The sequence below is a fragment of the Hemicordylus capensis genome, chromosome 5 (assembly GCF_027244095.1).
Source record: "Hemicordylus capensis ecotype Gifberg chromosome 5, rHemCap1.1.pri, whole genome shotgun sequence".
NCBI lineage: Eukaryota > Metazoa > Chordata > Lepidosauria > Squamata > Cordylidae > Hemicordylus > Hemicordylus capensis.
Window position 1 is genome coordinate 172,892,335 of NC_069661.1, and position 70,166 is coordinate 172,962,500.

Consider the following 70,166-nt stretch of genomic DNA (forward strand, 5'->3'; position numbering starts at 1 on the left):
TATAGATGAAAAAGTATTATACACTTCTTCTTTTTTAGAACTGCAATGAAGTAGCTTTCTCAGCATGTTGGGTTTTCATCTCTCTTTTGCCTCCTTTGAAAAACTAGCAAAAATTGCATCACTTTTCCAAAACCAAAACAGTATTTTAAAAAAAACAACAACTTGGGAATATAACTGTTCTCCCTACTTTTTGTTTGATTTGTTTTGTATTGGTGGGTTGGGAAAGCAAATGCCATGATCTCTGCAGAAAGTGGCATCACCAGGACTGTATCCCAATACCCACTTCAGCTCGGCTTGAAGATACATTAAACTTCTCATCTGAATAAAAGGAGAACAATTAAGCACAGAATATAGCACTTAGGCCTAAAACATCAATTTTTTCTTTCTAATTGCTTTGAAATAAAACCGCAAATAGATGGGAGATGCTCCCAAATAAACATGTAAGAACCCTCATATTATTTAGCAGTTCAACCCAGACTCATCAATGGAACTGGAAATATTTATAAGAGAGTCACATGAAAGTAGTTGTCAGTTGCAGCGACAATACTTCACCTTCTGTCACTTGGCTATATCAAGGGGCCTGATTCAATCACACAGTTGTCACCAGGCTACCTTTCTTCTCCTGAATACCCAAATCCCTAAACACAACAAAATATAAATGAATGAGAAGTGCTAATGATGCATCATTACCAAGAGGTATCAAGTTTTTTAAGGTCCTTTGCTGACTAAATTTTAAATTAGCACAATTATTCAGTGCATTCCCAGAGGCATAGTTGATTATGCTTAGCTATTGTACAGAGACACAGTGCAAAAGAAATATATGGCGCAGTTGGCTGTCCTACAGTAGCAACACAATGCAGCTCTTTCACAGCCTACAAATCTGAAATGCATCATATATACATAACAGAGAGAAATTAATAATGGCAGTAGAGAGTCTCTCCTTAAAAAAAATCCATGATGCCCCTAATGTCTGGTCTCTAAAGGACATCCTTGAGGTCTAGGATTCTCTTTCTACCGTCTGCTTCAGTGGTAGAAAGTGCTTCAGTAGTCCCCTCCCTCTTGGGTGGAGTGAACGGGGTTATTGACCTGAGCCTCGCACTCCTAAAGGTGGGATCCTTGGGGGTCTCTCTCCCCCAAACACCGGTCAGGCTAGGGGCAGCAGCTGTGGCAATGCATGATTTCTTTTTAAAGCCCCACACTTTGCCCTGGCAGGCACCCGGCAGCAGCTTCTGCAAAGTGGCAGAGGCTCAACCGGCATTCCACAAGGAGGCTACTCTGCCTCCACAGCTCAGCTAGCCTGCACGCAGGCTTCACACAAGCTGCTGCTGGGTGGCCAACAGGGCAAAAAGCGGTGCTGTTAAAATAAACCACGTGCCATCTCCACAGCCGCCCCTAGCCTGACAGGTGATTGGGCGGGGGGAACAGGACCTGACAAGCAGTGGTGGCTCCTGTACCTCCCACTCCTTTTGTTGCTGCTGCTGCTGCCCAGGTTCTGCTGAGGAGCCCTGCCCCCAGCAGGAGGCAAGTGGCAGGATGGGAAGATCCCGGCTCAGCCCAGGTGGGAATGGAAGAGCCCAGCTTGGCCCAGCCCCCCTCCCTCATTCACAGGCATCCTGATCCCAAGAGGAGGAGGGGTGGGAGGAAGCCATGGCGCTGCTGCAAGAGCCACCACTGTGGGAACCTGTTTTATGGCAGCTTCTGTCCTACACACATGGCCTTTTGCAGCAGCCTCCACTCTCCCGCTGGGCCCCGTGCACACCCCACCTCCTCTGTTGGTTCTGGCCCCCCACACCTGGCTAGGGACGGACTTGCTCAGTGGGGTGGGGGTGAGGAGTGGATGCAGCAGAGGAGTGTCACTGAGCTGGGGCGTAGCAAGGTTGAGGTGGGCCCCAGGATGAGATTTCAGAATGGGCCCCTCGCTGCCTTCCTCTCCTTCTTCTGGTCCCATATCCTAAGCATGTAGTAGTAGTAGTAGTAGTAGTAGTAGTAGTAGTAAACTCAGAAGCAAATTCACATTGCCCTTTTTACACCTATCACAGCAGAAAAAAGCAGTCCGGTTTGATCTTTTACTACTACTACAAATTGATCTATCAATAGAGATAGAGATAGAGATAGAGATAGAGATAGAGATAGAGATATATACCACTTTTCAACAAAAGTTTCCAAAGCAATTTACATAGAAAAACAATAAAGAAAGAAAGATGGATCTTTGTCTCCAAAGGGCAGGTATCTTTCTTTTCTTCTTTTTCTTTCTTTCCTCTTTTTCTAGATTTCTTCTATGAACTACATTTAGTGTATGTCTATCCACTCAGAAGAAAAGCCACCAATTTTACAGTATTTCAAACAGGGCAGCAGAATTTAATATACGGAGCTACCCCAATTTTTTAGCATTTAAAAACAAGTCAGCATTTAAAGGGCTTTTAAAATGGAGTTTCCTGTGATGGAGCAAGTGTATATAAATAAGACTTTTGGTGGGGAAGGGGGAAATACTTAATGTTCATTTTAGCAATTTGTGAAGACACTTTCAATAAGTTGGGGTATTTTAGTCCATTACAAGCTTATTAAAAAGACAATATATGAACTACTGTCACATGCACAAAGCTAAATAAAATATTTATTATAAGGAGAAACATATTGTAAATAACCATTTTCTCATATATTTTGCAACTTAAACCATTATGAGAACTTTGTTGCTAAAAAAGCAGCACACAGTATAAATATTCTTAATATAAACTCAACAGCACATGCTAAACCAAAATGCAGAACCAACAACAGATCTATTTTGTTAGAGCACCCCTCCTGCCGCCTCTTATTTTAAAAAAATGTTAAAAACCTTTACTGACTAATTTCCTCATAAGAAGGTATATTGTTGGGCTGCAGGGAGGATTTTTATTACATGTTTGTAATGCAGAGAGAGAGGGAGAGAGAGTGGGAGAGAGTTACAAACTAGGGAAGGAAGCATGGGGCGGGCTGGGGGGAGAACAAACATAAGCAGACTGGTTTTTCAAATGCAAACACACACAGTGGCTTAATGAAGGGCAACAATAAAACGCAACAGATATGGAATGAGGAAAGGCGTTTTTTGTTTTACTGTGCTTGAGAGACAAAGTCTTCAAAAATTATGTTGGATTATATGATGCGGGGGTTCTCAACCTGTGGTACTCCAGATGTTACTGAACTACAACTCCCATGATCCCCAGCTACAATTTATTGGGAAGCCCTGATATAATGAATAGGCAGGTAGGGGGTAGTCTTATTTTTATTTATTTATTTATTTATTTATTGTTGAATTTATATACTGCCTTTCATTAAAAACAACCCCAAGGTGGTTTACAAAAGTTAAAAACATACAATAAGAATGACGATTAAAATATTAAGCTAAAAATATAAAATAAATCTAATTTAAAAACTATAAAATACAAGCATAAAAACTATAAATGAGTAAATATTTTATTTATTTACTCTAGTCTTGTTATCATTAATATAGCAACAAGTAAGGAGGGAATTCTCTTGCTATTATACATGTAGCATTTTAAATGGCCAATCTGCACAAAAACATTGTGAGGTAGACTCACACAACAACAACAACAACAACACCCATTTTGCTAGTAGATAATGGTGGTTTCAAGGGGCATCATTAGGGGGCATGGGCCCCCAATGAACTGTCAGATCTCATCAGCCATGCCCCTCCTCCATGGACTCTCCCAGAAAGGAAGTGCAGCAATGGAAGCACCTGCATAGAGCCTGGAGGAGAGAGTCCTAACCTCATCTAGCTCTCTACTGTTTCTTTCTACCTTCATAGGTGTTCTACTGTAATATTAGAGATTCCAGAAAAGCATACATAATTATTTGGGGAGTATTATTGAGTTTAATTATTAAAGCGGAGAGGCTGTGTACCCAGGCCCTGGTTCTTTTAAGTGCCTAGCAATGCCCCTGGTGAGTTCTGAGTGTTTGGGCTGAGATCAAACAGAAAGCTGTGTGGCTAATTGTATGGTGAGGATTTTAACTTGGCTCTCCCAAATGCCCTGACTCAGCATTCTATCTGCGAGGCCATTCTTAATTTTTTAAAAATCTATTTTTTAAATTATTAAATTATTAGCCCAAATAAATAAATAAATACATACATACATACATACATACATACATACATACATACACAGCTTTGTGATATTTCTGAGCCTAATGGATGATTCTTCTATATGGAGCTTCAGCGTTCCTTAGCTCGTTAGATAAGGATTCTTAATCTGTGCTGTCCTTGGCTGATCCCTCCTCATCTCCCTGTTGCAAGAAGCTTTCCAGCCTTCCTTTTATCTTTTGCTATGACTGAGCAGCAGAAATTTTTGCCTCATTGTAGTGCTGGAAAAGAAAAGTCCTTCTCATCTTTTCCTTAAAAGTAAGTGCTGTTTTTCTAGAAGTGCCTTTTCTAAAAGTCACCTTTTCTAAGAGGTCCACCATAAGTGAAGGGCAGCGTTGTGTGAAGCTCTCTCCAAGTAATCCAATCAGTCATCTCCATAATGACTGAGAGTTTCGTCTGAAGTTGCAATCGGGTCTGGTGGCTACTCAAGGACGGGCCTTCTCCATTGCTGCCCCCAGGCTTTGGAACACACTTCCTGCTGAAATAAAAACCTCCCCATCTCTTACAACTTTTTAAAAGGCAGTCAAGACACATTTGTTCACCCAGGCTTTTAATCAGACATTGTTTTAACTGTGTTTTAATAGTTTTAACATTTTAAATTTTAATGTGTTAATCTTTTTATTGATTTTTATTGTTCTGTAAACTGCCCAGAGAACTCGCGTTTTGGGCAGTATAAAAATGTGATAAATAAATAAATGAATAATGTGCAACTATCTCCTTTCATTATACCTTGGATTCTTTAAGAAAGGTCAAGAATGAAAGACATACACATCTGCCATTGTGGTACCAGAAATGTTGCTTTATTTGTGATCAATATGGAAGGGAAGGTTTGTGCAGATCTTGCATCTCTATAGGAGATTCTGCTCATATTGGCATTGCTCTGATTTTGTAATAACCTGTAGCATCTGAAAATATAGAGCAGTCAGATACAATACCAAAGTGGGTAATTAAAAAAAATCACATTGAGATGACATACATTTTTGCAGGGAGGGAAGCATTTTTCTAATCCAAAAATAATTATCTTGTATTTATGTGAAGATAATTGAACACCTCACTGCTTCCTGCAAATACTCAAAAGAAAGGTAAGTGACTTTCACAGTGTAGGTTTTGCAAGTGAGCTTGTGAGTGAAACTACCAAGTGAAAAACACCTTCAAAAAAAGTGCAGTGAGTATTTACGCACAAGCAGATGCAAAGGAGGAATTTGTAGGAGAAGAAAGTAATTTCTTCACGCATGTCGCTGCAACATCCTGACTTGCTTTTCTTAGCCCAATGACATCATCAGAGCAGCATCAAGCCCCGATGCACAGCTGTGCTTTTATGTGCAGTGGTATCACTTTTCTCTAAAAACTCTAAAGGCTTGGCTCTCAAACAGCTTTAAAATTCAAATCAGTTCTGGCCATATTTAATCTAGACATGTTAGTTTAACACCAAGCCAAGCCAGACCTTTTAATGCTCAGTGGCCATGATATAAAATTTTTCGCCGTGTTGCACCAATAAATTTAGAGCAGTGTAATTCTCTGCAGTCACGGTGACGGTCGTGAAATTAAGGAAGAGTTAGAGTCTAGATTCTCCAAACATTAATGTCCTTTTTCCCAGGACTGGCCATTATCTGACTCATTTTATAGGTCAGGGTCCTAGTAGGAGCCCCACAGCTAGGATATGCTTTTGGGGGACTCCAAATGCACAATGGTAGGAGACATAAAGCATCTGTATGGCGATTTAATCATAGCTTACCTGAAGTAGGCATCATATTGAAGGCTAGAGATGAATGAAATTGGTGATTATAGCAACAGTGAGCTTGTCTGTCTTTCTTCTTATGTTGCCTAGAAATATGCCTTTGAGGAGGTAAATATACATCATGACACACATATGAATAACAAATAATTGAGAAATTGCCTTACAATTAGTTGGTTTTATATGAGTGAACATAGGAAGCTGCCATATACTGAGTCAGGCCATTGATCTATCTAGCTCAGTATTGTCTTCACAAACTGGCAGTGGCTTCTCCAAGGTTGCAGGCAGAAATCTCTCTCAACCCTGTCTTGGAGAAGGCAGGGAGGGAACTTGGAACCTAGATGCTCTTCCCAGAGTGGATCCATCCCCTAAGGGGAATATCTTACAGAGCTCACACTTCTAGTCTCTCATTCATGTGCAACCAGGATGGACCCTGCTTAGCTAAGGGGACAAGTCATGCTTGCTATCACAGGACCAGCTCTCCTTGTGGGCCCTTATGGGCTCACAAGTTCAAGTCCCTGTGAGCTATCGGGGAGCACTCCAGATATAAGGTTTTTCATTGCACATTAGAGCACAGCCTGATTTATGTCCAGGGTAAAAACATCCACTTTTGCATCATATTTGGGGGGCAAATTAGCTCTCACAGTATAACCTTTCAGTAAACTCATGATAAAATTTGCGGTCTGAAAATGCTCCTGGTGAACCTTGGTTCAAATCAAAAGCCTTGAGTATAATTTTACTCTCAAGACAAGATCAAAACTGTTATATGTCACTTGTCTTCTAGATACTTGTTTGGCTTCCCTTGAAAATTCTCAAATGTTTCTGTTTGTAAGGAATCTGAAACTTCCTTTGATTTTCACTTTTTCAAAATTTCTGTAGCAACCCTCTATGTGACTGCCAAGAGAAGGGGCAAGACTGACTGGCAATAGAAAGGTTTCCTGATCCTCTATACTCCTGATGTGTCCAAAATGCAATTTATGTACCAGTCCTGCCTGGTAGATGTACAGGTCTTCCTCCTGTCAAGAACTTGTACATCTGCTGGTACAAACATTGTATTTTGGAGGGGACATTCACAAAACTAAACTCTCCTTGAGTGAGAGAACTGCCAGTGTAAAGTGCAGGAGTGGCCAACCTGAGGTTTTCTAGCAGTAGCTAGACCATAGCTCCCATCATCTGCAGCTGCCATAAATTGTGGCTGGAGATGAAGGGAGTTGTAGCCCAACAGCAGCTGGAGAACCATCGCAATATAGTAAGACGTATAGTATGGGTGTCACCTGTATAGGTCCAGAGAAGCCGTGGAATGTGAATTACAAGGCACTTGTGCTTCTGGCTTCCAATCCTTTCTATTTGCATCCAATTTTCTGAAACCACTCCAAACCACTTGTGAAAAGAGTAAATGATCCATTCTCTGCTGGACTGAAGGAAACATTTTCACCTCCCAGTTGCCGAACATCTTCTCTTCAGTCAACATTGCCAAAGAAGAGCCGCTTGCCCCGACAAGAAGTCTCTCTGTTCGTTTCCTACTGTCAATAGGCCCAGTTATCGCACTATTATTTTGACAGTGGAAAGCAGATGTGTGGGTTAAGTATGGGAGCAATTCAAATGTCCATAGTAAACTGGAGGGGGGGGTGCAGAGGGAGCTCGGAGAGCAGCAGCTTTAAAGTAATTGACTAATACAGTAAGGATATTAAAGTCATTTAGTGCCAAAAGGGAACACACTGATCCTTGACCCTGAGCCACTTTGGAGTAATCTAGTATTCAATCCAGCGTGTAATGACTGCCAGGCCTGTCAATCCTCCGGGCTCTCCAGTCAAATGCCTGTGGCTACTATTGGCTTATGGTAAAAGGACAGAAATGCAAGGAAATGCCTCTCAATCAGCCTATGATGTGATAATGTTATTGCTCCAATGTATTCTGTATTGTCCCTGCATAGTTTAATCTGTTGAGACCCATGTCAAAAATTGCCCTTGCTTCCCAGAGGTCTTTTACTCAACCTTTTAGTAATACAAGAGGATTTGAAGGGAAAGGGGTAACTCACTTGATGAATTGTTTCCAGTTAATATATAACAAAATAAAAGTTCAGCTGTGGCTTAAAGGCTAAGTGTAAAAGACATAAATTAGAATAAGTGGGCTAGTAATTTGATTAGTAAACCCTTGCTGAGGCTTCTTTTTCCCCACAAGGCAAAATGTTTTATAATAAATAATATTGGCCGATGAATGTATTGTATGCAAGCAAACATGCACTAAAGTCTTGAAGCCAGCGAAGCAAGACTGTATCCAGGATACTGTTGTGTCTGTTTATTTTTATACCCTGATTCAAAACCAATGTGTGTGCACATAAGGGCCAAACTAGACAAAATAGTAACATGGGGCTGCCACTGAAAACAACAACTATGTGCCTAGCTCCTCATTTTCCACAATGACTCGAATAGTTGTATTTCACAATGTTCTGCATTTGTCTGCTCCCACCACATATAAGTTGATACAGATGATGGAATGGAAAGAGACACAAGGCTTGTTCACATGGCCATTAAGTGGGTAGGAGAGATGTCCTACCCACTATTGGGAGCTGTGCATGCTCTCAGTGTCCAGTCATGAATGAGTTAAAAGCTAGATTGGAGGAGTGGGATTGTGTGGGACGTGGGCACAGGTTCCGATGGCGTCGTCCTACCCAGCACTTTTACCCAGCATATTACCAAGGTAGGAGGAAACGCTGTGGGAGCCTGCACCCACCTCCCACATGATCCTTTTTCACTCCACCAACCTAGCGTTTAAAAAACTCATGACTGAAAATCGGGAGCACACACAGCTCTCGAAGGTGTGGAGGACACTTGTCTTACCCAGTTAACGGCCATGTGAACTGGGTGTAATGACTTCAACAACATTTTCCTCCATTGAGGAGGAAAGCTGGAGTGCACCTGCATTCCCTGCTTACTCAAAGCCACCCCACATCCCCATCCCCGCACTTCCCTCTAGAGACAGAACGTTTGCGTAGAACCTACGTGATAAAACCTACTTGCAAAAGCCAAAATGGTACAGTCAATACCTAACCTAGGAAACAAATCTAGAAATTGATGGTGCAGCTTTTGGTCTTTGTGAGTGTTACGTGTGCTGGCATTGCAAATGCTTCACACCCATGTAGATATGTGGAGGTGGTGGAGGTGGGCCTGAATGGGTGGAGAAGGCAGATGTGGTCCAGTTCCCACCGTGCAATGGAGGTACGTATCATCCAAACCAACTCCATGGCACAAAGGAGTTTCTACTAGATGTTATGAAGAAAAGGGCAGCTGTATGTACTGTATTGCCACAGTTTTTCGTGGCAGCTGTGCATCTCATTTGGCCCAGATCTATGAGTATTATGGAGCATCCTGTTTCAAAAGTGTACATTGGTGGGAAGGGATAATGTGTGCTCTTAAAAGTGAAATATTGAGCAGCCCTGTGTTAAATTAGATCTCTCATTTTAAAATCATGAATTATTGCTACTAGCAGAGGCACTGTAGGCTTTCATAAACAGAAACATATTATTTGTTGTTGTTTTTCTGGGGGGGAGGAATAATGGTTCATACAGATTATCTAAAGTTCAAACTCAGATATGTGATCAGAACTATGCAGAGCTAACTACTGGTCTGAAAAGAAGCTCTATATGTCACTGGGCTCACTCCTCTACACCCCCCCTTCACTTCTGTACACAGAGCAAGTAAAAAAGAAAACTCAAGTGATTGTGATGCCCTCATTCTTGCTAGAGAACAGGGAGGTTATATAAGAGGCCCCTTTGCTTAATTTTGTTCTTTATGATACTCCCAGACTCTCCACAGGGAAGGCGCTGAACAAAAATAAAGGAAGCTCTCAGGAGAAATAGTTTGCTTATAACTTTGATATAACTTCAGTGTCAAAAACAAATCACCTTTGCAAAAAGGAGAGAAAAAAGAAGTCCTACTTGTCCTCTTGCAGTTCACTGCCCCAAAGTCATTATTCAAGTAATCTATTTATAAAACCATTTTTTCCAGCCGATAATATCCTGTACCCTTGAAAAATATATATATATTTGTGAATCGTTTGAGGGGATGAATCACATATAAGACAAATTGCCCTTTCTTTTGAATCCTGTTGAGGTGATAGAGCTTCTCAGCCCCACTGGTTAAGGGGCTGGACCACTTTTTAAAATCAGTTTTCACATGGTTAGAGTTATCTTGTGAAAGCATCCTAGCCTAGAAAATGATGCCACAACCTGTGAAGGATGCTCATCTATATAGTTTGCGACTGGTAGATTCTTTTCAATCTGGCATCTGAACTAGTTTTGGGAAAGACATTGGTTTGGTTACTCTAGTGCAGTGTTCTTCATGGCGAGGCCTGCAAGCCCGTGGTGGTTCTCACCAACCCTCAATGTGGTTCTCTGACTAATTGTTTATAAGGCCTGTGCAAAGCTTCAGCTGAAGCCAACTTCTCTGCACAGCCTCCTGGCACCGAACGGAGGTGAACATTGCTTTTCCCAGTGCTGGAGGGGGACCTTTAAGGGAATCTGAGCCCTCTTGAGCCCCAGCACCATTGTTCAATGCAGCCTCTTTTCATAATCAGCACTGCATTCTTTGAAAGTGACATGTGCGGGGAAGCAGGGAAGGTTTGCCAGCAGCACCCTCTTCTCTTTCTTCTTACAACCTTTGCAAGCAGAATGAGGAGAGGTGCTCATTGCAAAGCTTGCAAGGGTCAGATTGCTCCCAAAGAGCTGCTCTGATGACTGGGGGTGGTGTCTTGCTGCCCTGCGGGTGCCCTGATAATAGGAATAGGAACAGGAACATAGGAAGCTGCCTTCTACCAAGTCAGACCATTGGACCATCTAGCTCAGTATCATCTACAGGAGCTGGGCTTGTGGTAGAAAGCATGACTTGTCTCCTTAGCTAAGCAGGGTCTGCCCTGGTTGCATATGAATGGGAGACTAAAAGTGTGAGCACTGTAAAATATTCCCCTCAGGGGATGGAGCAGCTCTGGGAAGAGCAGAAGTCCAAGGACTCCAAAGGCTTCTCCAAGATAGGGCTGAGAGAGATTTCTGCCTGCAGCCTTGGAGAAGCCACTGCCAGTCTGTGAAGATAATACTGAGCTAGATAGACCAATGGTCTGACTCAGTATATGGCAGCTTCCTATGTACACAGTTGGGCAGCAACTTCTCCAAGGTCGCAGACAGGAATCTCTGTCCACCCTATCTTGGAAATGCCATGGAGGGAACTAGGAACCTTCTCCACGCAAACATGCAGGTGCTCTTCCCAGAGAGGCCCCATCCCCTGAGGGAAATATCTTCCAGTGCTCACACATGTAGTCTCCCATTCAAATGTAAACCAGGATGTAAACTTAGCAAAGCACCACTTGAAGTGACTGCCTCACCTTGCCTCAGGAAAGGACCACCCCTGCTGTGGCTGCAGGTTGGTCATAGAAAGAAGAGCTTATGAGCAGGGTATTCCCCTCTCTCACCATTGAAAGCTAATAGCCGCTTTGCTTTTTAATAGCTGTGGCTGCTTTTAAAAAACAACTAAAGACTTCTTTTGATTTACTCAGGCTTTTACTTCCTAGAGGCTCCAGGTTTCTCAACTTTCTTGCATTTGTTTCTTTTTAATTGTTTCTTGGCATTTTATGGTTTTAATGTTTGATTGATTTCAAGGTTTTAAATGTAACTTTTATGGAATTTTATTGAATTTTAACTTTTGTAAACCTCCTTGAGATGCATTATGAAGTGCGGTATAAAAATTGAACAATAAATAAAATAAAATAAAATAAAATAAAATGCCCCAATTCCTAAGATTAGGAAGCAGGGCTTACAGATCAGAGGCAAGGCAGATGAGACTGCAGCACCTCTCAATTTACAAACAGCACTGGCAAAGAAAGAGCACATTTGGCATGATGCCGTGATATACTGAAGTGGCATCTCTCTCTCTCTCTCTCTCTCAATCTCTCTCTCTCTCTCTCTCTTCCTGACACACAGGCACCTTCAGCCTTCACACTGAATGAGTTCTGATAAATGTTTCCCTGTCTATACTAAGAAGCTTTGGGGGAAAGAGATATTAATTTAATTCTTGTGCCCTTAGCCTTCCGTCCCCAACAGGAGTCAATTAAATAGATGCAATGTTTCAAACAGTGTTTCCAAAGGATGCATTTGATCACATTTTGGGGATCATTGCTTCTACATTTGCCAGATAAATATGGGTTCAGTTCTTGTTGCCCCTGCCCTCAGTGGGTCATCACCGTGACATATTCCTCCTCAGCAAGGACAGCGACCTGACTTGCTTCCTTGAAGTAGCTATTACTAAAAGAAGAGTGTGCCACTATAGCCTTTACATTAACAGGGAGGAAAAGGTCTTTTAAAAAACACACACAAATACAGGGAAGTTCTTGCTGTTATTTAACCTACATGACAGAGCAGCCACAAAATGCCTTAAAGCAAATAGGTCAGGCATAGCTAGGATGCCCACAAGCATTTTTAGCATGCAGCTCTCTCATGCTACATCTGTATGTCTGTTCCAATAAGAAAGCTTTTTAATTTGAATTAAAAAATCTAAGGGATGGCCAGAGAGACACCTGCAAACCATGAGGTTGCTTAAAAAAATACAACTTTTAAAAAATCAATAGCAATTGCTTTGTCTTTTGCTTAAAGTGAACATGTGCATTTTTATAGACAGACAGACTTCATTACTCATAGAATCCCCTTGTGTTTGTTCCATTAGCAGTTTGTTTTAAGGCAGTATTGTTAGCTTTCCAAATTCAAAATTGGACTTTCAAATGTACATCCATTTGTGAGTATGCACCACACACTTGCAGTCTCCTCGACTTTTATTACTTTGGAATAAAAATGAAAATGATTTTATTAGCTTAAGCATGACACCAAATAGAAATTTATGCACATGCATTTAAAAAAAAAAACAGGACTCTTGAAAATAAAGGAGTTGCAGCCTATTAATTTCCCCTTTTTGACAGTTTTTAAAATTCTGGAGAGAAAAAAGAAAGAAACAGCATGAATACTGTCAATATATCACAACAGCCACATTAGGTTTTGTGATATACATCATAATATAAAGAGCACGATTAGAGCGCAACCTGGGAACCATTAAATCATTCTAAATCACTGTTACATTCCATTAGTGTCAATGGTGAAACCACATAATAGGCTTTATTACAAACTTCACCTTGGTAGGCCATTGTCTCTAATAACCACTTCACTATGATGTGGTATCAGACCCAGAAATCCAGGGAGATAATAAAGGCTCCCTTATTTATATTTTTTATTGGATGGGTAAAGTTAAATTTAGCTGAAAGAAAATAAAAATCTTAAAGCTTTGTTCACCAATATTTGGATGTATCTGGAAGGGTGTGTATCTGAGAGAACTGTGTCATAAATTTGAAGTAAGTTTGAAATTCAAGACAATCTAAGAAGACATGCTGCTGTTTTGCCTATGCACTTTTCAGCCTAATCCTAGTCAAATGCTCTTTGCTCTCAGTGGCACTTCTGTGTCCTGAACAGAACAGGTCCCAAACTTGGGCCCCGAGATGTACAATACCCATCACCCAGCCACAGTATTCAAAGACCAATGTGGCTGGGAATGATGGGAGTTGGTGATGATGTACTACTACTACTACTTCTGCAGAGTTCATGTTTGACCATATGTTTCCATCTTAGGGCAGATCACTGGTCTAGATAATCCACTGGGGCCTTTTCAGATCAGATCACTTTTAACAGAGTCCTCCAGAGAAGGTGAACTTCCCTAGGGAAGCATGCATAGCTCACACAGTGCGGTGCAAGGACCTCCCAGATCAATTCCACCACATGTCTTGATTGGGAAGGAGGTAGAATGTCAGACATTTTTGTCCCTGCAATGCAATGAGGTACAACCCAAGGACCACCTGCTGTTGGTTTTCGCTGCTAAGCCCACTTCAGATTCTTCATACATTTTAAAGTGTATACAGTGCACACACAATGGGGAGGGTGGGGTGGGGTGTTTACATTATGGTAGCAGGCTTTGCCCTCTGATATAGCATGTTAATTGGGCTGCCTGGAAAAACTGTTTGCATATAGCTATTAGAGATGTGTACAAATCAGTTTTTCGATTTGATTTGTACCCTAATCAAATCACCTGCGATTTATGTGGGGTCCAAATCTGGCCAGCTAGCACAGGGGGGATTTGTTTTGTCTACAAATCTCCTGAAAACGGTAGATTTGGGTACAAATCGTTCTGTATCCAAATCGATTCGTACAGACAGCAGGCGCAGGTTGTGATTCTCTCAGCAGAAGGAAGGGGGTGAAAACAAATTCTCTTCTCTTTTCCTCAATCAGGAAAGTAGGAACAAAAAGCAGAGAATCCACTCCAGGCAGCAGTGAATCCACTCCAGGCTCTCGCGCTCTCTCTCTTCTCCCACGAGGCAGAAAGGCAGAATGGTGGCTGGCTGCCTTCTTAAGTACAATCCCTCCTTCAAACTCCCCCCACACTTGTCCCTTCTTTGATCCTTCCCCTAGCCAATGTTGGGGCAGTCACTAGCAACACAAGATTTGAATGGAAATGAGCCAATCTGGAACCAGGGGGGAATCGCCAGCCAGTCGTTGCACATTGTAAGTCACTAAATCTGAAGCTTGGGAGGGCGCAACAAAATGGAGACAGCAAGAGAGATCGCCTCAAAATGCAAGTCTGAATCTATGAATTTTTCAGGTCCGAAATCTGGGCGATTTCTTTTGGACCCAAATCTGGCCAGCTAGCACAGGGGCAATTTGTTTTGTCCACAAATCGCACAAAACAGGTTGATATGGGTACAAATTGTTTTGTACCTGAATCAAATTGCACATCCATAATACCTATATATCATGATATTTCTGGTCTGTGACTGTAATAAAGATTACTTACTATAGCTATATACATAGAAAAAACATGCATTTGTACACTTAACAGCCTAACCTACCTCATAGGGTTGTTGTGAGGAGAAACCTAAGTATGTAGTACACTGCTCTGGGCTCCTTGGAGGAAGAGCGGGATATAAATGAAGTAGTAGTAGTAGTAGTAGTAATAAACCTGATTTTCCATGATTTTAAAATGCAGAAAAAGCCCTCTATGCATACAGCTCTATGCAGGGTGGGGGTCTTTTCAGACAGTCCAATTAATGCATGAATTTAGTGACAGAGGCTATCACGATGGTGCTACCCCTTATGTGTTCATTGTCCATCTAGAAAGGACTCTGGTAGTCATCAGTTGGGCAATTTTTCTTTTTAACAATTGCTATGGCTATTTCTAGCAGAAGCCTTAAAATCATAGGGCCATATGACCCTGTTCCTTCCCCTAGAAAAGTTGGAATGTTAGAAAATACAGACAATAAGCAACCTACCATGGTGCAATGAATACACAACCCCGCATGGTAAACTCAGCCGGTTATCTATATTGTCCTACCAAGAGGTGAAAGAAATTTTACCACAGTTCTGCACCTATCAAAATTCCATAGAAACGGGAGTTCTCCTCACCACCTCACATCTCTCTCTCTGCCTCTCTCCACCCCATTGTTTCTTCTCCCTCTGCAGTCAGCAATGTTGATTCCTCTCTGGTCAAGATGGTCTTAGAAAGACTGTAACCTGTAAGTGTTCCGGCACCTTAGACCTGTAGGGCTAGAAACTGATTTGCAAGTTTTTACTTTCTAATATGCTAGGTATCTTCCTCTATCCCTGCTCCTTGTTCCTAAGGGTGCCTTTGGACATAGCATGAAACCTCGGCCGGACGAATCTGTGGTTAATCTGTGAAGCTCAGAATCATCCCACAGATTATTGTCCAGCCACAGTTTCGCTACCTCTGACTTATAGGCAGAGGGATCTCTCTCTTTTCCTGGGTCACTGAGGCTAAATCCCAGCAAGCTCCATACTGCTTGCATCACCAGAGCGCACGCAAGGTGTCAGGTCATAAGTAAAGCGGCTGTCATTGGCAATGATCTTTGAATGTGTGCTCCCAGTGCAATCATGACTTTTGGGCACCAGTCGCCCACCCTTAACCCTTTCCTCACACCACTTGCATCACTGCCCATGCAAGAGCCTTGCAGCCATACAGTCTCGTGCAAATATCCAGCAGATGGAGAGGGGCACTAGTTTTCTGTTATTCTGGGAAGGGATCCTGATGACTTCCAAGTGGGAATAGGCAGGCAAAGGATCCTGGGCTTTGGTCCACTGTGACAAAATATGTTCTTGGACTCGTAGACCTGGGCCAAGCAGTCCAGGAGGCCCCAACACACTCCTGCCCCTGTGTCGACCTGTCGGCTGGGCTCCCCTTCCCCAACAAACTGATAGAAAAGATGGAACAGAACCACTGAAAAAAACAAGGAGCTTTTTTCAGTCCTAACTCTGGTTTATCCTGGTTATGGTAGATTTTCTTTCTTTAGTATGCATGATACCACACCAGTCTTGGATACTTCCAAGCCAGGGGGACAAGACTGGACATGTGGAGACACGCACACACACACACACACACACACACACACACACACTTGCAGAGTTGAACACACCTCTCTATACAGTTTGAGATTCAGTACCTTCCATGGGAGCTTTGAAAATACAGGCACTGTCCATGCATCCAGGGAAATCAATGTCCTGCTGCCCAACCAGACAGCACATACAACACCTCTGAAAGAATGCCTTGCTGAGCAGCCACCCTAGATCGGGTGTGTTATTAAATAAAAGTGTTCTTTCTGTGTGTGCCACCTCCCCTTCCCCAGAGAGACCTAATTCCTCCTTTTTGAGGTCTTTAGTGTGGTAGCAAAGACCCCCAGGAAATGAGGATTCTGGAGAGGCAGGTAACACCTGAATGGCTCCACCTGCCTCCCCCGACCCCAAGATCCTCATCAGAGAGACTTTTCGAAAACTGGTCTCAAACACTATAAAATACATTTCTGTGGCTTTTGTTTTGTTTTGTTTAATTTAGCTCTACATTGACAAGGAACAGAGCTAGAGAAAGATTTATTTGTTTGTTTGTTTGTTTGTTTATTAAAACATTTTTATACCGCCCAAAACTTACGTCTCTGGGCGTAAATAACAACAAGATAAAAACAAAGTAAGACATTTGTTAAGACAAAAATGGGGAGGGGGGAAACACACACATTACAACAATTTAAAAATTGTAAAATAATATTTTAAAACAGCATTAAAACCATTAAAACAACATTAATTAAAAGCCTGGGTGAAGAGATGTGTTTTTAAAGACTTTTTAAAAAGCTATCAGAGATGGGGAGGCTCTTATTTCACTAGGGAGTGCATTCCAAAGACTTGGGGCAGCAGTGGAGAAGGCCCATCCCTGAGTGGCCACCAGACGAGCCGGTGGCAGCTACAGGCGGACCTCTCCAGCAAATCTCAGTGGGCGGTGGGGTTCATACTGAAGAAGGCGTTCCCTTAAATACCCAGGCCCAAACTATTTAAGGATTTATAGGTTATAACCAGCACCTTGTATTTTGCCTGGAAACATATCGGCAGCCAGTGTAGCTCCTATAATACAGGAGTTATATGGTCTCTTTGAGATGACCCAGAAACCAGCATGGCTGCTGCATTCTGGACCAACTGTAGTTTCTGGACTACGTACAAGGGCAGCCCCACAAAGAGCGCATTACAGTAATCCAGTCTGGAGGTTACCAGCAGATGTACCACTGTTTTGAGGTCGTTCACCTCAAGAAACGGACACAGCTGGCATATCAGCCTAAGCTGATAGAAGGCACTTCTGGCCATTGCCTCAACCTGGGACACCAAGGAGAGACTCAGATCCAGAACCATGCCTAGACTGCGTACCTGTTCCTTCTGGGGAAGTGTGACCCCATCCAGAACAGGCAGATCAAAATAATCTCTCAAGTTCCGACCCCGTACAATGAGTACCTCCCTCTTAGCCGGATTCGGTCTCAGTTTGTTATCCCTCATCCAGCCCATCACCGACTCCAGGCAGGCATTTAGGGAGGTTATGACCTCTCCCGATGATGCTGACATGGAGAAATAGATTTGGGTGTCATCAGCATACTGATAGCACCCTGCACCAAATCTCCTGATGATCTCTCCCGATGGTTTCATGTAGATGTTAAACAACATCAGAGACAATATGGAGCCCTGGGGAACACCATACAAAAGTTCAGATTTTGAAGAACAGCAGTCTCCAAGGGACACCATCTGGAACCTGCCCGAGAGGTAGGAGCGGAACCACTGCAAAGCAGTGTCTCCAACTCCCAACCCCCTCAGACGCTCCAGAAGGATACTATGGTCGATAGTATCGAAAGCCACCGAGAGGTCCAAAAGGACCAACAGAGTCACACTTCCTCTGTCAATTCCCAATTGGAGATCATCCATCAGGCTGACCAAGGCAGTCTCCACCCCATAGCCAGCCCGAAAGCCAATTTGAAATGGGTCAAGGTAATCAGTTTCATCCAAGACTGTCTGGAGCTGGGAGGCCACCACCTTCTTAATTACCTTGCCCAGCCACGGAAGGTTGGAGACAGGCCTGTAGTTGTTCAAGTCCGAGGGATCCAGGGTAGGCTTCTTCAGAAGTGGTCTAATAATTGCCTCCTTAAGACAAGGAGGCATCCTACCTTCCCTCAGAGATGCATTTATAATCTCTACCAGGCCTTCTACAACAACCCACCTGCCAGATAATATAAGCCATGTTTGACAAGGGTCAGGAGAACAGGTGGTAGGCCACACCATTCCAATCAGCTTGTCCACATCCTCAGGAGTCACAAACTGGAACCGATCCAACCTAATCACACAAGAGAAGTCGCTGGACACCTCCACATCAGACACTGAGGTAATTGTGGAGCTGGAGTCTAAGTCAGCCCAAATATGAGAGATTTCCCCCCCACAAAGAATTCATTAAACACATCACAGTGGGTAATCGATGGTTCCAGATTCTGATTCAAGGGAGGAGGGGCACATACTAGCCCTCTCACAACCCTGAACAACTCCGCCAGACGTGAACTTGCAGATGCAATACGGGCAGAAAAGAATCGTTTCTTTGCCGCACGTATGGCCTGAGCATAAGTCTTCAAATGAGCTCTATGTTGCAATCTGTCGGATTGAAGCTGAGTCTTTCTCCATTTGCGCTCCAGTCGTCAACCTCGTCACTTCAGCCCCTATAGTTCTTCCGTATACCAAGGGGCCAATTTTGAAGCAGATTGGAGAGGATGCTTAGGTGCAATCATGTCTACTACCCCAGTGAGTTTGCTGTTCCAATTCTCCACCAGGGCATCAACAGGATCACCGGCAGAGCCAACACTAAATCCCTCCAAGTCTTCTTGAAATCCTATTGGATCCAATAACCTTCTCGGGCGGATCTTCCTAATAGATGCCTCACCCCTGTGAAGGTGGGAAGTGATTGTGAGTCCAACTTTAACCAGATGGTGGTCCGTTCATGACAATGGGGAAATCACAGGATTCCCCACCCACGGAACACCACCCTGATCAGAGTGAAAGACCAAATCAAGCATGTGACCAGCAATGTGCGTCGGCCCTGAGACAACTTGGGATAGGCCCATAGTCATCATGGCCGTTATCAACTCCCGAGCTGCCCCAGACAAATTGGTCTCAAAGTGGAAATTGAAGTCCCCCAGCAGCACAAGCCTGGGGGACTCCAACACCAAGTCCAAGCCAAGTCCGTCAGCTCAGTTAGGGACTCCGTTGAGCAGCAGGGCAATCAGTACACCAACAGAAGTCCCAGTCTATCCCTTGTCCCCAGACTCAAGTACACACATTTGATATGGTCCGACACTCCAACAGGGATCCTGGTAAGGGAAAGGTTATTCTTATAGACCACAGCCACTCCACTTCCCCGCCCACGGTCCCTCACCCACTCCTCAACAGAGTAGCCTGGAGGAAGAAGCTGGGACCACACTGGGCCCCCAGCCTCCCCCAGCCAGGTCTCTGTAGTACATACCAGGTCAGCACCTTCATCCAGAATCAAATCATGGATGGTTTCTGATTTGTTCTGGACCGACCTGGCATTGCAGAGGAGCAAAGTGAGGTTCCAAGGATGATTGGCACTGCTCCCCAAGGTCAAAGACCTGGCAGGACAGCCAGAAGGGGAAACAGGTATTAAATTTCCAAGTCCCCTTCCCCTGTAATGGCCCACTGACCTGCCAATGTTACTTCTTCTGTTCCCCACCATGACCGGAATGGCCGCCCCATAGTCAGTGGACACGCTCCCTGTCTCCCCATCTCCAGTTAAGCCCAGACACTGGGTAAGATTGTCTCACCCAGGACAAATTAAAATAGAAGCTCCACTATTAAATGCACCCCCGCATATACAAATACCTGGGCCAAGAGACCTCGCCCTTGCTGTCCCCCGAAGGGGCTCTCCCAAAGGGGCAACCCCCTTTGGTGTCACCCCTTCGGTGGCGATCCTGCCGGTGGTGGGCCCGCCGCCACTGGCAGAAGCCTATATAGCCCTGAGCAGGCAGCTCTAGGCAGATGGAATGCAGAAAACTGCCAAATCACCCTCCTCCCTGGCCCCAATCCTGCAAGGCATCACCTCAGCACAGAAGCCAGTCCTGGAGGGCAGATAACAGACGGGGGGGGGGGGGGGCAGGAGAAGCACACAGGCAAGCACCCAGTCTCACACCCTGGGGTCTATCTATGAGCAGATGTTGTCTCTCTTCTCTCCTGCAAGCTTCTGATAGCAAATAAATGATTCATAGGAACATAAGAACAGCCCTGCTGGATCAGGCCCATGGCCCATCTAGTCCAGCATCCTGTTTCACACAGTGGCCCACCAGATGTCACTGGAAGCTTACAGGCAGGAGTTGAGGGCATGCCCTCTCTCTTGCTGTTACTCCCCTGCAACTGGTATTCAGAGGCATCCTACCTCTGAGGCTGGAGGTGGTCTATAGCCCTCCAACTTGATAGACCATGAAGTTATCCAAACCCCTCACTTCAAGAAAGCAGCAAAGTTTAGATCTCTTTTTAAATAATAAGAGAAGGAAAGTAGGTTTTTACTTTCAGTATAATGCTTTGTGAAACTAATAATAATGTCAGCCATACTGAAGAATTTGTACTATACCTGATCTTTTGCACAAGTCAGTTTTTGCTATTAATTTGCTATTAATTTTGCTATTAGTTTTAGGAATTTAGTTGTTATCTTTGTCTTGCATGAAAAATATTTGCTTAAAAAACTAAAAACCATATCAGATAAATAATTGCACATTTCCTTTATGTGGGTATGTGTGTTCTATGTTGTAGGGGGGTACAGAACTAGTGACCGTGGTTCAGTTCAAATTCAAACAACATTTGAACTGGGCCATGATTTGAGTGTTGGAAGTTAAAGGACTTTGCGCTGCCTCTTGTCTCAGACAGTGGAGGACAGACTAGTGAGTCAGAGGGCTAGAGGGTCAAGACATTGGTCACCCCTTCTCCACTGCTCTGACACGATCCCTTTGAAATGTAGATTGGTACTCTTAGGGATTAACTTCCTTCCTCTCTCTCTTCCCTACCTGTCCTTCTACCTTGCAACATGGCAAGCCTCTCTCCCTGCACCATGTGTGCAGAGAAGATGCAGAATCCATCTGCATCCAGCTAGATAGATAGATTAGAGATCCTAACTCCTCACTTTCCTATCTAGAATGGAGTTCCTTAATAAATGCCTTATATATTGATTTGGAACTATGAATTGGCTCCAAGTTACTTTACTCTCAGCATACATGCATGCCTAACTAAATCCGCTGTGTTTTGCCTCTGTGCACTCTGCTATAATGAGAAAGGGATTCTCTCACCACAGAGAATTTCCAACATTGAGAACCATTTGGATCAAACTGACCGCTGGTCCAGTTCAAATTTGAACTGAATTCAAACCTTTTGAACCATTTCAACCATAAGGAATAATGAGGGACTCAAACAACCCCATTATTCTCTATGCATAGCACCTAGGACACCCAAAGTGAGTTGGATGGTAGGGCATGATGAGTTCTACATACCACCCAACCCATAAAACAATCAGGCAATTGGGTTCTAATGAATTTTTGATTTTTTTCCCTGGGTCAGTAGGTCAACCCTAACTTAGAGAACCAGCACCCTCCTCCTGGTTCAGACCTAGCCTCCTTTTCTTTGTCTACCTAAGTTCTTGAACCAGAAGGGCCCTCCACCTGGGCAGCTCGCAAGGGGTGACAGCATTGCCCTTCATAGTTGGGTCACAAAGGCAAGTCAAAATATGCTCTGCCAATTGACTCAACTTGCTGCTGAATGATTGAATACTACTCCAGGCTTCAGCTGACCTACCAGGCCACATGCTTCCCCAGTGGTCAGGGAGGCCTGGAACCCATAGTCTTCTCCAGGAGAAGAACAGCAGACAAAGCCTGGCTCAGTGGTGTTGCTTTGGCACATAAGCTGTTCATGGCAAGAAGAAACTGCTCAGGTGTCGAGACAAGCTCAAAAATGAGCTTCCAATCTGCATTGGACAGGTCATACACTTCCAGGCTACACTTCCTTGCCAGGACATGGATGGTTGCCTCTTGCTCTTGAAGGCATTGGAGCAAAAGTAAGGTGGAGTTCCACTGGGTCTCAACATCCCTAGGAATGAGGTGTCCAAGTAGGCCGAGTTCACACTGCCCCTCCCTGAGCATCCACCTACCCTTCCCGCTGCAGTGGAAGTAGGTTGCTGTCTTGCTGCATTTGTCCACAAGAGCAGCCGTGGCAGCAGCAGGCCCTCCGGGGAGAGGCCCTGCCATTCCCTGGCCTTAGCCTCCTTAAGGCCAAATGCATCCATCACAACCAGATGCACAGTGTGTGCCGTACAATGTATGGATAAAAACCGCAGCTGGCAGGCTGCCCTCAATGCATTGGCACCATTGTCAGTTACCAGGAAGTCTCAGCAAAGTTTTGGCCGCCTAGTCAGCCATTTCCCCCACCTGCACCCTATGACCACCAACAGCTCATCTGTTGTGTGCTTTGTGTCCAGCGGTTCCACTTGCAGCACAGCCCACCTGGGCTTTGCTGCATGGGAGGGGCTGGCCACACCACCACCAGCAGATGATATCCCCTCTCTCTCGTACCCCCACCAGTGCTCTGTGAGGGACAGGAAAGCAGCCTGCATCCCACTACAGCTGGCACACAGATCTGTAATGAAATATAGACTGGTATTGGGCTCTGCTGACTCCAACAGCCCCGACACAACATCCCTACATACCCTGCATGGTAGAGGGAGGGCACCACCTGCCTACTGAAGTGCCGTCTCTGTGGCCTGGGCTCACCGCCGGGCCGAGTGCCGCCTCTGCGGATGGGCCTGCCACCGCTGCCCAGCCGAGTGCTGTCTCCGTGGCCCAGGCTCACCGCCGGGCTGAGTGCCACCTCCGCAGGCAGGCCCCCTGCCGGGCCAAGTGCTGCCTCCGTGGCCGGGCCCGCCGCTGCTGCCACTTTCCTCCACAGCCAGGCCCACCGCCACTGCCACTTTCCTCCGCGGCCGGGCCCGCCTGCTGCTTGCCTCCCCAGCCATGCCTGCCACCGCCTCTGGTCTCCTGTGTGCTGGCGCCCAGCCAATCAGCTGGGCTGCCGGGACGCACATTCAAAGGCACACCCAGGAGAAATATAGAGAGAGATGGTGCGGCAACATCTGGAGTACTCCGTACAGCTTTGGTCACCATATCTTAAGAAGGATATTGTAGAACTAGAAAAGGTGCAGAAGAGGGTGACCAAGATGATCAGGGGCCTGGAGCACCTTCCTATGATGCTAGGCTACAGTGACTGGGGCTCTTTACCTTGAGAAAGAGGTGACAAAGGGGAGACATGATTGAGATGTATAAAATTATGCATGGAGTGGAGAGGGTGGACAGAAAGAAATTTTTCTCCCTCTCTCACAACACTAGAACCAGGGGTCATCTCATGAAACTGAAGGTCAGGAAATTTAGGACTGACAAGAGGAAGTACTTTTTCACACAGAGCATAATTAATCTATGGAATTCTTTGCCATGGCCACCAGCTTGGATGGCTTTAAAAGGGGCTTAGACAAATTCATGGAGGACAGGTCTATCAATGGCTACTAGTCTCACCTCCAGCCTCAGAGGCACAATGCCTCTCAATACCAGTTACAGGGGAGCAACAGCAGGAGAGAGGGCATGCACATGCCTCTTGCCTGTGGGCTCCCCAGAGGTATCTGGTGGGCCACTGTGTGAAACAGGCTGCTGGACTAGATAGTTCTTGGGCCTGATCCAGAAGGGCTGTTCTTATGTTCTAATCCATGGTGATACTACCTACATCACCCCAATAGCCCCATTTTGTATCATCTACTGATACTACTTCCTCCCATCACTTATCCCAGTACTTCTGCTTCTCATGTCTCAACTCTTTCAGCTCACTGCCTTTTCTTTCCCTGCATATTTCCAAAGCTTATTATTCATTCATTCATTCATTCAATTTATATACTGTCCTTCCTACGAAGGCTCAGGGCAGTTCAAATTAAAATGAAAAACACATAATAAAACAATTAAAATCATATAATGAAACAATTTTAAAAATCTAAAAACCAATTAAACAGATAAAAATTGAAGTTTCCGAACTACATAAAAGGGCAGCCCTACATAGAGCTCATTGTAGTGGTCCAACCTGGAGGTTACCAGTTCATGTACCACCACTTTCAGATCATTCTCCCTCACCAGTGAGGGACTTAGATATTCTGCCTCTCCTGTGGCATACATCGCGCAGCTGGAAATTCCAAAGCTCAGGAGGGCCTTCACACTGGTGCGCTGCCATGTTCTCCCCTTAGCAGTGCTTGAGGGCCATTACAGGAAGAACCCATTTCAGGAATGGCATTGCCCTTGTGATTCTGGGCAAGTAGAAACAACTGAACACGTCCTCCTTCAGTGCTCATTTTACAGGGATATCTGCTGCACCCTCATTCTACCACTATTACATAACTACCCAGAACATATGGACCAATTTTACTTCTCCCTACTGCTTTCCAACTCCAACTCCGACATCACCTACCGAGTTGCCAGGTTCTGTGTGGCAGTGATTAAAATCTGGCGGTTGATGTCCTCCTGTCCAGTAACTGTATGGACTAATTTCAGCATGCCCTCTGCTTGTTGCCTCAGAATGATTCATAGCATCCCTGTATTCCTACAGTTCTACAACTCTACAGCATTCTGGCTTGTTACCCTGCCCTCAAATCTCTATCATGACTATGATTGTATATGTCTTGTATATGGTGATAACTTTTTAAATGCCTCTTATAGGACTTTATAATGCATTTTTGCCTCTTTCTATGATGCTCTTAATTTTATCTCCTGATTTTTATAGCTTTTGAGTATATGCTTGTGTTTTTATTCACCCACAGGCTTTTAATATTTACTACTTTATAACTATAGTTTTACTATCATGTATTTAGTCATTTATCCACAGGCTTTTAATATTTGCTCTTTTATGTAATCACCCTTTTTACTTTATGCTGGTCTAAGAATGTAATAAAGGTTGGTTGGTTGGTTGGTTGGTTGGTTGGTTGGTTGGTTGATTCGAGTCATTCTCCTCTAGGAACAGGCAGAGGTAAAAAGCACTTCTGGCCACAGCCTCAACCTGAGACACCAGGGTGAAGCCCGGATTCAAGAGAACTCCAAAGCTATGAACCTATTCTTTCTGGGGGAGTGTAATCTCATCCAGAACAGGAAGTTCTATCCCGTCTTGCAGATTATGACCCCCAACAATGAGCACCTCTGTCTTGCTTGGATTCAGCTTTAGTTTATTATCCCTCATCCAGCCCATTACTGCCTGTTGGTAGGCATTTAAGGGGCTAACACCATTTCCTTAAATTGATGACTTGACATAGCTCGACATATGGTTCTCAGGCGCCACCTACCATTGCACCTTGTAGAATGTGCTTCCTGCTCCCCTCTGATAGTGGCACAAGATGTCCCTCTTCACATAAGGTTATAGGAACATGGTGGTAAGTTACCAGTTGATTAATGATCAAACTCATGGAAGTTTTTGCATTGCTTTTTGTGTGAGATAGGTGTTTTGCTGACTTTGCTTGTTTGTTTTACCTTCTCCCATGATGTATGGCTTTATTACTTTCTTTAATCTTATTGAGCCAATTATCCTTCCAGGACCATTTTAGAGTGTACCTTATATTGTGGAGCATAGTAGTATTCCTTGTTTGGGCAGATTTCTATGGTGGACTTGCTATCCTTTCTTTCCTTTCTTTGTATGATTATATGGTTCAATCTCTTGGGCTTTCCTCTCTGCCTCCCCACAAGTATAGTCTGCATTGTAGATACTGTGGCTGGAAATGGTGGGGAATGGGGAGCGGAAGAACAGCACAAGGACAAGTCTCTGCCTTGAACTGTCCCCTTCTCACACTGCCTGAGAGCTGCATTTGAACTAGTCAAGCTGATGTGACTCCAGAGCCACAGTTTGACCACCCCTGCAGCAGTATTTCATTCTGCTGCTTTATGATTCTGTCTTAGAAGACTGAGTGTTTAACCATGTATCTCATCCTATTAACCCAGCCATATAACCTTGAGGTATCCAGACTTCCAGATTACAACACAAAGCATCTTAACTACAACATGTGTATTAACTATTTTGGTAAGCTTATCTCGGATACAGAGTAAAATGTTTGAAGTGACCTGTGTTATTAGGGTACAGTCTGGGCCCTGATCACCCCAAATAATAAGCTTGCTTATGTGACAAAACTATTACTGATCTGCACATGTCACCAGCTGCTGTGCAACTAGCAAACTGCCTGTCATTATGAGCACAAAGAGAAGTTCCATTTATTACAGGGATCTTAGCAGGGGTGCAGATCTAGCATTTGAAGAGTTTCCCCTTATTTTAATAAAGTCCACTCAAAGCCTAATTACCCATCCCTCCCACCAAATGTGTATTTCTTCCCATCCACCCACCCCAAAAAAGATTGAGTGAGGAGTTTTACCCCCTCTGTCTGCACCCCTGTACTTTAGGGCTCCAAATGCTTCTCTCAGCCACCTAATGGTGCAGCTGTGAAACAACTTGCCTAGCGAGCAAGAGGTTGCTGGTTCAAATCCCCACTGGTATGTTTCTCAGAATATGGGAAACACCTATATCGGGCAGCAGTGATATAGGAAGATGTGCGAGAGGAGGCAATGGTAAACCCCTCCTGTATTCTACCAAAGAAAACCACATAGTTCTGTGTTCGCCAGGAGTCAACACTGACTCAATGGCACAACTTTACTTTAATGCTTCTTTCAGTAGAAACATAGGCAACTGCCATATACTGAGTCAGACCATTGGTCTATCTAGCTCAGTATTGTCTTCACAGACTGGCAGCAGCTTCTCCAAGGTTGCAGGCAGGAATCTCTCTCAGCCCTGTCTTGGAGAAGCCGGGGAACTTGAAACCTTCTGCTCTTCCCAGAGCGGCTTCATCCCCGAGGGGAATATCTTGCAGTACTTACACATCAAGTCTCCCATTCATAAGCAACCAGGGCAGACCCTGCTTAGGTATGGGGACAAGTCATGCTTGCTACCACAAGACCAGCTCTCCTCTTCTAGAGGCCAGGCAACTCAGTGTCAGAGATAGGAGGCTTCACTGCAACAGTGTCCCTGAATGAAAAAATTCATGGAGACTTTGGGTACTGCCATACATGCTCCCAAGCTCCAGTGCTGCCCAGTAGTCTCTGCTGTACCACCCACATGTAGCTGTATCTAGGAGACACTACAGTGGCCATCAGGCCCATTATGAAGCTCACTTCACCACCCCCATAAGTCAAGGGTTCTCAGCCTTGGGTCCTCTGATGTTGTTGGACAACCACTCCCACAATCCTTAGCCACAATGGCCAAATGTGGGATTATAGAATAACCCATAAATACTGTAAAGGATGACTGTTGGGAAGGCTGAATATTGGATTCATTTTGGATTGTAGTCTATTCCAGAATAAATTGAGCAGGGAGACACCCAAAAACTTCAGTCTGAACTTCACATTTTAGATTTTGGCACCAACACTACTTACCAGTGAGTCCACTCCCTGGACCGTTGCTATGCCGTTGATTGCTGGTGCTCATTAATTTGTACTTGTTGCAAATGTAATAACATGGTGAATAATAGTGAGGTAAATTGAGATTTTCTTTCTTCCTCCAGTGTCTGCTTATGCAGTTCCAAAAAATAGGTCAAGTTACTTTATCTTTGGAAAGCATCTCTTCTCTCTATATGGCTCATGATCTTGACGCTGATGAGAACAAATACCATAGAAGTCTCAGGGCTTTTACAGTGACTTCTAGGAAGGGAAACGTTTAGCATCTTCTACTGTGGCAGCTTCTAGCTCACCCTGAAAAACCAATACATTCAAACAGTCTAATTAATCACCTAAGTTATTTCTTATGACTCAGTAAGTCTGTGTTTGGTGAAAACGTTTGTTCATTTGTCTTCCCTTTCATTTGCAAGCCCTTTGCATACACCTGTCCTGACATATCCTCTCTTTCTTCTTTTGCTTGCCATGTGTACATCAGGGGGAAAGCAACAGAAAAGCCAGTATCTGTGAGCAAACTTTGACAGACAGTAGGGTAACATGGTGCAGTAGCCTTTAGCCATTTTTCTTACCTCATTAAGGAATAAAGACACTTCAGTGTATGGTGCCAATATGCACAAGGCCAGCCTGTTCTGATAGAAATGTCCTGCTAGCAAAGTAATGTTCAACAAGCATATTAGCTCTCATATTAGATATACTGTCACTATATAAAGTCCAAATGGCAGTATGTTATATTAATGAGCTGATTGGTTCATGATCTGTTTTCCACAGAACTGACTGAGCTTTGTGAAGGGAGGGCATATTCTACAAATGCATCCAGTTAATCACAATAATTTACCAGAACTAGGCCCTTAAAATCCTGTTTGGGGCAAGATCCTCCATATGTCACTGTAGACCTGAACCATGTTTGACTCCAGGGGTGGAGCCACAATTGTGCGAACAGGTTCAAAGAACCTGGGCCGCCAATGGAAAAAAATCACCGAAAGCCCCTGAGCTCCGGAGAGCCCCAAGCAAGCTCTCCCCCATCCATTTCGGACAGTGTTTGCTGCCTGGCAGCTTTTATTTTCCTTTCTCTCCCTCCAGCGAGGGAGAGAAAGAGAAATAAATGCTGTCAGGCAGCAAGTGCTGCCTGAAATGACCAGGGGCAGAGCTTGATTGGGCTCTCTGGAGCCCAGGCGATGCCCCCTTTGAGCGTGCTATCATGCACATGGGGCATCACTAGAGGGGCCACCAGGTGGGGCCGGACACAAGCCACCGTTCGCACCTGTTTGACTCACCAAGACAGATGCAGTCTACCGCCTACATATAGTGGTGTCTTAAGGGCTCAATAAACGTCCTTGATTGTCTGTCTTCCTGAAACTACAAAAACAGAAATGCTGTCAGTCACCTTGCTCAACACAATGGCTGCATTTATTTATGTATTTATTCATTCATTCATGCATTCAATTTCTATATTGCCTTTCCAAAAATGGTTCAGGGCGGTTTACACAGAGAAATAATAAATAAATAAGATGGATCTCTGTCTCCAAAGGGCTCACATTCTAAAAAGAAACATAAGATAGACACCAGCTATAGTCACCTGAGGTACTGTGCTGGGGGTGGATAGGGCCAGTTACTCTCCCCCTGCTAAATATAGAGAATCACCACATTAAAAGGTGCCTCTTTGCCAAGTTAGCAGGGGACCTGCATGTAATGTGGAACCAATTAGTTCCGCACCCCTCCCCCCCACTTTCCAGTCTAAATTCAGACACAACAGAGAGTGTCCTCTCTGCAATCAGCGAGACTGTAGGGAGGAGACGGAGCTGGCTGCATGGGCTTCCTTCTTGACTGAAGGACAGCCTGCACAGCTAATCACGCTGGAGTTGAGGGAGGAGCTTCCTCCCTCAACTCGGGTTCCAGGAGGTGCAGCCTGTGTTTCCACATTCGGACATATCTCAGGCTGCGTCCAACCTCTGGTTGCAGCGATGAAACTCATTACAACCCATGGGTTCAGATTGGAGTTCCAAATCTGAACCCTCAGATTTGTCGCCGTGCCAAACTGTATTTGCCTGCATACAGAAATAACTTCCATGGAACCGCTGCCCGTGCAATGTTCCGCATTATGTGCAATTGCGGTTCCATAACATGGTACTGCATTACGTGCAAGTGTGGGGCCATTGTATGGCTGGTGGGCTGCAGTTGGTTTTGTATGCTGCAAGTTCCCTGGGCCTGCACTACTGACATTAATTTATTGTACAATATTGTTTCCTGAAGATATTGAGCACTTCATATTGCCATGACTGTAGAATAAACATACAATGCATCAACACGAACAGCATATGCTCAAACAATCCCCATTTTCTGGTCTCTTCCCCTGGTGAAACACTGTCCCTGTTTGTCCTGATTAGGCCTTGGTGAACATTCAAACTGAACACGCAAATCAAAGAGCCCCTCCAGGCCTTTCAAGTATTTGAATTGAACACTGAAAAAGTCCTGATCACTTTTGGAGTGAAATAGCAGCCTGGTCACTCATTTCTCTCTGAGTGCAGGTGAAATGCCTCTTTAGTATGTGTACATATAAATACACAGACATGGGCACAGATAACTAACCATCCAAATAGCAAATGCTGCTGTGTGTTTTCAAGTTGCAGCTATTCTATATTAATTGCAACCAGATCCATGGTGAGACTGAGCATTCTGTTCATCTTAAATATTTTTTAAAAGGAGACGACTAACATCTCTGCCTTCGGAAGACAGTGTGACACAAGGTATGTGAATATAACACACAACAGACAAAAAACAGCCTTCAGCTGTTTGTAATGCGGGGAGATCTCAGGTAGTGATTCTTAGTGTGAGACTAGGAATATTCTAAGTATACAAAAGCACCTCTATTTTTAGCCTAACTTACTTTGGAAAATAACTTATTGGATCACCCAGCATTGTGTGTTTGTGTGTGTCCCTATCTACTTCGCAATGTCTGGGCCATTATGAACCAAATTAGGTACAGCTGTAGGGACACACAGGGATACCTCAACAGCATAGTTTGTGATGTCATCCACTCCAATTCAAAATGGTGGGTGCATGAACGTTTGAGGCACAAGTGGGCTAACTTGTGGACCGTCTAACCAATTTGAACCAAATTTCATACAGCTGTAGGGACACATAGGGAGGGCTCAAGGGTGTAGTTTTTAATGATGTCATCCACTCCGATTCAAGATGGAGGAGGTGTGAACATTTGAGGCACAAGTGGGCTAACATAGGGACCTAACCAATTTGGACCAAATTTGGTGCAGTTGTAGTGAGTGACACAAAGGGACACCTCAACGGCACCCCAGTTCAATATTTATTTATTTATTTAGTGCATTTTTATACCGCCCGAACCCAAGGTCTCAGGGCGGTTCACAACAAATAAAAACAAAACATTAAAATCAATTAAATATTAAAAACTGCTTAAAACAAATCAATAAATAATCCAAAATTTAAAAAGTTACAAAGTTAAAAAGGTAAAAGGCCTGAGTAAACTTTTTAAAAGCTGCTAGAGATGGGAAGACTCTTATTCCCACGGGAAGCACGTTCCAAAGTCTTGGGGTGACAACAGAGAAGGCCTGTCCCTGGGTGGTCACCAGATGACATGAAGGTAGCCACAGACGAGTCTCCCCTGATGTATGCAGTAGACGATGGAGATCATGCAGAAGAAGACACTCTCTTAAGTACTGTGGGCTAAGCTGTATAGAGCTTTATAGGTTATAACCAACACTTTGTATTTTGCCCGGAAACTTATTGGCAGCCAGTGCAACTCCTGTAATATAGGAGTAATATGGTCTCTTCGAGATGACCCGGAGACCAACCTGGCTGCTGAATTTTGTACTAATTGCAGTTTCTGGACTATGTACAGAGGCTGCCCCACATAGAGCGCATTGCAGTAATCAAGTCTGGAGGATACCAGCAAGTGTACTACTGTTTTGAGATCATGAACTTCAAGAAACGGACGCAGCTGGCGTATCAACTGAAGCTGATAGAAAGCGCTTCTGGCCACTGCCTCAACCCGGGGAACCAGGGAAAGGTGTGGATCCAGAAGTACTCCCAAACTGCATACCTGTTCCTTCTGAGGAAGTGTGATCCCATCTAGAATAGCTAGATCAATATTGCTTACCGAGTGACGACCCCGCACAATAAGTACCTCCGTCTTGTCTGGATTCACTCTCAGTTTGTTATCCCTCATCCAGCCCATTACTGCTTCCAAGCAGGCATTCAAGGAGCATATGCCTTCTCCTGATGATGTTGACATGGAGAAATAGATTTGGGTGTCAATACTGATAACACCCAGCATCAAATCTCCGGATGTCTTTCCCAACCGTTTCGTGTAGATATTAAAAAGCATTGGAGACAGTATGGAGCCCTGAGGGACCCCAAATAAAAGCTAAGATTTTGAAGAGCAACAGTCTCTAAGCGACACCATCTGGGATCTGCCAGAAAGGTAGGAGCGGAACCACTGCAAAGCAGTGCCTCCCACCCCCAACTCCCTCAGACGTTCGAGAAGGATACTATGGTTGATAGTATCGAAAGCCGCCGAGAGATCCAAAAGGACCAACAGAGTCACACTTCCTCTGTCCATTCCCAATTGGAGATCATCCATCAGGCCGACCAAGGCATGCTCCACCCCATAGCCCATCCGAAAGCCATCTTGAAATGGGTCTAGATAATCAGTTTCCTCCAAGACCGCCCGGAGCTGGGAGGCCACCACCCTCTCAATCACCTTGCCAAACCATGGGAGGTTGGAGACAGGCCTGTAGCTACTAAACTCCGAGGGGTCCAAGGCAGGCTTCTTAAGAATAGGTCTCATAATTGCCTCCTTTAAACAAGGAGGCATCCTGCCCTCTCGCAGAGAGGTATTTATAATTGCCACCAGGCTCTCCACAACAACCCCCTTGCCAAATAGTATAAACCATGTTGGGCAAGGATCAAGCAGACAGGTGGTAGGACGCACCATTCCGAGCAGCTTGTCCACATCCTCAGGAGTCACAAACTGAAATTGATCCAGCCTAACCACACAAGAGGAGTTGCTGGATACCTTGGCATCTGACACTGCGATAACTGTGGAGTCTAGATCTAGATCTAGATGGACCCGAATACGAGATACTTTGTCCTCCAAAAACTCATTAAAAGCGTCACAGCAGTTAACTGATTGTGCCTAATTCGAATTCAGGGGAGCAGACGTGAACATTTGAGACGCAAGTGGGCTAACTTGTGAACTACCATTTGGACCAAATTAATCCAGTTGTAAGGACAATGATAGGAAATTAGGCAGATTATTTATTACCAGAACTTCTTCATCATTTATATACAACTAGTATTTTTAAGCCCATTAAAATAACGGGCGCTAGTACCTTTTGTTGTTGTTGTTGTTGTTGTTGTTGTTGTTTCCTTTATTCTTTCTCCCTCTCTCTTTCTCCCTCCGTTCCATTTCTCTCTCTCTCTCTCTCTCTCTCTCTCTCTCTCTCTCTCTCTCTCTCTCTCAGTCCTTCCTTTTCTCTCCCTCTTTCTCTGTTTCCTTTCCTTCCTTCTCTCTCCCTCTCCGTCTCTTTCCTTTATTCTACTTCTTTTCACCCCCATCTTTCTGTTTTCTTTCTCTTTTCCTTTTTTCCCCCCTTTAACGGGCTCGCTCTTTGGGGCTGGCTGCTCCTCCCTCCCTTTTCTTTTATTTGTCCCTCTCCCTCATTCCTTTCTCCTTTTTCTTTCTTCTTCCTTCCTTCCTCACTTCTCTCTTTCCTACTTTCCCTCCCTACCTCCTTGTTTCTTTTGTCCTTTTCCTTCCCTTCTCTCTCTTTTCTTTCCTTCCTTCTTTCCATCTTTCTATTGTCCTGTCTCCCTCCCTCACTCCTTCCCCTCTCTCTCTGGGTGGGAAACAGGACATGGATGTTTGCTGGTGTTTTTACTCTGCCAGCTTCATTTCCTTAGCAGAAAGGAGAAGGCTGCAATTGGAAAGTGTAATGTTCCCCTCTCTGTGTATGTCATCTACCTGGTCCTTTCGTTCTTCATCTCCTGGGGGAGCAATTCTTGTTGCTTGCTTTTATTCCATGTGATTGCCCATCAGGAAACACGTATTTAATTGTTGTCGGGAAAAGCATGCCAAACTGGAGAAAATGCATGAAGCAACACTGAAAAGGGACAGGCTCCCCTCTAGCAACAGGGAATTGAGGCCAGACACAGTGCGGAGCTCCCAGCGGCGCACAGGCCAGCCCGAAACGGGACCCAGCCGCCGCCACCACCACAACGGCCGGACCCGCCCCCCTCAGTGGCCGTGGGTTGGAAGGCAGTGGCAGCGGCGGGCAGGGACGGGGGAGCAGGAGGCAGGCACGTGGCGAGAGGCAGCGGCGCGGAGACTGGCCTGGCTCACCTACCTGACTACCAACAGCCAGCCAGCCAAGGCCCTGGTGGGCCGAAGAGGTCTCGCTCGAAGGTCGGGCTGAATGTGTGTGTGTGTGTGTGTGTGTGTGTTTTGGCTATGTTGGCTTTCGGGCAGCTGAGCGGGGTGGGGGTGGACCGTGGCTACTGCTGTTTTGGAGGGGGTGGGCATCGGCAGGGGCCGTTGTTTTTGCAATGTGTTTCCCGTGGCTGTGTGTGCTTGTTAACCCCCGTCCGGCATCGCTTCCCCGGCGCCGCTTCCCTGCACCGCTTTCCTGCCGCTTCCCCGGCGCCACCATTGCTTCCTCAGCTGGCATCGCTTCCCCGGCCGGCTTTCCCTCGCCGCTTCCCGTGACCACGCTTCCCCGGCGCCACTTCCCCGGCGCCGCCATCGCTTCCACAGCCGCCATCGCTTCCCCAGCTGGTTTCCCCTCGCCGCTTCCCATGACCCAACATGGCCACCCGTGCCTGGGCGGCCGTATCTTTTTCAGCGGTTCTGGGCATGCGCTCTGCGCATGCCCAGAACTGCCAAAAAAGACACGGGCAGCATGGGCACACACTCTACCTCTTTATTATAGAGGATGTGGGGGATGGGTTTGCAACATTGTAGCTCCAACATGAGAAATATAACATCTCTTTATTTTAAAATCTTAAAGTGTTTGTTGAACACTACTCCACAAGCAAGCATATATATACCAGGTGTGACCAACCTGACACTCTTCAACTGTTGTTGCACTACAACTCCCATCATCCCAAGCTGCAATAAATTGTCCTTAGGGTTGATAGGAGCTGTAGTTTAGCAGTTGCTGGAGATCCTAAGCTTTGCTACCTTTGGTATGTATATAGTATTATGTGTAGGCTGGTACATGGGTAGGGAAGCTGAACTGAGCATGGAAGTTTAGGTAAGATCCAGAAATCTCAAGGCAAATTTAGACAAGGCAGGATTCAGTACACATACAGACCCAGCAAATGATGGGTTCCGGAAAAGCAAATGAACAAACACAGGCTGAGGCACAACCTGCCAGCAGTCTCTTCCTGCTTCCTGTCACAGAGACTCCTGCGGGGCTAGAGATGAAGAAAGCAGGAAAACTCAAGTCAAGTGGTCTCTGGTGTGCTTACATTCCAAAGTAGCAGGATGCCGAAGAATGTTCCTGAACCAGGAATGATTCCAAACAACTACTTTGGGGAAGTAAAAGTATGGCAAAGAATGTTATTAGGGGAGTGAGGATTTTGCTATACATTGAATACATATAGAAGTAAGGTAATTAATGTTGTTAGTATGTTTATTAATGAAGCTTGACATTTTTAAACTTAATCAGAAATGGGCAAGATTCATTTTAGAAGGTGCTGTCTTTTGTATTTGGCCAAACCTTGCAGTCTACTACCCAGGCTATTTTTCTGTTCCTGTCCAAGACCTGTGTCAGGAAAAACTAGGATGGGGAGAGAGGTCAGTATCAGATCAGTTGAAATCTGAGATGATCCCGCACACATGGTCTCACCCAGTCCGGTTCCTGGCCAGGACGGAAGTTAAGGGTTTGGCCTGGCTTCTGGGAGGCTGGAAGTTTTTCCTACCTACTTGGTTGGCTGCACTGGCTTTTGCTAATCGTTATGGGGAAGAGGAGTGAATAAATGATGCTTCTTTAAACAACAGAGACCTTATAAAAATAACTCAAGCTATAGGACCATATACACTATGGCTGTATTGTCTGACACTTCATTGTAAAATTCCAGTCTGGTGGATGGGGGATAAAAAAAAAGAAAAGGGAAATATTTTGGGGGAAGTGCATGACCCTTGGGGTCATCCCTTTTCCTAACACAGGCAGTATTATGAGCCCGTACAAATGCCCATTTTAACAACACATTCTACCACACACCTGCATGATGTGCAGTAAAATCCTCCTGATGACTTGTCAAGATACTGCAGGTGATCCAGCAAGCCTGAAGTGAAGGACTATGCCCCAGGTTGAGTTGGTCATATGTAGGGGCTCTCAAACACACTTGCACACTGTTTGGTTTCATGAAAGTTTAGCTGCTCATAAATCAATAACTGCTAAAGTTTATATACAATTTACAGTTTTGTACATTTTGCTCGTGGCTGCGAGTTACAATTCTGTATATCACAAATACACAGACACATTCTATACATTGATGTACATCTTCATTGTAGCTATTCTCATGATACAGAATTTTCTGGCAGATGGAAAAGCCAACAGGTTTTTTCAAATGCAGACGATGATAAAGAGTCTTTCAGTGTAAACCTTAGTTTACCTTCTTAATTCTTACCAGGACTGAATAAAGATGAATGCAATCGTGCCAGAACTTAAGAAAATGATGAATAAGGAAGAGGAATGACAACCCAAATGCCTTGGTGAGCAGAAACCAAGCCTTCGTTTGTCCCCTGGAGATACATGGTGATGGGCTGAACTTGCCATTAGGGGGAAGATTAAGTGCCCTTGGTTCCTCAGTTAGTTAATTATACACTCAAATGTTTCCACTATATCACAAGGAAGCCAGGCATTTTCGCTTTTGAATATCTGTACACTGACTGCTTAGATTGCTTATTGGTTATTTCACTTGACAACTTGAACCTGAACATTAAATCCCATTGGCAACAACGATGTGTCAAGAGAAAGGGGGAGAAAAAGAGAAAAAAAGATTTGTGTATTTAGTTTTCATTATAGAAGTCCTTGTAGTTGAAAAAATATGTACCTGTCACGTTTTCGACATCTCGCTGGGGATGCAAGCAATGCTGTTGTGATTTCAAAACCTGGCTGACAAATTCACATTCCAGTAGTAAAGACAAATCAAGGGTTTTTTTCTCCCCCTTTGCCTTTTTAATTTTTTTTTAAAAATACCGCTTTGACAGTCATACATACAATTTGAGACCTAAGTGGCACTTTGATGCTCTATTCCATTATTAAGTGGCAAATTCACTATAGAATATATGACGGGCCTCTACTCTGCTATGGGTGTTGTGAATTAAACAGCTTTCTGTGGTTGTAGCAGGGTTTGGGAGAAGAGAGAAGAAGAAAGAGGCATGGAATTCCTGGGCATAATGAATTCTGAAACTTAAAAAAATTAAAAACATGATTTGGAATTCTCAGACTGTCATTTGAAATGGCGAAATGGGGTGGATATTTAAAATATTTAATAATTAGCAAATATGGGAAACAACAGCATTAGTAATTTTAAATATAACTGTTTGATGACCCATGTAATAATACATACAACAGTGGGATAATGTTTTAAATACGAGGATATAGAGACCTCTTTATGTCAATACACTGACATCATATTAATTGACTAGTTTTGTACTGCTATTTCCTTGTTCCTACAGGTAGGGTTTTCAGCTGAAGTAACATTGACTTTAAGTACTTAAATTAATTCTTTTGTCAATAATGCTACAGCTAATCAATACACCTGGAATTAAAGAGCAGTTTTTGGCCAGAAGGCATGTTAGTCCCTGGTTTCTTTTTGTTGCAATTCATTAATCATTTAGCCACTCCCAAAGAAGAAATCACCCTGTTTGAAGCCAAATATCTTCAGCAGGCTGATCTCATAACAACAGATTTAAGCAAATCTAAAATAAGGATGCTTACATAACTTTAAAAAATGGAATAGAAATTAGAGTGTGTCCATAATAACCATGTGTGTTATTTTCAGTTAATAAAATGTAACCTCTAGCTACATAAGTAGGGTTTTTTCCTATTATGATAAAAAACAAAAATGTAATTCTTGCTATATCCCAGAGCATAATTGGTCATCTATTATCTTTTATTTTTAAGATTACTAAAGGCTAAGAAATGACTTTTCAAACATTGATCCAGAGAGATTACCCAGTAAAAAGATATCAAGCAATAAAAATTCTATTAATCCACAAACTTCTAAAATATTTGCTACAATGCTTATCTCACTTCAGTTCTGACAATTATATCAAACTGATCTGTATCTTAAAATAGACTGTGGATTATAGTTTCAATACTTAGTACTCCACATCACTCTTTTTTAAAAAAAAAACCACTTTTGCATTGGAGAGACAAAAATTGAATTATGCCTTTATGCTCTTTAACAAGTAATCCAACAAAGCAAGTCAGTGCCACATGAATAACATGCACTTACTTAAAGCATGGTGTGGCCCACACTTTATAACAACAGAGGAAATAAAATAGATATATAATGTTTTATTGTGTTAAATATTTTGTTTTTCTTTTTTCCCCCTTAAAAAAGCACACTTTCAGTATTGGTGCTTTGCCATTCTAAAGCAGTAAGTTTTTAAAAAAGTGATGATAAGGAATAAAATCAGGACTTTCTTAGTTACAATTGCTGGACCATTGCTGATTGTGGTAAATTATAAATTATGCAGTCAATGTAGGCCAACAAAAGAAGACATCTTCAAATCTCAGTCAAAGGTAATTACTTAAGTCGGCTGAATGTTCCCCTTTCATAGAGTGTGATCTCTCTTTGACAGCTCACACTGACAGATGACCTTCTCCACAACATCCTTATCCTTCGGATCATGAGCAGTGTGCCTCTCTGCTTGAATATCTCTATATATTTGTGACACTAAGCTTTCAAATACAGCTATTGACAAATCAGAACATCAGTCTAAGTGCTGGTCTTCCTATCACTCACAATAAAGTAGCTATCACTTGTGGTGTTGTAGAGCAAGCCCATCTCTGAAAAATGAGTTCTCACCAAGTGCTAATTTGACACAGCTCGCTTGCCTTCCCATAATTGCTCTGTCATTGTCAGTTGGCAGTTCGGGCTCATTCCTGGAAGCTGCGCCGTACAATTGGATACAATTACTCCCATTTACCACCACTATTATGCCACTGATGTTGCCCAGTCCGCATATTGACATGCCTCATTAAACCTGGATGCAGGCCATTAATGAACATTGTTAGCATTTCTCTTAAACTTTTTTGCCTCTAATAAACAGTCAGTGTTCCATGAAGGAGCACTGCCATCCTTGTGATATGATATTTATTATCTTCTAGGAGTGTGTGTGTGTGGGGGGGGGTCCGACGACTCTGCAATACAGAAGCCATACAGATGCTGAAAGAGAGATATACGGTGAGATCAGGGAAGAAGAGCACTGATCAAGAGGACCTTTTTCCGTCAGGGGCATCCTACTATTAACCAAGTGACCTCTTCTATCCAAAAGAAGACAAGGAGGATAAACATGATAATCCCGCAGATGCCTGGTTGCTGCAGGTTTCTCAAGGTTGCTTCAGCTCCCGTTGCTCTCCTTAACCCTCTCCTTCCCCCAGGTGGTGCTGTGTGACACACCAAAGATTATTTTTTTTTTTGTTTTGCCCTGGGTCCTCAATCCATTATGTCCAGCTAACTTCCACGTGCATTTTTATTCAGAGATAATTATGTGTTGATCAGAGGAGTCAGCGGCTGTCACCCGCATGGCAGGCACACCTGCTGTGTGACATAGGTGGTAACGATGGCATGCTCTTGAGCTGTCATGACAGGGACAGGACTTTATTGTGTATATGTCACCATTTCTCTTAGGGAAATTATCCTTCCCTGAACAATGACAATAATGAACCTTACGATGCATTAATAAATCCTGATTTTGGTCCTCTTCTTGACCGTCATTAAAACTATATACCTTTCATAAGTTTATGGGGGTGGAACTTTAAAGCTTCTAGATTTATAAAAATGAACTTGCTGAATACTATTATTAGATGTTGGGTAGGTGTTTGCTCCCTCCCTTCCCCCCCATCCCTATCACATAATTAAACTCCACATCGCAGTACCCCTGCCAGTGGTATAATGATTAGTGCATGGGTTTGGACTAGCATAAGCCACCTAATGGTGCAGTGGGGAAATGACTTGATTAGCAAGCCAGAGGTTGCCAGTTCGAATCCCCACTGGTATGTTTCCCATATATATTCCCATATATGTTTCCCAGCAGCGATATAGGAAAGATGCTGAAAGGCATCATCTCATACTGGGTGGGAGATGGCAATGGTAAACCCTTCCTTTTTTCTACCAAAAGGCAACCACCGGGTTCTGTGGACGCCTGGAGTCAACACTGACATGACCGCACACTTTACCTTACCTTTTGGACTAGAATAAACTTGCCTGGCAGAGTTGCTGTGTTTATATGTAGTAACCACAGCCACCCTGAGTGTCGATATATGCTGAGGCAAGCTTTGACTGATGTCACAGAAGAACAGAGTGCAGAACAGGCACACTCATTTTATCCTCTGTTTCAGTCCTCTGCGAGTGTGCTTCAGGACAGCTTCTCTCCACAAACCTTCCCACAAGAACACTTTGATTCGCACATCATCATTACATCTCTCCACTATCTGAAGATATTACTTTATTTAATAGTGTCAAGCTACAAAGGAATAGCCGTCTATTACATCATGATCAACCAAGAGTTCCAGAGAAACAGAAGTTTCTATTCTTCAACCAAAAAACAAAGTTTCAAAAGGATACTCCAGCATGAAGCTGCAGAGCTGGACATGAACCAGACAAAAAACCCCAAACTATATCCCATGAATTTCTCCCATGTTCTGAAGCCTCGTGGCCAGGATTCCCCTGGCCTGGCCCCACCCCTCCCTCCTCCTCTGCTTGTAACAGGCTGACTAAGTATTTGGTCTTCGGCCACCTCCCTTCAGCCTGACTGACAGGATCAGCAGCATACCCCTGGCCTAGCCCCCTAGCCCCACCCTTCTCTCCTCATGACTGGCTGGCTGCTCATGTTCAACCCACCTCCCAGCCTGACTGACAGGGAACCACTGACTGGTGTTCAACAAAAGTATTTTCTGGACTACTGAGTCTGTCCATCGACCGGAGGGAAGGTGGGCTGAGCCTGAGACAGCCAGTCACAAGGAGAAGAGAAGGGATGGGTGCCGCCTGACATTCCTTGCCCTGCCCTCCCTTTCATGGCTTGAAGCCAAGACAAGTCATATTGGAAGCCTGGTGTGCCAGTGAGTTCAGAAGGTGGGAGAGCAAAAACAGCCTGAAGGGAACCCTGACATCCTTATCAGAGTACATAATGTCACATCCTCAGGTAGGTTCTCAGAGGCTTCTGAGAGGAAAAGAGCATTGCCAGCCCATCACCTGCACCAGTGAGTTGTACCCTTACCTCCAAATTCCTCCACCCCTCAGTGCTTTTTCTGTTTCTGTTTTTGTTTTTTAAAAAACGCTGTCACTCTTATCTTGGTTAATTAATTAATATGCGAAGTACCTCCGACAATCATCTGCAGGTGCAGGAAATTGCAGAATGGCTTGCAGTTGCTGCATAACCCAGTGGACAGTTTTCCTCTGGTGGTTGCACACTCCTTCTGGATATTAGCACCCCGAGAGGCACTAACTCCATAGGCAACTTTGGCTCCCCAATGTCCACCAGCCCACTCAGGGCCTGCCTCATGCAAAGGGGGCATGATGCAACTCCAAAAATACCCAGTATGGTGATTTGAAGCTTATTTCCCAGCTGGGATCACAACATCTGGCAGGGTATGGTCTTCATTCCCTGACTCCCTGCAGGGAATGAAGACAAAACCCTGGCACATGCTGTGATCCTGGCTGGGAAAAGGTGCCGATACTGGTGCATACCAGCACAAAAAAAGCACTGGGTCTACTGGTTTCTGGAAATATTTGGCAATAGCTGCTTTCCTTGTGTGCTTAATATTGTTTAAATCAGTGATTTCAACACATTAAAATTGGACATGGTAAGAAAATAAACATGTTGCTGCATGACATCTTTATTTCCATATGGTGGTTATTTTGCATCTGCAGTGAATACAGTTATGGCGAAAAGAACACTGAGATGACAGTCAACTAGTATGGGGTCAGAAGATAGGTTGAAGCCTGTTTCATGTGCATTGAATACGTTGGACATTAATTGTGCAAATTTTCATTGACTTATTTCCCCTTATTTACATTGGCTTTATGCTTTCTTGGAATTCATTCATCAAGAACAATACTAGCATGCCTCATGATCAACATCTAAATGAAATATCTGTCTTTATTTTGTCTTAACATTTCAGTACTTTAAACAAAAAACAGTCATGAATTTGGAAGTTAGTGCAAATGGCACTGGACCATCATAATCACTAAGACTTATTTGCATGGCCTGTGCCAAATTTGCTTAGGACCAATGCCTAAAATTTCATTATGAAAATGCTTACGATCACTGTATAGAATTCAGAGCCCTGTCATAATCTGCTGAAGTTATATTTATGAATGAGATGGAGCATTACATATGCCTCCAATGAATTCCATTGAATTCCAGTGATTATAGACTAGGCCTTAATGGCTAAGGAGAGAACAGTTTTGAAATCTCTTTACTTGGTTATATAAAAACCAGATCTCTACAGGAAAAATCACAAGTAGCAGATTTTTAAATGTTTTTTAAAAACTGCTTGGTATTATTAATTAAATAGTTCTGCACCATCATAGTTTATATGAGAGGAGAGCTAGGAGTGTGCCCAGAACTATCTGGCTCGGTTCGGTTCAAGGCCGGACCAGTCTCGAATGGAACTGGGCCAGTTCGGTCCGGTCTGTTCCCAGACTGGTCCGCAAACTTTTTTTTTAGAAAATTTTTTTAAAAATGTAAAACAAGTACCTGTAGTCCCTTCAGGGGATTTGCTATAGCCACGGGGTGGGGGTGGGGGGTACGCACGGGTTTCCCTCTCCCCCCACCGGCCTTCCTCATCACTGCTGCGGCCGGGTAAGCAAAGCCTTTTTCGCCCTTTCAGGCCTCCGTAAAAGCGAGCGGCCACCATTTTGGCAGCCGCCATGCATGCACAAATGCCCTCTGTGAGGCCACGGCCTTGCAGAGGGCATTTGCGCATGCACAGTGGCCACCAAAATGGCAGCCTCTCACTTTTATGGAGGCCTGAAAGGGCAAAAAAGGCTTTGCTTACCCGGCCACAGCGGTGATTAGGGAGGCCGGCGGGGGGAGAGGGAACCCGTGCGGACCCCCCACCCCACCCCTGTGGCTATAGCAAGTCCCCTGAAGGGGCTACAGGTACTTGTTTAACGTTTTAGATTTTTTTTTTTTAAATTGCGGATCTGCCGGGCCGGACCTGGCGGTCTGGTTCTGGTCCGACGGAACCAGGGGGGTGTTTGGGTTTGATCACGAACCCACAAACCCCAGACCGAACCATCGGACCGCGGACCGCCAGACCGGTTCCGCACATCCCTAAGGAGAGCTGGTCTTGTGGTAGCAAGCATGACTTGTCCCCTTAGCTAAGCAGGGTCTGCTCTGGTTGCATATGAATGGGAGACTAGAAATATGAGCACTATAAGACATTCCCCTCAGGGTATGGAACCACTCTGGGAAGAGCAAAAGGTTTCAAGTCCCCTCCCTGTCATCTCCAAGATAGGGCTGAGAGTGTTTCCTGCCTGCAACCTTGAAGAAGCCGCTGCCAGTCTGTGAAGACAATACTGAGCTAGATAGACCAATGGTCTGACTCAGTATATGGCAGCTTCCTATGTTCCTATACTTATGCAAATGTTTCATGGTTCATGTTTTTACTCTTCCTCTGGTCAGGGTAAGGGTCAAGATAAGCTTCCCTACATCCAAGACAACCATTAGAATTGGAGGATTTGGATTCAGAGAAACAGCATACAAAGGGTTTTCTGTCTCAGAGGCCATTTCCCTTCCCACTTATTGTTTCTTTTCATAACAGAAGGAGTCGTTCTTCACTCTGAGGTCAGTTAGGAGGAGGAATTTGCCACTTGTGTTGGCTCTGGGAGGGAAGCTGCTGTCCCCCTCCATCCATGATTACTGTATGACTAGTGCTTGCACATTTTTTTCCATTGCCATGAATATTCTGCGACAGTAAAGGGAAGAATGCATATGCAGCCCATGGTTGGAGCCAGTTTTTGTTGTTGGTGGTGAGGCCTTGTTTTGATCTGCCTATAATGTTCTGTGGGGACTCTCTGCCATTGACAGAATCTCTGGCCACCATCGGACATAATGTGGAACCACGAATCCAATGGATCCATGGTTCTGAGTCCCCCTCCCCCTGCTCTCCCATCCAAATTTGGATGAAACAGAGAGCTCCCTCTCTGCAGTATTTCTGACTGAAGAGAGGAGGGGGAACTGGCTGTCCTTCTTTACTGAAGGACAGCCCCAGCAGCCAATAGCAGCTGGAGTGAGGAAGGAGCTTCCTCCCTCAACTCCGATTGGAGAAGGGGGAGACTGAGGTGGTGCATTAGGATGTAACACTGTCACCACAGAACTAGAGTTAAAGGGGTGAAACTCACTACAAAATGAAGGTACAAAATACAGTTTGGGGAGGGAAACTACAGGCCCATTTTTAAAGGAAACTGCAGTTGTCTGCGTTTGGGCGTACAGTTTCCAAAACCAGAGGTCCCTTTACCGCCGGTTTCATGTTATGTGTGAATGCAGCCTCTCCCTCCAATCCAGCCCTCCTATTGTTTCGGCTTCCAGAATATACATAGGTAGAGGGGTCACTTTACTCATATATTCACACACACACATACATACATACACACAAACTACAGTTTATTTCATGATGCGATTCATTTGCTTATCAGTTCACTTTATTTATTTAATTACAAAATCCTGGCACTCCCTTAGCAAAGCTATGATGTTATTTGTAGTAGTGAATTATTCAGTACAAGTTATTGTAAACATTAAGCCATGTTAAACATGCATTATAAATCTGGCATTATAACAGAGATGCATGTTTAATGGCCAAGTTAAATGGCTTTTAAAAATAAGGCAGGCCAAATGAAACTGTATTATTTATTATATGCATGCTGTCAACCTTGAGGACAAACCTGCCCTCTGGATACATTACAAATGAAATGAACTCTGGTGTGGGAAAGAAAGCAAATGGCAAGACTATGAGCCTGGAGCAATGAGATGATCATCAACAGAGACTGAGTCAACAATTCCCTACTTAACTTTCAGAAGCGTTGTGTTCTCCTAGGTGTATCTGTCCTGCGGTCCTTCAACTGAACCATCATTCATGACCAAAATTATTGAAAAGGGCAGCACAGTTTGTGTTGTGTTTGGATTTTGGTACCACACATGTTCATGTCAGATAATAAAGTAAGTGGGAGTTATTTATTTCTCTGAAGGCTGTAGATTTTGAAGGGCTGCTGTGTAATTCAGAAACTATTCGTTCAAAATTCCAAATGCTGCTTTGCCTGGATCATAATGGCGAGTGTACCTATATTTCCCTGCAGATGTTCACTCAGTCAAAAACATTCTGTTTGAGATGAAAGACTCCTGTGTTGTATAATTTTTGCATCTTTCCAACAGCTGTTTTCGAGTTCCCATTGCTTATATTCCCAGAGGGTCAGAAAAAAAATTTTATTAGACTTTTTGCAACAGCAAGAAATTTGATACAAATCCTTTGTATATCACAAGGATTGTGTAGAAATGAGCAGGTAGGGGCCTCTAGCATCCTCCTATATAGAGTCCAAATGATCCAGAGCATCAATGATGCTTTAGCTAAAAGCTCAGGTGGTGGCAGCTGGAGGAATCATTCCTATAAGTATTTGGGGTGGGGGATAGTCAGAGAAAATATAATCCATATACCAAAAAGCTGGTGTAATCTAGTGATTACGAGCATGCTGTGAGGTGGAGATTCCTGGATCAAATTTCAGTCCAGACATGAACTCACTGAGTGGCCTTAAGAAAGCCTCTCAACCTTAACCGAGAGTGGTGACCCACGAAATTTCACTGGTATGGATTTTTAGTTTCACAGACGTGGGTCTCACACTAGCTACAAAGCCCTGGCATTCATATGCTCAGTTGTATGGAGGGGGAATGAGGCTGCATCTCTGATCCTGTTCTGACACTTGAGTGCCTCCCAGTCTTCTCCCCTTGACCTTTGCTTGTTTGACTGAAAGTCTAAAAGGGACTTACACAAACAGAGTGAATATGTGGAAGAGAAGGTATGGATATTATTCACCACTCATTCACAAAGAGCTTGCAAGGAAGCCACTTTTCACAGCAAGCTGTGTCGATCTGCTTACGAGAAAACTTAAGACAGACCTCAAAAGCTGTGCCATTCCTGGGTGTTGCTTGTGTTCTTGGAAAGCAAGGAAGTAGCAAGCTTAGAATGGCTCAGAGACAGGAAGTGAAGATGGGCCTCTGCCCCCCACAGGCCCACTCTCTTCCTCCCCCCACCCCATGTCTTTCCTGCAGAAGAAACATCAGGGCCTGATGAAAAACAAAACATTATCGGCATGCCCTTTCTCTCATGTCTATGCCATGCCTCATCCTGGACCTGTCAGCCTGTCAAGCTGCACAGTCACTAGGGGGCAGCCCCAGTTCCCACTCTGCCCCTTGCTACCCCCACCTGGCAAGTGGTAGAGTGAAGGCATGGGACGTCAGGACGAGCACCAAGTGTTCTGCTCCCCAAGAAGAGAGCAGCAGTCATGTATGGACACAAATACAAACACTCCAAGTGGCAATATAAGCAGTGAACCCCATCACAGCACTGGGAGGGAAACATGTTGCGGGGGAGGGGGATTCGGGGTTGGATATAAAAGGCAGAGCAGCAAAGTTCTCTTTTTTTCACATATAGGTTGAGGAAGGGGGCCTAGCCCCTTACCTGGGTGGGGATATTTGCACCCTAGTCTTGCTTATGAGAAACTGTCTGTGGGCACTAATTTCAAATGTACAAGATGGTATTCGCGTTGTACAAGAATGGGCTTATCCATGCTGGTGACTTAGCCCATTATCCCATGGGCTGCTCTCTTATGATAGTGGCAGAAAAAGGGGAGCGCAGGAAGATGCTCTATGAAGAAAAGCCATGGGGGATGGGTACTTGGAAGATTGCTCTCTCAGTCTCAGCAGCTGCGGTCAGGCTGCTGTAAAACCCTGTGCCCTGCCAACTCGCACACCCAGGTGGGGATGTGCACACCTGCCCGTGGCCCTGAAGGGTGATCAAAATGTCATAGGGCAGCTGGAAACCAGGGCTCTCCTCTCCTAGGATTCCCTGCACCAGGAGATCTGCATATAGTGCCACGCTGGACCAGGCCCAGGAACTTTGTATGAGTTTAAAAGGCTATGCCTGACCCCTGTGCCTACACCATCCATGCAAGTGGGTATGCACTGGCATACCCACCAGTGCCATCCCTCATAGCAGGGATAGCCAGCTTGAGCAGGGCATCCCTTCTTCAGCCGGGGAGCAAATATTTGGGGGGCGGTATTCCTGTCAGGGTTTGACAGGCAGCCACAATTAGAGATTCTGGAGCTGCCAAGTTCTAAATTTTTCATTGAAAAGTTGGGGGTGGTGCCCAGCCTCTTCCCCTTCCCCTTTTGGGGGTACTAGCTCACTGGGCTTACTCATGATCAAGGCTGGTTGCCAGGATCAGTAGTGCCCCAGTACCAAGGGAGAGTACTACTACTGTGAGAAATGAGCCACCCGACCTTTGACTCACCCGACCTTTCACTCATGATAGTGAAAGGCCACGGGGACACCCCCAGACAACTGATGAGAAGGACCATTAGAGGGGAAGGGAGAGACTTGCCCAGACAAATCTGAAATGAATACAGATGGCAGAACATCCCCTTCTCCCACTAACCCCTCCCTCACAGGAATATCAGGCCAAGGATGCTCTAAATAGAGCAAGGATGTTTTCTGGATGGCAGCCATGGGGAGTGGTACCCTGGAGACCACTTTCCTTGTCTTGGGGACTGCAGACAAGCTGCTGCGAAACCGTGCCTCCTGCCAGCCAGCCCATGTGTAGATGTGCACCCTTGCCATTGCCCTGGAATGACCACCCAACTGCCTGGGGGTGGAAAGAAAATGGGAGCTCACCTCTCCCATGAACCCCCATGCTGGGAGATCTGCACTCGGTGTGCCAACAGACCAGGACCCAGGAATTTTGAATGGGTTTAAAGATCCAGCCCAGTGTCTACCCATGCCTCCCCTGTGTACGTGCGCACCTGGGCAAGGACAAAGGAAGTGATTAGATGGCGTTTGGGTGCATGAAATTCTGCACAGGACAAGAGGGTGGTCAGGTTTCAGAGGGATGTGTTCTATTTTTTACAAAGAAAGGCAATGGTGGATTATCACAGAGGCAATGGAGGCAATTGCCTACAGCAGCGAATCCTGGAGGAGCGGCAGATCTTGGGATGAGGGAGAAGTTTTTTCTTTTGTTTTGAACTTTTAATTCTTTTTTTAAAAAAACACTTTTAAAACTGCCGCTGCTGGTGGCGGCGAGAGATTAAGCCTCTTGCTGCCCCACCGCTGCAGCGAGGAGGGTAGGGGTGGTGAGGATGAAGCCCCCCTTCTTTACTTCTAAATGCTGCCACAGCAGCAGGAGGGGGGGAAGTCAAGGCCGCATAGTGGTGGCTGTGGGGAGAGGCGGGGGGACGAAAGGCAAGTCCCCCCTTGGCCTTTACATTAAAATTCCCCTGTGTGGCGGAATGGGGCGACTGGGAGGGTTGTGGTGGGGGAAGAATTTCCCCCATTTCATCTTAAGGCAGGCAGCTTCCACGGCATGAAAGAACTGGAAGGAGGGAGAGCTCCTTCCATTTCCCCTCCTCCCTTTCAAATGAGTGCACACCCGGAAGCAGCCCGACCATATACGCAGTATTTATTTATTTATTATTTATTTATTATTTATTATTAAAACTTTTATACCACCCTTGCAAAAGGCTCAGGGCGGCTTACATTAAAACACCATTAAAATCAATTAATCATTAAAACAAAAGTTATAAAACATAAAACAATAATTAACAATTAAAAACATCATAAAACAACAGTTAAATATTCAGAACTATTTAAAAACAAGTTTTAAAAAGCTGAAAAAGCCTGGTTGAAGAGGTGTGTTTTCAGGTGTTTTCTGAAAATTGCGAGAGATGGGGAGGATCGTATCTCAGCAGGGAGCGCATTCCACAATCTCAGGGCAGCAGCCGAGAAGGCCCGTCTCTGTGTAGCCACCAAACAAGTTGGTGGCAACTGGAGACGGACCTCCTCAAGTGACCTCAACGGCCGGTGGGGCTCATAGCGAAGAAGACACTCTCTTAAATACCCAGGGCCTAAGCCGTTTAGGGCTTTATATGTTATAACTAGCACTTTGTATTTTGCCCGGAAACCTATTGGCAGCCAGTGTAACTCCATCAACAAAGGAGTAATGTGGTCTCTCCGAGATGACCCAGAGACCAACCTGGCTGCTGCATTCTGAACCAACTGAAGTTTCCAGACTACGTACAAAGGCAGCCCCACGTAGAGCGCATTACAGAAGTCCAGTCTGGTAGACCAGTAGATTGGTCCTCGCACGAGAGTGTGAGCCCACTAGGCAGCAAGCTACCAGACAGTGGATTTGTGATGGGTCAGGATGGATTGCTTTGCCGGGGTCACCCCCGTAACATCTTCCCTGGTAATGGTGGGACATACCCCCCAGAATCCTTTGTCCTCCCCCATCTGCATTCTAGATACTGTGGATTTCCCCCTCCCTCCTGTAATGAAAGCAGAATTCCACCCCCACACCTTTCAGAGTAGGGGGCTACTTTGGGGGGGGGGAATTATCACTGGCAGGAAAAGCACTGGCATTGCAGGGCATTTATGGGCTTTCATGCCCTTTTCCTGCCTAGGGCAGGCAGAGTGCTCAAAAAATGCAAAATCGCGTTCAACACAGCCCTTCAAATTGTAGCCAATTGCAGTTGATTTGGTGATGCTTTGCCCACAGTCTGGCCATGGAGCTGGTTGGTTGGGATCAGCCTTGGAGACCAAGCAGTACGGAGTTGCAAACTCTGCAACTGGAGTTTGGCTGGCTGTGGTTTGGTGAATGTCTCTGGCGTGATTTGGAGTTAAGAATTGGAACCTCGGCCAACTTTAACTGTGGTTAGCCATTACTTCTGAACCAGGCCATAGAGTACCTGGGACTGAGTATGTGGATCTTTCTTTAGCAGCCCGACCAGCTGTTTGGGCAGGGGGCAGTTGTTGAAACTAGCCTCTTTCTTCCCTCTCAAATAGTGGATTGGTAGGATTTATTTCCTCTCTTCTTTTTTTGCCAAGGAGTTCAGCCCCTGCTGTTGGGTCAGGGAGGAAAACTATGAGAGGCTATTCTCATGAGCAGCCCAACGCAGGCTACGGCAGCCCAGCCTGGGTTGGGCCACTTGTGTAAAGCACCAGGATTGAGCCCCGCTCCCTGTGCTGCCTCGGCCCCAGCACTGCCTCGGCCACAAGCTTAATTTTTTTTAACCTGGCATTAAGCTGAAGTTAAATGAACCTGAGGCAATCATGAGAACAATCGCCACTGGGTTAAAGGCTTCACCCTGGCCCACCACCCTTTCAGGCAGTGAGCCGGGGCAAGGAGCAGCTGCACTCATAGCATGGGGCAACCTGGGTAGTGGGAGAGGGAAGTGCTCCCACTCCCAGCCCTTGCATTTGCCGTGCTGCTTTTTGTGAGGGGGTGCAGCATGGAGAAGGCAATGATGGCCGCTGCTCATCTGCTAGGGAAGGCAGGTGAGTTACATCCTGCCTTCCCTCAGTCCTCCCGGCAGCGTGTCAGTGTGTTTCATCCATTTGCACCCGCAATTTGCCATAACGCTTGGGATATGTATACATTGCTTCTAGCTGGATGTGAATTTGAATCTACTTTCAAAGTCAGTAACTGATTGGACTATGTTCAAAGTCAGTAGCATGACTTTGTGAACCACATCAAGACAGGCATCTCAGATTCATCTTGGGACACAAACCAACACTGGTAATCTTGGCCTGGGTTCACACAACCATGCGAATGTCAGTTACCGACTTTAAATCTAGAGTCAAATGATTAAATAGGAGCTCTAAATACCTGTCCCATAGAAACATGAGCTGCACTTTTCCTAACAGGTTTCAAGTGGCTGGGTGCCAGTTTCAGGGTGCTTCATGCCAGAGAGAGCATTAAACCAGAGCCTTATAGAGAGTGATTAGTTAACATCTTTTTAATGATGAATTAATGAGCAGTAAAAGCATTCTAATTCCAGTATAGACAGAGAGCTTTGTGCTTAAAGGTGCATGTTCAACAAGAGGAGTTCATCGACCTTTGGGAGGCCTGTAGAGGTTGGATTTGGAGCAGCCAATGCCTAATCATTCTTCCAAGGTTAACTGCACATGCTGCGCTGGGAAATGAAACCATTGCTAACAAATTTTTATAGGTATACTCTGTCAAATTTTAAAAGGCAATTGGGAACTTAAATGAAAATTATGCCAGAGGAAAGAACAAAAAAGGGATAAAATTAAGAGCTTTTTTGTTTTGTTTCAAATTTCATTTGAAAGTGGGCAATGGCCATAATGTTTGTGGGAGGAATTTATAAGGAAAACCCCTACCTGGGAGGGAACCTCACAGTAGTTAGTGTACAGGAAGGATGACATCTACAGTCATCAGAGTAACCCCAGCATTCTGAGCGTGATTGATTCATTAAGCTGTAATTAACTTTTAATTAACTTTACAATGCTTTACTTATTTTAGAAAATTAAATAAACTTCATTTTATTATACATGCTAAACCAAGGAGCAGAAGCTAGAATTCTCTTCTAATTAAAAGAAGCAATCTGGCAAAATTGTGTGTAAAGCATAATGAAATGTTTCTTAATAACTGGTGCTGTTTCTTATATTCTATAGAACTTGTGGTAGATTTTGCCTGAAGTAACCCATATCCTTTGTAAGGAACTATATAGTCCTATGTCATGTGATTTTCATGGACAAGTCTTTGCCTTCTTGGGGCCTTGTTGGAGGTGGAGCGGAAGCAGAAGAGGTTCTATATATAAATTATTTCAGAATCTCATACTTTACTCTTCCTCTTCTGGGTTTCTCCAGAACAGTTAACTTTCGAGGAAACAGTGAGAAAGCTTTGCTAGAACAAGAAGCTAAAAGGAGCACAAAGTCATTTTAGGAAGGAGCACTAAAACAGTAAGACTGAAAAGCCCTGTTCAGCTGTATATGTGTACACATGTCTGTAAACATGTAATGTTTTTTGTGTGAATGACTGTACATGAGTTCATCTTAAAAGCGAGCTTGGGTTCATTGTAAAAGTGAGCCTATCTGTACTCCTCAAAGTCAAAGTACAGACAGGAAGAGGTACATGTGTTGAACATAATGCATGAATTTGTACAGGCATACACATCTGTATGTGCACACTGTATGTGAACTGAACACAAACTCTAATCTTATTTACATATTACATGTACACACGTGCAGTTTGTATACAGTGTATACATGTTCAGTTATTCATACATTATGTTCAGCACACAACCTTTAGTACACTTCCTAGCTGTACCCTGAATTTGAGACTTTTAAAATAATTGCATGTACACGGGAACCTTGTTATCGGTGGATTTATTATCCGCGGATTCGTGTACCCCCCACCTAATTTCTTGGCATCCATTTTTATTTTTATTTTATTTTAGGTCTTGCAGGCATTTCCATCAGCCTCTGTACTAGACAACAAACAGAGTGCTTGTTGGTGTTATTTGGAATATGTGTATATTACTTTACCGCAGCAACAAACATTCTCAAGGAGATTTGTGTAGCAAAAGGAATGAAAAGTTGGTTCGCTCTTTTGTCCCGCAAGTGGCTTGCAATCTTAAAAAACAACAACTAAGGAACATTGACAACAGGTGCTGGAATGAACATTGATCTCCTCCTGTTAAGCACAGGAGAACCATCACATGAGGCCTATTCTGACACATTATATGAGTGCAGAGATGTCTGTACACTTGTACATGTTTCGGGACAAGTTCAGATGAAACAGCCCAGCACACACAATAATTTTGGGGATGTGCCAAGAGCAGAGCCAGTGCCAGACTATTTTGTGCCCTAGGCAAGGCTAAGTATTTGTGCCCCCCACCCCCCAAAAAATTTCAACTTCAGTTTTCAAAAACAGATATTTTGTAGAAAAAATGAAAAGCACAAAACTTGAAACTGCTAAATTTATTATAAATTGCAAGAATAGGTAATACATCAGTTTTTGATTATCTTTCTCAAATACAAAAGAAAATATTTTGGCACACAAATCATTTTGATTGATTTGATACACTCTGCGCCCCTCTGAGGTCTGCACCCTAGGTGGCTGCCTTGTTGGCCTAATGGTAGCACCAGCCCTGGCCAAGAGTGCACCTGTCCTGACGTCACCAGCAGACATTCCAGCATGCTCTCCAGGAATTGTGTGAGAGGAGTATTCATCTGAATCTCTCTTCTACATGTGCCCCCAAACCCTGTTCAAATGATGGAACATCTGACAGTGATATCAGAGTGGGTGCACTCTCAGTAGGATTGTGCACGAGACAGATTGTGCATTCTGTTTTGAGCTTGAAACAAATGCAAACAGCCAGAACGTTTCATCGAAAACAGACGTTGAGCCGGTTGTTTTGATGTAAAAATACGCAAAACGATTCGAGTGTTTTGGCTATAGAGAACAATGAGAAAACTATTTTTCCCCATAGGTAGCTCCTAGAGACACCAAAGTCGGTTGTGTTGTACGGCATGATGGATGATATCTATCATCCAGCCCACAAAGGAAATGGCCAAGTGGGGGATTATTATTTATTTATTTGGTGCATTTTTATACTGCCCGAACCCAAGGTCTCATGGCGGTTCACAACAAATAAAAACAAAACATTAAAATCAATTAAATATTTAAAAAAACAGCTTAAAACAAATCAATAAATAATCCAAAATTTAAAAAGTTACAAAGTTAAAAAGCTAAAAGGCCTGGGTAAAAAGATAAGTCTTTAGACACTTTTTAAAAGCTACTAGAGATGGGGAGACTCTTATTCCCACCAGAAGCACATTCCAAAGTCTCAGGGCGACAACAGAGAAGGCCCATCCCTGGGTGGACACTAGACAACATGAAGGAAGCCACAGACAAGCCTCCCCTGATGTACGCAGGAGATGACAGGGATCATTCAGAAGAAGATGCTCTCTTAAGTACCGTGGGCCTAAGCTGTTTAGGGCTTTATAGGTTGTTCTGGATGATCTTTCCCAACCGTTTCGTGTAGATATTAAAAAGCATTGGAGACAGTATGGAGCCCTGAGGGACCCCAAATAAAAGCTCAGATTTTGAAGAGCAACAGTCTCTAAGCGACACCATCTGGGATCTGCCAGAAAGGTAGGAGCGGAACCACTGCAAAGCAGTGCCTCCCACCCCCAACTCCCTCAGACGTTCCAGAAGGATACTATGGTTGATAGTATCGAAAGCCACCGAGAGATCCAAAAGGACCAACAGAGTCATACTTCCTCTGTCCCAATTGGAGATCATCCATCAGGCTGACCAAGGCATGCTCCACCCCATAGCCCGCCCGAAAACCAGTTTGAAATGGGTCTAGATAGTCAGTTTCCTCCAAGACCGCCCGGAGCTGGGAGGCCACCACCCTCTCAATCACCTTGCCAAACCATAGGAAGTTGGAGACAGGCCTGTAGCTACTAAACTCCGAGGGGTCCAAGGCAGGCTACTTAAGAATAGGTCTAGTAATTGCCTCCTTTAAACAAGGAGGCATCCTGCCCTCTCGCAGAGAAGTATTTATAATTGCCACCAGGCTCTCCACAACAACCCCCTTGCCAGATAGTATAAGCCATGTTGGGCAAGGATCAAGCAGACAGGTGGTAGGACGCACCATTCCGAGCAGCTTGTCCACATCCTCAGGAGTCACAAACTGAAATTGATCCAGCCTAACCACACAAGAGGATTTGCAGGATACCTTGGCATCTGACACTACGATAACTGTGGATTCTAGATCTAGATCTAGATCTAGGTGGACCCAAATACGAGAGACTTTGTCCCCAAAAAACTCATTAAAAGTGTCACAGCGGCCAACTGATTGTTCCAAATTCGAATTCAGGGGAGCAGGGGGCCCTACTAGTGTTATGAACCCCATATATCAGAACCAGAGGTACCAGCTCAGAAGTATGTGAAACATAGGCCTGTGTCTGATTTCATTTCTTTATATTAAGAGTTCAATTAGACCTGCCTGGGCAATGCTTGGTAATTGATTTGTAGAGGCAGGGGTAATCTAGCATTGTTTATCAGGGTTTGCGGAAACTCACTGAGACAATGGGTCAGGCTTAATTACTAGTCTCACACTGCTGAAATTAACCTGTTGTCCAGTAACAGGATGCTTCTGCCTTAAGTCAAATGTGTTGATTAACTTGCCTCACTCATGCTTACCCTTTTGATGATACTTTGAATATTCTTTTGTTGCAAATACACACTAGATAGAGGTATACAAGAAATAATGTCTCACACAAATAGAACTAACTCCCTCTCACTAATTGCTAACTTTTAACACCTTCTGGGACCAGGCTAGCACATCTGGGATACAGATTTGCTTTTGGACTTTGTCCCCTCCTCAAGATAACAGCTAACAGGAGATGAGAGTGAGATCTCTCTGGACTGATCAAATATCCTGAGCTAATTTTGGTAATTAAAAGACAATATTCCAAGGATAGCAGGAATAAATGCCTTTTGTGATCCAGAAGACTAAAAGGATGGAACCACTATAAGAAGGAGTCTCTGGACATGGCAGTTTAGCAGTTCTGTGCCTACGGGCATTCTGCTCACACGCTAGCTATCTTGTGCCTACACCAAGATTTGCTCAGGAACTCTGCTCATGGACAGGAACTGCCTGTGACTTCTACTGCGCAGTGAGAAGTCAAGACTTTTCCCCAGCCATGGCACCTTCACTCTCTGCCTCGCTCTGAGCAAACTGTCTGCTTGACCACCAGAAGCCAGACCATCGCTCTGTTGCTGCTCCCAGCTACAGTCTCTCCTCTTCAGCTGAAAGATCCACCATTCTCAAGCCTGGTAAATATGCGGCTCATACAAACCTGGAATTCCCTCATCAAATGGAGATTTCCCCTTCTCCTACACCCTTCACCTCTCCCCCCTACTAATTTCTGACCCCCCCAAAACCATACCAGCCCTGAGCCTTCCTTCCTTCCTCCCTCCCCCTTTTTCCGCCTGTATCTAAACTGTACTAGGCTCTAGGAAGATTTAATTGCACGCACATATGTCAGTTAGGCGCACTGGGTGGAATATATTGGTACTGGTTAGGATGTTCTGTTTAAATACTGTTGCTAATATTAATAGAGTGTTCTGCTTTCTGCTTTGCTAGATTATGTTGTTAGTCTCTATACTCAATAAAGCCCATTGAATCCTTCTGAGTAGTTTGATCTCCTTTTCTTCATTGCTTCCAGATCATACGTGGTCACTAATATAAAAGAACTTGGTCCAGACCTATTCTGTATACTGGCTAATGAGCACATTTAGTATATATCAGGCCTGGTCTGTAACACTAGCCCCCTCACAACCCTGAATATCTCCACTGGATGAGAGCCTGCAGAAGCAATACGGGCAGAAAAGAAACATTTCTTTGCTGCATGTATAGCCAGAGCATAGTTCTTTAAATATGCTCTGTGTCTCAATCTGTCAGATTTGAGTCGAGTCTTCCTCCACTTGCGCTCCAGTCATCTACCTTGCCGCTTCAGCTCCCGCAGATCTTCCGTATACCAAGGAGTACCCTGGAGGGAGAAGCCAGGTACAAACTGGGCCCCCACCCTCCCCTAACCAAGTCTCTGTAATACACACCAGGTCAGCCCCTTCATCCCTGATCAAATCATGGATTATTTCAGATTTGTTTTGGACTGACCTGGCGTTACAAAGGAGCAAGGCAAGGTTCTGTGGGTTGTTGGCACTGCTCCCCAAGGTCAAATTGCTGGCAGGGCAGCCAGAAGGGGAAACAGCTACTAAGTTTCTGATTTCCTTTCTCCTACAACGGCCTGCTGACCTGCCAACGTAACTTCTTCTATTCCCGACCACCACTGGAATAGCTGCACTGAGACCAGTGGACATGCCCTTCCATCTCCCCATCTCCAGACAGACTCCAAAACATTCAAGACAAATCTTACCCAAGCCTTATCTCAGCCACCCCCAACCCTAAAAATGATAAACCAGGGTGGGGGGGTAGCCCACGCCCTCATTGCTCCCTGGTGGCAGCCCCACCGGTGGTGGTCCCGCCACCACTGGCAGTCTCCTATGTATCCCAAGGGCGGGCAGATGGAAGCCCAGGACCCCAGTCCTGCCAACACTCAGCTGCAACAGAGCTGGCAGGCAGAAGTCCCACAGGCAAGCAGCAGCAGCAGATGACAAACAGCAGAACATCAGAGGAGCCACACCCAGCACCCAACACAGGCTCTCAAATATTATATCAGGAGAGTGTCATCATAATAATTTAAATCCTATAATAAAAATAAATAAAATATCTTCTCCTTTTCAACGTGTTCCTTAGTAATTATATGATGACACTCTCCCTGTATAATATTTTCTACCGTCCATTTTCTTCTGAGCATGTCCAAATATCTAGCCTAAACATTATCTTTATCTTCAATTCACTGCACCATGTCTTCCCAGGTCCTTATGATATGAATAACTTTCCCTGCATTTTGTGCTGTTTCTTTGAAATTATTTATAGGCTTTTACCATGTCCTCAATAAATCTTCCCGTCTAGACTATATAAATATAGATTCCTAGATTCCTCAGTCTCTTCTCATATATGTTCTCCTCCCAGCCTTCCGTCTGTGCTGTTAAGCTCATGTTCAGTCCAATCCCATTAGTTTTCCAAATTGGGATAGAATCAGAAAACTATTAGATATGATCCACTGTCACTCAACAGGCTTTGCATTCTTGCAAAGAGCAGCAGGGGTCCATGGGAGGAGTTAGTACAGCTCTCTCCTGTGTAAATCTCTAGGACCATTCTGCCCTTTATTATGTAACAAGGGATCATGGTTAACAGCTGGACTACCTTCTGCTCTCCCAGGCTCCTCACCCTTTCCACTCTTTGGGTGTCTGGTCCGCACCAGTAAAGGAAACTTGAATATTGAACAGAGTGCTATCTTTAAGGATCATCATAAATTCTTGCATTTTTGTATAGACATCTTTCACTGTCTGTGCAAATTTCTCTATACCAAGTCTCTTTGGGTGTTTCTGCATTCTGGTGGTTGTTGCACAGGTATTGTACAAAGCTGAAGGTCAGATTCTTTATATACCAATTATGGGTTCAGTCCTCTGCGAAGAAGAATTTCCTTCCACTGACCTAGCACTGAAAAACAGAACTGTAATACTCAATGGTCTGTTAGAATGGCAATAATGGGGAACCCAGTTGGGAAGGTGTCAGTTATCTGCTCTCCTCTGTAATGTACAGCAGGACATGATTTAGTCAGTACATTTATATCACACCTATTTGTTACAATTCAAGGTGGTTTACAAAAGATAAAAACAATTAAAATAGTCGAAACACTTAAACCATGTTCTGTAAATAACTTAACATCAGCTAAATGCCTGTAAAAAGAAATGTGTTTTCAAAGCTCTTAAAGGCCCCCAAAGATTTCAGCCCTCAGATCTCAGCCAAGAACACATTCCAGTTTCACTAGGTTTGCTTGCACCTAAAGACTGAAGGAGACGTGTGGTTTCTAAAACATTCTGGGAGATCTTAGAAGAGATTGCAGAAGGGGTGTTGTCACTGCCCTAGTGGAACTTTGGAAGAGGAAAATGAATGGGGCAATTTATGGGATTGTTCTCTGGAGCCGTCCTCCCTACCACTTAGGAACCCATCTTCTTGGTTTACTGAGGAGACGGCTGATAACAAAAAGGGTGGGACACAACTAGAGTGAAAAATCCTCTTCACATGTTATGTTCAACACTTGAACGAGTGAACAGTATTCATAGGTACAGATCTGTTCACACGTTATTCACATGTTACGTAGAACACAGGCGGGGCCGACGAGAGGGGTGTGTGGAGAGCCAGTACAAATTACCGGGGCCTGGCGGTTGGAGGGGGCCCCGGCTGGAGGGTGTGCAGAGGTGCTATCCTTAGGACCACCGGGCCTCCAAATGCTCCCCTCCCCCCTCCATGATCCTGCCTGGCCAAGTGAGACGAGGATGGCCCTGTGGTGGGCCGCCTCAGCACGGCGGAGAATGGGATCCTGGCTGTCCGGGCCTGGCAGTGGCTGCTGGCAGGGGTGGGGGCAGCTGCATGGCTGCATGCGCCCCGGCCCCTCTCTCGGCTCTGCTGCAGCAGGGCTGCCTCCTACAGGCACAGCCAATGATGAACGCTGCTGCATGTGGCGCCAGAGGGAGCACCACCGCCACCAGCAGAGTCAAGAGTCGACAAGAGTCGAGGAGTGTGAAGAGGCGTGGGCGGCCCAGCTAGAGACGGGAGATATTTTCCCTGAGAAAGGTAGGCTGGAGTGGTGCAGCACTGCACGAAGGAAAACTCTGCTTAGGCCTTAAGCTTGGCCCTATGAAAAGAAGTTTGGAGGACACTTTCCCAAAGCTCAGGCTCGGCAGCTGGCACGATAGGGATTCCCCGGAAGTTCTCGGCGGGGAGGGGACATGTTATTACAGAGTTGCTAATCCTCTGCACAGATATGGATTTCTCTAGCACAGAGACGAGTATGAGCCTTTTCTCCTCTTGTATTTCCAGACTTGGTTGTTTTGGAAAGCCATGCCATGGGGCAGCTGACATTCATATCCGATAATGATCACACGACATGGACACGCGGCATTGCTAGGATATTTGGAGTCAGGTTCTGGAATCTGCACAGACTTTAGGGAAACATGAATGACTCCCTCTCCCTTCTAGGTATTTGTTTTTCTGCTCCCTGAATATAAATTGCTCACCAGTTGAGTGACCACTTGCTGTTCTGCACCCCCTCTCTGTAGGAGAAGGTTGGGGGATAGGGGCCCATCTTCACTTTTTGTCCCAGGGCATACTCCAACCTTGCATGCTCCTGCCTTATGGACTGACTAAAAAACAAAACAGAACTCAGGAGTAGTAATAGTAGTAGTAGTAGTAGCAGCAGTAGTAGTAAATAATTAATAAATAATAGTACTGTAATAGTAATTCCTAGGCAGGATATTGCATAAGCAGGTTAAAAAAGGGAGCTGTCAAATATTTATCCCCCCTACAATAAAACATACAGTTGTAGTTATTCATTTGTTGCAGTGGATCTGGATATCTTTCTTCAAAGTAGCATGACTGATGTTGGGAGAGCTCTTTTCCCAACCCCCAAGAGTTTCCACTGCAAAAGTGAGTGGAGGTGGTGGGTCAAATCAATGTTTTGGATAATCCCTGCAGTAACTTGTTTTAGAATTAGCCATGTGAATAGATCTCTTGGTATGAGCTATAAATGATATGCATATGCTCTTGCTGTTGGTAGAAGTAGGCCTTTTGACTTCTATAGTGGTGTAGCAATCTTGGGTGGGTGGGCAGGCGAGAGCGCTGGGAACATTAAATGTTCTTTAAGAATAAAAGTTTTCTTTTCCTATTCCATGATTCATTTGAATACCAGGCAGGGCAAATTTGTTTTTGTTTTTGTTTGCACATCAATATAATTCCTGTATAAAGATTTATAGCTGCTCTGCCCTTACTGGGGGGCCCAAAAAACATTTTTCACCGGGGTCCAAACCAACTCTCAGCGGCCCTGAACACAGGTACAGCAGCGCACTTCCTAGCTGTACCATGCATTTGTGGGGCCTGTACCCAAGTTGATTTTTAAAATGACACAGGTACAGTCATTCACACAAAAACATGTATAAGTGAACAAACATCTGTGCACTCATGCAACATAATGTTGCAATAGAGCTACAGACCCAGACTGAATCTGACGAAGTTTATCAGAGCCCATTTACAGACCTATGAGGTGGCAGAGATGGAGGCAAAGACATCTTTCTTGCCTGCCCCCACTGCCTCAGCTGAATCACTGTGAATGACCCTCTTCCAGTTGGTGAGAGGTTGTATAGGCCCTCGATGTTCTCCACCAGTAAGTTAGCCACCAGAAGCCAACTGTGACCTTTCTGCTTCATGACTGACAATGTCTAACAATGAGAGATGATCTTCTGGGGCCAGAAGCAGCTTCCCTCCCTCCCTCCCTCCCTCTCTATCTATCTATCTATCTATCTATCTATCTATCTATCATTTATATCCTACCTTTCCTCCAAGGAGCTCAGGGCAGCATACATAATTCTTCTTCCTTTTTTGTATCCTCACAACAACCCTGCAAAGTACATTAGACTGAGGGTAAGTGATTGGCCCAAAGTCACCCAGTGAGCTTCATACGGCTGAATGGAGATTTGAATCCAGGTTTTCTCAGCCTGTCCTGGCTACCTTAAGGGAATCAGTGGTGATACCACTTCCTAAGAAACACTCTTGGAATCCAAATGATCTTAATAACTGTAGGCTGACTGAGTGTTGGATGACTCTGTTTTTAGGAAAAGTGGGAGGCTTGAGTGGGAGGCGTTCTTTCAACCACTCTTGAGGAAACTGATTGAGGTCATGCACTCAGCCATTTTCAGGGAGTGCCACTGCTGGCATGTGCCCATTTCCCCCATCCCCCTGCCCATGCTTTCTGCCACAGGCCTATGCTTGGTAGGTACGTACGTGCCCCAGCAATAAGGGTGGAGGATGTGCGCTGAAGGTATTTGCCAGCCCTGATGAAAAATCCCGCCCCCCATGAGCTCCTTTTAGCCACAGAGGGGAAACCCTAAAGGCAAACTACAGGTACCTGGATGTTTCTCCCTCCATGGCTAACAGCAACTTCAGGTGTGATCACCCCCCTCCAAAACAAAGACATCAGGAGATATATTCATGTGTCTCTGATGTCACATTTAGTTCAGCCTTCACTTACGAAAATAATACATACGTTGGCTGACGTGATGAGGAGCATTACTCATCATAGTCCCATTGAAATTAAAAATTAATTTCCATGGGATTACTTTGAGTAATGTTCCTCATCATTTCAGCCACCATCTGCCATTTTGAAAGCCATTCCTTGATTTCAAATTGGAACTCAGGAGACAAGGCTGCTGCCAAAAAAGCACTTCTAGATGTATTTGGCTCCCTTCCGGATCAATGATAAGATTCTACACCAGCATCAACATACCCCAGAAACTTGGGGCACTGGCATGGAGACAGGAGATGTTCCCCACAATCAGATCCATCCATGTGATAAGTTATTTGATATATTAAAGGAACTACATGGAACAAAAGCATTTTTCAGTGATAATCCCAGTGCTGTGAGACATGAAAGATAAACGACAGACATGTTATTTCATTCTTCACACTGCTGATGCAGAGTCTCATTATGCTTATACAGATTCATACAGATTGCATGCATGTCCAGACCGAATTTGCTCGCAAGATCAACAAATATGCTTGAAGAAAAGAGGACTTGTTGGTTGGTCATAGAGGTCAGTAAAGATGCCAAGGACAAAACCTTTGCCACATAAAGGAATATTCCCTCCTCCTTCAAAGTGGGTGACAATTCAGACCATCCTAAGTAATCTCCGTTGAACAGGAACCCTTCTTTGGCAAGACTGACATGGGTGTGATTAGTTTTGCACCCTAATTAGAAGCTGAATAGCCGAGGAAAGGCCATATAAAGAAGATCATGTGTCTTCATTTCATTGCTCTGTCCCACACATGGATGCAATTGTATTCACACAGCAGGTCATAAGCTTGTGTCTTTACATATCTTTAGCAAAGCACAGGCAGACACAAACTGGAACCATGTGTATTTGCTTTTAACAAGATCAGCATCGATAGTATTTTCCGTGCCTCCCTGGGTGTGGGTGACCTTGTTTTCAATAAGTATTTTGAACAGAATCATTCTGATGTCATTGATTTGTAAGTGGGATGCTATGGTGACTTTCCCCAACAGGTAACTAACTACCTATTGGAAAAGCTGAGTTTGGCTCCTGATTTTGAACTCTAAGTATTATTTAGACTTACAAATACTATAAAGCTTCTTATATATCAATCAAGATTACTCATCTCTCTAATAAACAGGGAGCTCACATTTATTACTGTAATAGTAATTCATTAAGTTTTCACCCCATGTAGGTGACTCTTACTTTCTACTGAATTCTTCTTCTAGGTTCCTGTCACTGCATCTATTGCCTACTAACATAGCCATTAAAATACATCTGTTCACCCTGGCATAATCCCGATTGACCTCCTTAATGTGTCTTGTCTTTATCATAGTTTATAAGCCTGTAGGCGATATCTGTGTTGGTTTTAAATGTTGTACACTGCCTAGAAATTTTAGACAATAAATAAGCTAATGAGCTGCAGTCTTCTTTCCCATTTACCATTGTACTGATTTGCAATTAGAGTGTTGTGAAATGGCTTGATTAGAACAGCAGTGTTGGAGGAGAGGAGAGGGAACCCTTCCCCCCTACCATTTTTCCAACTGAAATCTTCCCATCCCCAAGCTGTGTTTTTCACTGTGCGCTATGGGGTTATTTTTACTGGGGTTATTATATAATAACTATGGGAAATGGCACAGGGGAAAGAGTTAAACCCCTTGCCCCAGCACCACACAGCTCCATTAAATATGCAGTCCTCCACAACAGCAATATATTTTAAGATCATTGGTGGGCTTTTTAGACATCACAATACCTGCAGCAGCATGATAACATAGGACATATAACACAGGACAAAAGGCACCATTGATCTAGAAGGGGGTGTGCCAAGTGTGATTGTGCCTTTCTGGAGTGGTCCGCCCAGCCTCAGCATGGAAAGGGCATTTAAATCCCTTTAATTACCATGCCATGCCAGTACTTCTTCTAACAGTGATGGCACCGCCACCCCCAAAGAGCCCTGCAATCAAATAGCACAATGCCTTGCACATAAGCATGATCAGGCAGTGTTTGGGGCACTATTTCACTGTTACTCTGGAAAGAGAGGGAAATAGGGAAACTTCCTAGGAGGGGATATGTATATGAGGGAGGGCAAAGGATGTTGGGTGTTCTGTCCCACCATGGCCTAGGATGCTCTTGTGAGGGATCACCACATCAAACCAGTCATGCAGACAAAATGACACTCCTGCTGTACTGGCAGCTTGCTGCTAGTGGGCTTGCCCTCTCATGAAAGGACCAGTCTAGTAGAGGAAGACCATGCGACTGTGGCCCCTAGGAAGACCATGTGACTGCGGCCCCTCATGAGAGGGCCAGTCTAGTGGGGGAAGACCATGTGGCTGTGGCCCCTTCAGACTGTGTGCTCATGAGTTGAGCTAACCCACCAAAGAGGCCCCCACTTGTGTGGGGCCCCAACTCTCCATGGTAAGAAATAATACAGAATTGCTGCAAACCCCCCGCCCCCGTGTAGCCTCGTATGCACCAAAAGGAGATTTTGATGCTCCATGTGTCAGAGTCGGGCTGCGTGTGCAACTGGGGAAACACAAGGTGCATGGATGGATCTTTAAAACCTATTTAAAGTTCCCAGGCTCAGTCCGGCATTGCACCATATACAGATCTGCCAGTGTGGGGCAGATCTGCTGGCCAATTCTGGAGAAAATGGGAGAGTGGGGGTTGCCATTTGGGGGCACAAGCAAGGGTGCACATGTCCAGATTGGCAGATGAGCTGGCAGGGGGAATGATTTGAAAACTGCTTGGTGGCATATCAGGGTATCTATCCAGACGGCTTTCCTGCATAGAGCAACACTGGCTCGCTATAGAGCCCCAATGGCCTAGCACTCTCGGGAGAAGGAGATGGAGGAGGTGGGGAGATTTTGCTTGGCAATTCTCTCCCCTCCCCTCCCCTCCCCTCCTTTCCCTTCTGATGGTCCTCCTCATGAGGTGTAAGGAGATGTTCCCATGGCCTGCCACTCTCTTGACCCTGGGTCGGCATGCTCCTTCTGTTCTGCTGCTGCTGGTGAGCACTCCAACTGGAGCAGTGCTGACCCTGGTGGCCAGCTCTGCTCATGAATAAGCCTAGGGAGCTCAAACACCCAAGGGAAAGGGGTTGGGCCCCCTTTCCCCAACCAGTCTGTGAAACAAAAATAGAACTTGGCTGTTTGAGAATCCCTGCTTGGGGCTGCTTTTTAAACCTGCTGCCGGTGCTGCAATGGGGTGCCCTGCTCATGTTGCCAACTGGAGGGTTTGTGTTTATGAACATACATCATTGTTGATTCCTTCTCAGGGAGCAAAGCACTTAGTGCCCATTCTGTCATTCCATCCCCTTTCATGACCCAGGCCACACAGAGGCCCATTGCACAGGTGTGGCGGCCTCCAAAATGGCCACGACGCTGGTGGGGGAGAGACCCAAAGGGGCCAAAGAACCACCGGACGGGGCCATTTTTGGATGATGCCATTTGGGGGCATTTTGGGCCATTTCTGAAGGCAAGAAGGTCGGTGCAGGGATGGGGAACCTCTCCAGACCCCCCCCCCCCCCGCTGCCACCTCAGAGGAACCCCCCCCCCGGGTGTACTTCTTAAAAAAAAATCATTTGCTAACCCATCCTGGACCAAACCAGACTGGGGGGATTTGAGGGGGTGCTGGACTGAACTGGCCCAGTAATTTTCAGGTCCAGTTCAGACTCAAACCCAAACTGGACCAGCTGGTTCCGTGCACACTCCTAGTTGTGCATTCTCTAGCCCATCAGCAGGCTGAACAAGTGAGCAATCAGTGAGGGCAGCAAGGAGAAGCAGCTGCTGCTGCCGCCCGCTTCTGTTGCCTCTGTGATGTGGAAGGAGAACTTCTAGCACCTGTGGCAGCAGTGGCAGCAGCACATTGGAGGGGGCCCACTAGAGAGCATCTTGTCGATAGACTCACCCCTCCAAACAGAGATGGTCCTATCTGGAGGCAGAGGACAGGCAAGAGGACAACCAGAGAGGCAGCAGGTTAATACAAGAGATGGGAAATCTATTCACCCATTATGTCCAACTCACATACAGTACTACATTTCAGGTTGCTTTGGATGTTTCTTTGTTGACTAGCCTGACCACACACAATAGTAATGTTTGTGCACCATGAGTGCTCATGTGCTCCCGTCTCCCCAGCCTGTCAGGGCACCTTTCCCTAACTGTGTGTGTGAGATGGTTAGTCCAAACTGCTCCTCTACACGTGATACAAATCTTAGTATGGGGCCTGCAGGAGGACATGTGTGCTCAATGGTATGCACACATTTTTATTGCGTGAGGTTGGGCCAATCAGAGAAGCATCATCCAAACCAGCCCATTCTATCCATACCTGCAGTAGGGGAGTTCACTAGTAACATGAACACATGTGCAGTCATTCACACAAAAACATCTGTATTCACATTCAGTGTAATGTCTATGCAGTGTATTTATCTTTCTCTGTTGCTAACTAGTTGGAAAGGTTATACCCCTGCTGATAGAAACTGTAACTGTTCAGCCAGTGTTAGTCAGGTTGAAAACCCTTCATGTGCCCCCTGAGGATATTTCACACACCCCGGTTTTCCCTACAGTTTCCCCCACAGTCTGAGAAACATTGCTTTGTAGGGGGGAATGCTGTGTTTATACAGAGTTAGTATGAATAATATAGAAAAGAAGCCAAAACCATTACATGGGGGCATGAACACTGTTTCTTAGTCTGAAAAGTCATCTCGGAGGGGTAAAAGCAGGTCTAACAAACAGAAGAGTGATGGTAAGTAGTGTGCTGAATTTAAGCGACATGTAACAGGGACAGCTGAAATGACATCCAGGATAATATATATATCTAACGTCGAAGTGCCACTCATGAGTGACAGCTGACTTAGCAAGCATGGATGACATCTCTTCCACAGAGAATTAGAGAGTGAAAGACAACTTAGTAACAGGACCAAATGAGTGAAATGCCATTGACATAAAAGGCAGGAAACGAGGAGATTAAGAGCTCTCTACACGGGTATTTTTCCATCATGGGATGTCTTTTGTCTTGTGGTCTGTGGTTCAAGTGGCTGCCTTGGGCAGGGAGAGGGATCATGGTGGTGGCCTTTGTTGCCCCTTCCCAATTCAGACACGTCTATCTCCATTTTCTGACACTTTCTTGTCCTTTTATAGCAACCAGAAAATCAGCTACCAAAAAAGTGTGATGGTGTAAGAGCATGAGCCTGCCCTCCCTCCTGGCAACCCATGCTAAGACCATGGCCTTGAGCTTTCTGCAAACTCCAAACCATCCAGGTCTTTGTCAGGCAATCCAAAAACTTGTGAGCATGGACATATGTGCATGCCTTAGAGGGAATGGTGGTCCAGGTGTCTTTCCCAGTCCTACCTTGAAATGGCAGGGATTGAACCTGGGACCAATCGCTAAGCAGTGGTAGAGCACATGTTTCGTATGCAGAGGGTCACAGGTTCAATCCCTGCCATTTCAAGGTAGGACTGGGAAAGACACCTAGAGCAGCATTCCCTCTAAGGCATGCACATATGTCCGTGCTCACAAGTTTTTGGATTTTAGATCCCGCTCAGGTTGAATCAGGAAGGCCGTACTCTGAATGCACATGCACACACATTGCCTTGATTCTGCTGCCCAGAACCAAACTTATTCTGCACACAGATGAAAAAGCTTAGAGGGAGCACTACCCTGGAGGTCCACATCCAGTTGTGTAGCAACTACAGAGCTAGATGAACTAATGGTCAGTTTGACTCAGTATAAGGCAGAGTCCTGTCTTCCTATTGGCCCTCAGGTTCCCAGGTTGGTCCTTCTACAGGCCTAGCTTGACACAATTTATCCACATAGCTTTTCCATTCACATATGAAGAGGTGAGGGCATGGGCGTCCAAGGGGGCGGGAGCAAGCAAAGGGGGCAGTCCCCCCCGCCCACAAATGAGCCAATATTTACACACTACTTGCTTCCACCACCTATCCCCTGTGATGTGAATTTAACATGGCGAACAGTGTTTTGCTATTACCTGTCATTTAAAACAAAGCAAGCTGAGGATTTCAGTTGTAGCCTGAGGATTTCAGTTGTAGCCTTGTAGGAAATTCTCAAAGGTTGACGCATGGAACGGAAACAAAATAGACAGAGGCTGCCAATTGGAAGCAGAAACCTGATTTTTAGCCACACGGCTCCACTGAAGGGGCCAGCAGGAGCCTCTGCTGCAAAGTCCATAGCCTGCCTAAGCGAGTCATATACTACATTTACACAGCCACATGCTAGAGCAGGGCTGCTCAGCTTTGGCCCTCCTGCAGATATTGGCCTACAACTCTCATAATCCCTGGTTACTGGCCACTGTGGCTGGGGACTCTGGGAGTTGTAGTCCAGAAACAGCTAGGGGGCGCCTAAGTTGAGCAGGCCTATGCTAGAGGGAGGTGAGAGAGGTGGTGGCAGAGGAGGGAAATGACATTCGGAGGAACTGGAGCTGCCTGTGGACCATTGGTAGTGCTTCACTGGACAAGAGAGAGGCTGTATGAGAAAGGGATCTCAACCATGACACCTCTCTCTCTCTCTCTCCTCACCTTTCTGTCCCAGCCTCACCTTTCAAGATGCACCTGGATACTGTACACATGGGTGTCCCTGTGCCCCCCTTCAAAGGTCCTGTAGATGCCCTTGGGTGAAAGTCTGCTTCATTCATGAGATTGAGAAGGAGCATATAGGGCTGAGCAATGAAAGCCTCCCCACCTCTGCTGCTTTAAACAGTTTTCCTGGCCTTGCTCATTTCTGGTATAGGAGCCAGGCCAGAAGAGAACTGCTTAAAGGCAAGCAGTAGAATCTATAACAATTTCCTGCGTTGAGTAGGGGGAGACCTAGAAGACCTCCAAGGCCCCTTCCAACTCTAATATTCTATGGCAGGGGTTCCCAACCTGTGGTACTCCAGATGTTGCTGAACTACAACTCCCATCATTCCCCAGCCATACAATACATTGTAACTGGGGATGGTGAGAGTAGTAATTCCGCAACATCTGCAGTACCACAGGTTGGGAAGCCATGTTTTATGGAATGCAGTGGCCACATTAGCATGTAATGTGAACCCAGACATTGCCGAACCCATGATTAATTTTTCAAACCGTGAATTGCATCTCAGACAATCATCCAACCATGATTCAGCAGCCTCTGTATTCAGGGCAGGGGAGTCCCACCCTCTTCCTGGTCCATCAAGGCCACATCCCAGAAAGCTTTGTAGCGTCACGTCTCCAGACTGTGGGCAATGTGTCAGCATGTTTCCAGGCTGGCAGCCATTGGTCATGATCTTCAAGGGCACCTGCTAAGCATGACCATGCCTTTTCATAAAGGTCCACCCACCTTGGCAGGGAAAGGGCATTGAAATCCCTTTAAATGCCATGCCATGCGAGCCCTTCTTCTGACAATGATCGCACTGCCGCCCTCGGAAAAGCCCTGAAACAAAACTGTTTTGCACAAGCACAATTTCTGGCCGGTTTGGGGGGGATCTCTGGGGGGGGGCACTATTTTTCTGTTACTCAGAAAAGGCAAGGGAACATGATGACTTCCTAGGAGGGGGATGTGTATATGAGGGAGGCAAGGGATCCTGGGGTCTGGCCTGCTGTGACCAAGGAGCTCTTGTGAGGGCTCACACCAGCAAAGCAGTCTATGGAGACCAAACCACACTTCTGACCCTGTGGCAGCTTGCCGACAAGGGACTTGCATTCTCATGAGAGGGCCAGTCTACTGGGGAGGATTTTAGGCTCCCCAACCTTCAGTCTTCCATTGGGTAGGGATGTGCAAACTGGTTCTAGATAGAACTGGCTTTAGTTAGAACCACCCCGGTTTGATAGTTCTAGGTAGAGCCAAAACTTTAAAATAAAAATTAGAGCCAGTTCTAGGTCAAACCAAACTGAGCCCGGTCCTAATAGACCCAGTTCTAACTGGCTGAAGTGGCTCAAGCCTCCATTTTCTGTAAGAAAGAGACTGTCATCTATTTGTGATACTTGTGTCACTTGGAGTGATTGGCTGTGCTGCAGATCCCGATTGGTCAGATGAGTCTGACTCCTTGAGTGGCTTTGAAAGTGTAGCACTCAGGGACACCTATCACCCCATTGGCCAGCAGGGAGGGACAAGGGTGTGTGTGCTTCAAAGAAGGTTATTCAAAGTATATTTAAAGACCACCTTGTGGCTTGGAATCTCTCTCTGTCTCTGTTGCTTGGGTCTATTGCTGCTCTGCCTGCTGCCTGCGAGCTGCTGCTTTGGTTGCCTTGCTTACCGTCTGGACTGGTGGTCTCCAGAGAGTAGTTTCACTGACTCCTGCTCCCTCGCCCACCCTCTATTAAAAAAAAAATATTAGAATATTTA

General features: G+C 45.0%; 1 long non-coding RNA gene across 1 annotated transcript; it reads left to right on the top strand.

The window, feature by feature from the left end:
- The first annotated feature begins 14,284 nt into the window (after positions 1 to 14,284).
- On the top strand, positions 14,285 to 39,791 carry LOC128325847 (uncharacterized). The gene is made up of 3 exons (XR_008307678.1): positions 14,285 to 14,457; positions 36,486 to 36,567; positions 39,197 to 39,791. It is a non-coding gene; the product is annotated as an uncharacterized LOC128325847 (long non-coding RNA).
- The last annotated feature ends 30,375 nt before the right edge of the window (positions 39,792 to 70,166 follow it).